Below are 50,696 nucleotides of genomic sequence, written 5' to 3' on the forward strand. Positions count from 1 at the left end.
GAAAGGGTTCCAAGACACTTATGGTGTTTGAGAGGAGGGTACTAATAGAAATGAATAGGCCTTTTTAAGTATGCATGTTGAAAATGTCAGGGAAACCATTAAACAGGAACAGAATACATAACTTAAATCCTTGGCTTAGCTCGTTGTAAGCAAGAAAGCTAGCAAGTTTCTATGGTCACCTAATATAAGTATCTCTGGCCTCTTAGAGCTACTAAGCTAAAAGAACACAAAATGAGCCCCAGAGATGGCCCTGCAGGTGGCTGACTTTCAGCATGGGTTTAATTTGCAGGCTTGCAGTTTTCTTATGTGACTTTAAAACATTTAGACCAAGAGTGAGGCATTTACAGTTGAGGCAGTGAGATTTGGGAAAACTTTAAGTACCCTGATCCCACAATCTCCAGCCCCCTTCCTCTCTCTAAGATGGTCCTGATTTGCTTCAGGGCTCTAGGATGACCTCATCCGAGACAGACATCTTGTGAGAGTTCTCCCTGTGCCTAACACCTACCACTTCTCATTGCTTCTGGTTCTTAACTATTTTCACTGTCAGTGCATCCAGAGGACAAGACGCAAAATCAAATCCAGAACTTGAAAACAGCAAACAAATTGCAGTATTTTGCTAATTTATGTTGGCAAAATTCCAGAAAGCAAGTGTGGGAATTTTCTTTAAAGACTTTATTTATTTGAGAAAGAGAAAGCATGGGGGGGTGGCAAAGTGAGGAGGGAGGAGCAGTAGAGGGAGAGGAAGAAGCAGACTCCCTTCTGGGTGCATAGGGCTCAATCCCAGGACCCTGAGATCATGATCTGAGCCAAAGGCAGACAGTTAACCGACTGAGCCACCCAGGGGCCCCAAGTGTGGGAATTTTTATTTCCACGCTGAGGATGCTGGTCCATCAAAAGAGGAATGTAATTTTAGAGTGGCCTGAATGCATTGATATGTGGATTCGATGTACTGGTGTGAACAGCTGGGACTTGTTTGTAGTAGGCTCACACTGAAACCTGATCTCGACCATGACCCTTGATGCCAGAAGTAGAGATATAGATTATCTTTGCCTTAATGTAGAAGTAATGCAAAGACATAGGGAGATAAGAATGTTGGAATGATTCTCTCATGTAACCTGCTCATCCACCTCTTAATTATGTCCCTGGAGAGGACTAGAGTACCTGCCCTTTACCAAGAAATACACTGATGACAAAGGTACACCACCATCCTTGAAAGGTTTCATTGGCTGATTTCTGCGATGCAGGAATAGAGATGGGAGACGTTCCATTAGAATAGACTCCATGATTTCCATGGGCATGTAGACATCATGGGTATGATGTCCAAGGTGCAAAAGCCAAATAGGAGTACTTAATTGACCAGAGACAATGTGAGCGTGATAACTATAATAGGCAGCAAAGAGAGAGTGAGCATCAGAATGGGTTGACCCACAGAGATCTTGGGCAGGAGTAACTGATGGTGAGTCCCTAGGCTAGAAAAAGATGAACAGTACATTAGAGTTCTACTTGATCTGTGCTACCAACACAACCCTGAGTATAGTAAAAACCACAAAAACGAAAACAAAACTTGGATTGTATCACCACGAAAGCCAGAGTCCCTCCCTAATTCCCAGATCCGAGTCAGTGCACAGATCCTGAACCCCTTGAATGAAGGGAAAGCTGGGTAGCCTTGTGGATGTGCAGTTTGGCCAAATTCTTTGCAGTTTTTTTTTTTTTAAGTAAGCTCTATGCCCAGCGTGGAGTCCAATGCAGGGCTTGAACTCATAACCCCAAGATCAAGACCTGAGCTGAGATGGAGAGTCAGATGCTTAGCCAATTAAGCCACCCAGGCTCCCCTCTTTGCAGTTTTAAGATCAATCTTTCTGTATGCTGTTCTGTAGTGCAGAAAGGAATCGCTCTGAGATAAAAGAGACAGTTAAACCAAATTACAACTGATGCAGTATACAGATTTGAACAATATTGATTTTCTTTGATGACCATGACCATTCTTTCAGAAATGCCCCCACGCTGCACAGATTCTAGCAGTCAGTGCCTATGTGCATGGTATAGAATTTCACATGTGGGGGTACAAAGGGAGTCAGACTTTGTTGCCGCAGGTTCTTCCTCAGAGAATTATTCTCTCTTTTTATATGATCATGTCTTTCCTCTTGGTGGTCCCTGTCTTTCAACAGGTCAGTTGACAGGTATCCTGATTATGGTGTTGCGACCTCCAGGCCACAGATTGGATGTTTCTCCCCTTACATTCAGGCAGTCACCTAGCCCTCTCTCATATCTGTCCTCTTCTCTCTCACCCTCTACTACTGCCTTCAACTAGGGCTAATGGTCCACAAAGTCATTTGATCACTTGCCATTAATATCTGTAAAAAATCAAGCATGCATCCCAATATTTGTTTGCAAATAAAATGCGTATGACTATGTGATACAGTATGTACATTAGGAAACACGCACAAAGCCAGAACTAGAAAAGATGAAATAAATTTAAATAGAAGTACTAATATTTTCTTCTTTTGCTCCAGCGCATTTTGCACCATGATGATAGGGATATGTATCTCACTTTGAAGACACAAGTTTAGGGACGCCTGGGTGGCTCAGTTGGTTAAGCATCTGCCTTCGGGTCAGGTTATGATCCCAGAGTCCTGGGATCAAGTCCCGCAGCATCAGGCTCCTTGCTCAGGGGGGAGCCTGCTTCTCCGTCTCCGTCGCCTGCCCCTCCCCCCCTGCTTGTGCTCACTCTCTCTCTCTCTCTGACAAACAAATAAATAAAACTTTAAAAAAAAAAAAAAGAAGACACAAGTTTAGGCCATCATACTCTCTCACCATCATGCAGTGGCCCCTAATCACTCATTGGGAAAAGTCCCAAGTTTGTTAGCATGGCATCATCAAGTCTTCCTTGTTTTGCCCCATGCCTACATTCCATCTCCTAGACACTCCCAGTAATGGGCTCTTCTGATCACGCATCTATACCAGTCTGCTCTCTATCCCCAAACACACACAAACACATACACGCATACAACCATTTCCACCTAAGTTGCTTAATGTTCTGCACAGAATTTAACCCTGTCTGAAATCATAAATTTTGTGTTTCCTTGCTTTTTGCCCATCTTCACTACAGTGTGAGCTCCAAGATGAAAGGGGTCTTGCCTGTTTTATTCCCTGCTGTGTTCTTATACCTAAAGCAGATTCCGGTGCCACAGTGGGTGCCCCCCAAAACCCATGTAATGAGCAAATAAGCAAATTTCTGTAATAACCAGTTGGTTGTTTTCAGAACTGAATTTTAAAAAAAATTTTTAAACATTTATGTATTTATTTGTCAGAGAGAGCGAGAGAGCACACAAGCAGGGGGAGTGGCAGGCAGAGGGAGAAGCAGGCTCCCCGCTGAGCAGAGGACTCGATTCCAGGACCCTGAGATCATGACCTGAGCCGAAGGCAGATGCTTAACCAACCGAGCCACTCAGGCGTCCCTCAGAACTGAATCCTGACAAACTTGTACAGTGGATGGTTTGTTTGGGTGGCTCAAACATCCTTTGCCCAATCTGTTGAAAAATCAAGTCCCAGGTGTTACTCCTTCCCAAGAACCAGCTTAATAAAGCAGATAGTTGTTGCATGATAGTACTTGAATGGGCACAGACAAAACCCACTTAATGCCTAAATATCTTTCTTTCTTTCTAATGTGTGAGTGCTTTAAGTTGTACATTTAAAGATTTGTTTCTCAGAGAATTTTAGTCTTAAAGTTTCTAATAACGTGAGGAATTGGAGGCCATTGAGATAAGGGGCTTAATTGTTAGATTTTAAATTTAAATAAAATATCCTTCTAATAGGAAGTCTTCATCCTAGCCTGCTTAGGAAAAGATGGGAAGGGGAGAAATGTTTTGAAAGGGTAGGTGGGAAAGCACTAATTCAGGTCTGGATAGTGTGGTCTGGCACTTCTCTATCAAGGCCAGCTCATAGAAAATGATATAATAAAATCATTTAGACTAAATTGTAAATGACTGATTAAGCAAATCAGTGGCCCATTGCCCTAGTTGAAGCAATTGAAATTTTAGATGAAACTGGACAGATGGATAGATAACATACATTTTGAGGGGAAAGGGGTCCTGCCTTGTATCACTGAAATCATGTCTCAGAATTCCATCGTCAATCTCCATTTCAAGATAGGGCGAGAGTGCTGTTTTGTTATAAAAACAAATGCTTGGCAAATAGCAGGTGCTCACATTTTGATACTCATTTGGGTGAATAAGTGGACCCTGAAGTTGACTTAAATCAACATGTTGGCTCAGAGGGAGAAGTAAATACAGGTCCAGGGTTCAGGAAAAGCCTTTTGAAGATGTGTCCGTTCAAGGCAAATCATTCCTTGGCTAGGGCGAGGCAGCGGGCTGGAGAATCTATATTTTCCAAAGGTGCCAGGTTAAGTCTGAAAAAGGATACGTCTGAATATACTTAATAGTTTAAGAGACAGAACAGCAAGGATAAGGGCTTAGAAGTAGGGCTGAGTGCACATGGGTAGAGCTGAGAGCGACTGTCTGAAAATGAGGCCAGAAAGACAGATTTGGGAGCTGTCCTAACATCAAGCCATCTCGTTTTGAGGCAACTGAAGCCAAAATCCTTAGAGGTTTGCCCAAGGACGCCCAAAACGGCACTGCAAAAATGGAATTAATACCAGTTTCTCCAATGTTGCTTCCACTATACCAGGGATCTAGAGCAGGAAAGTCTTGAACTGTCCGAAGTCTGAATTTTTGATAGGAGTTTATCTTAGTCAACAGTAGTTAGATGTCCGCTTTTGAATCATGTAACACTAGGTACTGGACCTCCTAAATGCTAAAGGACTTCTGTTTTTTGGTCTCAACAGAAAAATACAGGACATTTCCTCTGAACACTGATTCGCCAACATGCGAGATAATGACAGTGCTTTGCGAGGTCTGTAAAGATCTTGCCAAATTCGCCTTCTCCGGCGTTCTGTAAAATACTATCAGATGACGTCATCCAAAGAGTCCAGCGGGAGGGGCGGTGCGTCCCTGACCACACCCCCTGCAGCCGAAGACCCGCCCCTCAGCAGTTTCTCCCCTTTTCTGTTTTCCGGTGCATCGTGACGTACGACGTGGGTCACGCAACATTAGCAACTGGTCCCGGAAGCAAAAGTCCAAGGGGCGGTGAAGGCGAAAGGAGGGCCCGCGTCCAGGTCGGCCAGCAGGGGGCGGGGCGGGGAGGAGCTGGGCATGGTAACGGCTCGGAAGCCGAGGGGGCTGGGCCGGACGGAGGCGGAGGAACCGGTGTCCGCCGTGCCGCTGCCGCTGCCGCTGCCGCTGCCGCCGCTGCTCCAGCCTGTTCCGTGAGGCCCGCACCGGCGCCGCCTCGGCCATGATGATCCACGGCTTCCAGAGCAGCCACCAGGACTTCTCCTTCGGGCCCTGGAAGCTGACGGCGTCCAAGACCCACATCATGAAGTCAGCGGATGTGGAGAAGTGAGGCTCCGGGACTCGGGGCGCGGGCCGGGGAGCTGGGCCTGGGCGGGAGGCAGGGCGAGCTGCGCGCAGCCCCAACCCTCGCCGGGGCGGAGGCTCCGTCGGTGAGGACGGGACCCTTGAACCACATTGGGGGAGAATCCCTTGGCCACCTCCTGTCCTTCGGTGGGGTTTCGCCCGGCGTTGCGTTCGTGCAACTGTCACTCCGCGCGGGTTTGAGCAGAGCATGACTGGGCTGGTGGACTTCGCCCTCGCCCTAGGTCTCTACCTGCCCCAGCCCGAGACGCCTTTAGACCGTTTCTTTCTGCGTGGCTGTGACCCGTTTTCTTGGGGGTTGATAGCGGGGATGATACGTGCGCTTGGTTTTTAGCACGTCAGGTGCTGTGCCAGGCACTTGAAATATAGGAGATGAGAGAGCCTCTGCTTCCAGGAATTCAGTCTTATGAGAGAGACAGGCCATTATAATACCGTGTGAATATCTGATAGAGGTGTATACGCGGGGTTATTTGAGATCGTTGCGAGGGACAAGGCGTCCGGGAAATTCGGATGCCAGGGTGAATCTTGTTAAAGTCGGTTGGATGGGGTGGGCATGGGCGCATGTGTAAAGCCAGGAGGCCAGGCATGGTGCGAGCTGTGGGGCGTTTGTGATGCCTGAGCTGAATCTGGACAGAGTTTGGGGGTGTCAGGGGACACGTGTAAAGCCGGGAGGCCAGAGGGAGTGCGAGCCTGGGTTTGTTTGAAGAACCATTTCTGTGTGATTGCAGCGTGATGTGCCAGAGGGGGACAAGTGGGAAATGGGAGGTAGGCCCCAGGGGGTGGAGATACTGAGAGAATTTGTATGACAGGCTAAGGACTTTGTATTTGGTGTGACTACCACCGGTGTAATTTTGTACAAAGGAGTGATATTGTCAGATGTACACTCTGAAAGATTTCTCTGAAGGTGATGTGGAGGATTCATTGGAGGCCTACAGGACTGGGTAAGGAGACCAGTTAGAAGGGGAGTACCTGGATTTAATGGCTAATTGACAGGAGGAGGGAGGAAGAAGGAAACTATACTGATGACAAGATTTCTGGCTTGGGCTATTGCATGGGAAGGTTCGTCATTGAACAAGGTGAGAAACAGGAGGAGGGACAGATTGGGGCAGTTGTTGGCTAGAGGAACAGTTTAGATTGTTGAAATGTGAGTTGGGGGGGTCTTAAGTGGAGATGCAGTAAGCATTTATCTTGGAACTCAAAAAACAGGACCGTTCCTTGGGTTTACGTTTGGGAATCATCAGCTTCTGGTTGATACCTGGAGCCTTGGGAGTAAACTAAGATCTTGTAGAAGTTATCCAGAAGAAAAGGAAAGGGTTATGGGATGATACCCTAGGGCGCGCTGGTATTGTAAGATTTAGGCAGAGGGAAGTGACCAGGGAAGAGACTCTTGAAGGGATGATTAGCAGTGTAAATTAGTGACTAATGATTTTACATATATAACTGGAATATTTTGTAGGACCACCAGATTTCTCCAGATATATTGGGGAAAATGCAGAGAATCACATTTTATATTATTTCGTATGCATTATTCAGTCAAGTAGTTAAAATTTATTTAGTTGGATGTTTTTTATGAAATATTTATTCCAATACACTCAATCTTCATCTTATTAAATCTTTTAAGTATTTAATATTTTCTTGTAAAAATTATGTAGTAATTATGTAATGTAGTAGGAACACTTAACATGAGATCTGTGTTCTTAACAACTTTTCTTTTATTCGAACTTTGTACTTTTTTTCTTGGAAGTATGTGTGTGTATGTATCTATATCTATCTTTATCCATTCATCTTTCAGTGGATACCTAGGTTGCTTTCATATCTCGGCTATTGTAAATAATGCTGTAGTGAACATAGAGCTACATATGTTTTTTTCAAATTAATGTTTTTGTTTGGTCAAATAAATACCCAGAAGTAGAATTGCTGGATTGTATGGTAGTTCTGTTTTTAATTTTGGGGAGAACTTCCTTATTCTTTTCCATAGTGACTGTACCATTTTGCATTCCCATCAACAGTGTAGGAGGGTTCCCTTTTCTCTACATCTTCGCCATTTGTTATTTCTTGTCTTTTTAATAATAGCCATTCTCACAGGTGTGAAGTGATACCTCATTGTGGTTTTGATTTGCATTTCCCTGATGATCAGTAATGTTGAACATCTTTTCATGTGTCTCTATGTCTTCTTTGGAGAAATGTCTATTCAGCTGCTCTGCTCATTTCTAATTAGATTGTTTTTTTATATTGAGTTGTGTGAGTTCTTTATGTATTTTGGATATTAATCCCTCATCGGTTATATCATTTGCAAATATCTTCTCCTGTTCAGTAGATTGCCTTTTCATTTTATTGATGGTTTCCTTCACTCTGCAAAAGCTTTTTAGTTTTATGTCGTCCCATTTATTTATTTTTGGTTTTGTTGCCTTTGCTTGAGGAGACAGATCCACATTATATTGCAAGACTGATGTCAGGGAGCTTATTGCCTAATGTTTTCTTCTAGGAGTTTTATAGTTTCTGGTCTTACATTTAGATCTTTAATCTATTTTGAATTTATTTTTGTGTACAGTGTAAGAAAGTGGGTCAGTTTCCTTTTTTTGCATGTGATTTTCCAGTTTCCCCAGCACCATTTATTGAAGAGACTGTTTTTTTTTTCTCATTGTATATTCTTGCCTCCTTTGTTGAAGATTAATGACCGTATAAATGTGGGTTTAAAGATTTGTTTATTTAGTTGAGAGAGGAAAATCACACTCAAGCAGGGGAAGGGGAAGAGGAACAGGGAGAGAAAGAATCCCAAGCAGACTCCCCGCTGATTGCCGAGCCTGATGTGGGGTTCAGTCTCATGACCCTGAGATCATGACCTGAGCCGAAATGAAGAAATGAAGAATCGGAAGCTTAACTGACTGAGCCACCCAGGCGCTCCATAAATGTGGGTGTATTTCTGGACTCTCTATTCTGTTTCTTTGATTATTGTGTATGTTTTTGTGCCAGCACCATACTGTTTGGGTTACTATAGCTTTGTAGAATACTTCTAGCTTTGGTCTTCTTTCTCAAGATTGCTTTGGCTATTCAGCGTCTTTTGTAGTTCCCCTCTTAACAAATTTTTAAGTGTACAATACATTAACTATAGGTACAGTGTTGTACAGCAGATCTCTAGAGCTTATTCATCTTGCTTGACTGAAAATTTATATCTGTCGATTAGTGATTTATTTTTTCCTCCCCTCCCAGCCTCTGGTAACCACCATTCCACTGTTTGATTCTATAAATTCGACTGTTTTATTTTTATTTTTTAAAAGATTTTATTTATTTACTTATTTATTTATTTTATAGAGCGAGACAGTGTGTGTGGGAGTAGGGGAAGGGGCAGAGGCAGAGGGAGAGAGAGAATCTCAAGCAGACTCTGGGCTGAGTGCAGAGCCCAACTTAGGGCTCTATCTCACAGCCCTGAGATCATGACCTGAGCCAAAATCAAGAGTCCGACATTTAACCAACGTAGCCACCCAGACACCCCCAAATTTGACTATTTTAGATGCCTCATATAAGTAGAATCATGTAGTATTTGTCTTTTTGTGACTCACTTATTTTACTTAGCATAATACCCTCAAGTTTCATCCATGTTGTTCCAAATTGCAGACTTTCCTTCCTTTTTTTAGATTGCATTGTATTCCGTTGTATGTATAAACCCTATTTTCTTTATCCATACATTTGTGGATGGACACTTAGGTTGTTTCCACATATTGGCTGTTGTGAGTAGTGTTGCAATGAACATAGGAGTGTAAATTTCTCTAGTGTGTAATATTTTCTGTCTCCTAATAACTACGAATAAATTTTACTTAAATTTGTGATGAAAAATTAACTTTATTAGATATCATACTAAAGATGTGCACCTTAAAACATTAGATCACTGATATGCGCAAAAATACAACAAATGTGATAAATATATGTCCATTTTTTTCCTTACTGTGTATCACAATCATTTTTCCTATTTTATTATATTTTCTCTTTAAACATTTTTGATGATTCTATAATATTTCATTGTATGAATATACTGTAGTATACAGAACCATTTAGTTCTTTATAATTGGACGTTCTGAGTATTTCTTTTTTACTGTTATAAATAAGATGGTTTTGAGTATTGATGTGTATAGCTCCTTTTTGCATTCAGAATTATTCTTTATTACAGATTTCCCAAATTTGGTATTTTGAGTCAGGATGTAAATTTGATTAAATTTTGGTACTTTTTGCTTAATTGGTGCGCCAGGGGATAGAATGTAAATTGACACAGTCCTTCCAGAAATCCATGTAAGCAAAGTGCCTGGTTTCCCTCATCAGTGTTGGTGCTTTTGCCTTCTCATTACCACCTTTTAAAACTTGTGACAAGTTGAGAATTATATTGGAAAGGTTGTTTTCCTACAAGAAACAGGCCCTTTAAGTGCTATCTTTTCTTCATAACTACAATTAATATAATTGTTGTGTAAGAACAAAAAGTCTACCAGAAACATGAAGCTTATGGAAACATGAGACTATGGTACATTAGGTCATCTCCTAGGCAGTCATAGTAGAATTAGAACCCATGTATTTATTCTTTTTTTTTTTTTTTTTTAAGATTTTATTTATTTATGTGACAGAGAGACAGCCAGCGAGAAAGGGAACACAGCAGGGGGAGTGGGAGAGGAAGAAGCAGGCTCACAGCGGAGGAGCCCAATGTAGGACTCGATCCCGGTACGCCGGGATCATGCCCTGAGCTGAAGGCAGACGCTTTAACAACTGTGCTACCCAGGCGCCCCCCCCATGTATTTATTCTTGATAGTGGTGGGCCTTTGGTGATCCAGGAATGAAATAGATGTTTCTAATAAGAATCAGTATTGATTGTTTAATTTGTTCATACAGGGGTTTTTTGCTTATTTGTTTTTAATATATATGCAAGATTTGATTGGTATGTCTGATTAGAAATGAATCTAAAGCAATAGGAAAGAGGGTAATTGTGGTCTTAGGATATGCATAGGTCCTTTGTTGGCTTTATGTAATAATATATTTTTAATATAGTATTATTTTCCCTTACCTAACAATAATAGCTGTGTAGCTGTTCAAAATCCAGAAGTTTTAAAAAAGCAAATTTAAAGAAAGCCTTCTGATCTGCTAAAGTAGCTGTCATAGGAGACTTGCACTAAAGTCCTGTGCTTTCATTGTGGTCCCTTAGAACTTCACTCAGAGCACATTTAAACTTTTGCCTCTATTGCCTACTTTAAAATTATAACCGTTTTGGAATTATTACCTGACTTTTGGTTATGCATAGGTTAGCCGATGAGTTACATATGCCATCTCTCCCTGAAATGATGTTTGGAGACAACGTTTTAAGAATCCAGCATGGCTCTGGCTTTGGGATTGAGTTCAATGCTACAGACGCGTTAAGATGTGTAAACAACTATCAAGGAATGCTTAAAGTAGCCTGTGCTGAAGAGTGGCAGGAAAGCAGGTGAGAATCTGGGCAGTTATGGGTTAAAAGAAAAAGAAGAGTTGAAAGAAATCTTCAGTCATGATATGTGTATTTTATTAGAGTGAAAGGCAAGTATTATTGTTAAACTTGATAGTTGGATCCTTCTAGGATTCATTTTTTCTCATCCATAAAATGGAGATTGGTTACCCCACCTCGTGAATACTTGTTGAGTTCCGTTGAATTACAGTTGAGCTGAGCTATGTGAGGTTTACATTTTTGAGCTTTCGGTGTTCTTCAGTGAAGAGGCAGTACACTGTGTACTTTATTGTACCCGTTTTCGAAGAAAAATGGTTCGTTGTGATTTGCATTGTAAATGTGAGGAGCCTTGAAATAGAGAAAAATGTATTTGCTTTGATAATCAAATCAGCAATTATTTACTTTGTACGTATTATGTACTAGGTACCTCGGAGGATACAAAGAAGTATAAGCCGGCTTTTTAAACCATGTTCTCAGGCAGAATACAGACTAACTGGAGAGCCTCTATCAGCATATGACAAGTTTAATGACAATAAGTATGCAGAAGAACCAAGAAAGAGCTTGTATTAGTGAATTACGACAAGTATATGTATTTATTAGGTTATTTGTATTATTTGTAGAATATAATTTGGTGTGATATATGAATACAGATGATCTATATTCTGCATTTTTGAATCTGATCCTTCTTATTTTGATATTTGAGGACGGAGGGTGAACACTCCAAAGAAGTTATTAAACCATACGATTGGACCTATACAACAGATTATAAGGGAACATTACTTGGAGAATCACTTAAGTTAAAGGTAAATCTTATTTTTTGCTTTTATGATAAAGTCATTAATTGTCTTGGACGGTCTCCGCATTAGAACTTTCTGATAATGGCTTAATTTTGCTACCACTTTCATCCCACTTAACTCTCTATTGAGGGAAGCTCCAGAACGTAATGCGAAGGGATTTTGCTTATTGATTATAAACAGAAAATAAGAAGGCCACAGTGGAACAATTTGTACTCTCAGCAGTATGTTTAGTAGCAATGGCGAACTGCCTTAATGCTGTCCTTATCACTCTCAAGAAGCATTAAAATGTGTATCTGCCCTTGGTGTGATGAATTAGGCGACTTGGACAGAACCTGCTCGTTAGTAGCTTACGGTTTTACGATGAACAGGCGGGTGGGCAGATGGGACTTCCGGTCAGACAGCTTAGGTTTTTGTCCTGCCTGCACTGTCTGTGAACCTGGTATGACTCTAGGCAAGTTGCTTACTTTGAGCCTCAATTTTATTAGTAAATTGGATAAACAGAAATACTGACCTCAACAGCAGAGTTTTGATATGAGCTAATCTGTGGGAAAGTGCTCAGTAAATGCTAAAGTTCCACATTAATAATGTATCTGTTTAAACCATGCTTAAGAAGAGATGCACTTCATGGTGAATGACGCTGGGAAAGTGGAATTGGTAGGTCTCATATTGGGAACTTAGCTGCATTTTGACATCTTACAATTTGAAATGAAGAAAATTTGGCTTCGGTTGCAAGTCTCTGTCACACTGAATTACAGAGAACAGAATTATTTTAGTGTAAAAGTGATTATTGGAGACTCCTATGTTGGTGCTTAGGCAGAAATGTTAAGGAGATAGAGCTGTGTATGGGCTCCTTGTCTCTGCAGAGATTTTTAGAGTCTTGGGAAGACACAAGTTCATAGCAGGAACTCTGTTCTCTTCATTTTCTGCCACTCCTATATTCCAAGCTTTAACTATTTTCCTCTGCTCCTTCCAAGACAAATACACATTTTTTGAGAGAACTTGTATGCATTCATTCATTCATTCACTCACTCACTCATTCATTCATTCTTGAGCTCTTTCTCTGAGCTAGGTACTGATTCTAGGAGCTGTGGCTATAGCAGAGAAAAGACAAAAATCCGTCCTTTACAATCTAATGGGGAGCAAGGTTATTTCAATCCCTTAATACTTCAAAGATGTGACAAGAGCGTGTTCAGTAGTCTTACTGACACTTTTGCCTGTAATGTAATTTGTTCTAAGCTGGTGTTGACAAATGTCAGTGTGATCACCCCTCACCGGTGGTAATGAGCTCAAGCTTTGGCAGGCCTGGAATCAAATCCCAATACCATCACTTAACTTGGAAAAGCAATTTAATCTTGCTAAACATTGTTTCTTACTTTGGTATACGGATAATAGCAGTTGTAAGGTAATAAGAGTATATATGTGAAACGTTTAGCACAATGTCTGTTCCACAGCAAGATCTCCATAAATGGTAGCTGCTGTTATTATTATGGTGATAATATCATATCCCAAATGTCAGGGAAACTAAGTTAATATTATTGAAATAACAAGACTAAAATATTAGACTAGATATATACCAAGATGTAATCGAAAATATATATTAAGTATTATTGAAATACCAAGACTAGATACGTTGTCTAAATATTTATTTTTGCTTTATGGTCTAAACAGAGTTGATGAATATGTTCCTTTATTGCCTTAAAAAATTGAGTAACCGTTTTCTAGGCAAAATTGTTAGAACTTTGTTGCTTAATCCTCAAAATAACCTTATATCATAGGCATTCTTATCCTCATTTTATGGGTGAAGAAATGGGTTCAAGATCCTAAAGTATGTGTCTCGTAATAACCTAATACCAGTGCTGTAGCTTATTGTTAAGCATGGTTGTTGTTTGTGTAAGATCACTCCATTGGAACATTTTTTGCATTTGACTTTCTTAATACCTAAGGATCTTTTTTTAAAGATTTTATTTATTAATTTGACAGAGAGAGACAGCCAGTGAGAGAGGGAACACAGGCAGGGGGAGTGGGAGAGGAAGAAGCAGGCTCCCAGCGGAGGAGCCTGATGTGGGGCTCGATCTCAGAACGCCAGGATCACGCCCTGAGCCGAAGGCAGACGCTTAACGACTGCGCCACCCAGGCGCCCCAATACCTAAGGATTTTTTTTTTTTTTAAAAGATTTTATTTATTTATTCGACAGAGATAGAGATAGCCAGCGAGAGAGGGAACACAAGCAGGGGGAGTGGGAGAGGAAGAAGCAGGCCCATAGCGGAAGAGCCTGATGTGGGGCTCCATCCCGGATCGCCGGGATCACGCCCTGAGCCGAAGGCAGACGCTCAACCGCTGTGCCACCCAGGCGCCCCAAAGGATTTTTTGCCCTAGAATATTACTTGGGATTTTAAATTATTTGATTCTTCCACCCTTTCTGAAAACAAAAGCCCTGGTGTGTATAGGAAGTATATGCCTGTGGAGGAGAATGTATTTTATATAAATGGTAAGAATGTCAGAGAATGAGGCATTAGAATGAAGCCTTTCCTTTTGCTCTTAAATTCTTGCCTTTTAATTGCTGGGGCTGCTGGGGTGTGTGGGTGTGTGCGTGTGTGTGGGCGTGTGTGTGCGCATGTGTGTGTGTGTGTGTGTAGTGTTTTCTCACTCTTTTTGGGTGGTTTTACCTATTACTCCGTGAGCTGTAGCATAGTATAAGAGAAGAGAGCCAGTCATAGAGTCGTACTGGCTGGATTCAAATCCAGCCTTGCTACTTATTAGCTGGGTCACCCTCAGAACATCTCCAAGATTATGGTGTAAGAATGTTATGACATGAGATGCCTAATATGTACCTGGCAACATGTGGTCATTTTCTTCATTCTTGTTAAATAAATAAATTGACTTTGCAGGAGGGTAAAAGGGGAAGACTGCCTCTCCTAGTTGTATTGCCTTTTAGGAATAAAACGTGTATAATGTCCATGCATTTAAAAAAGTATTTTTAAAAAAGATGTATTTATTTATTTAAGAGCAAGCGAGAGAAAGAGAGAGCGTGAGCCAGAGGAGGGGGAGAGGGAGAGGGAGAGAGAATCCTCAAGCACACTCCTCGCTGAGTCTGGAGCCTGACACAGGACCCTGAGATCGTGACCTGAGCTGAAACCAAGAGTCAGATGCTTAATGGACTGAGCCACCCAGGCGCCCCTAAAGAAAGCACTCTTTTTTAAAGCATGTTGGAACATTTACCAACTTATTCAGTGTGATTTAATATTTTGAGCTTTTTTTTCTCTTTCTCTTTTTTTTTTTTTACTGTGGTAAAAAAACATGTAACAAAACTTACCATCTTAACAATTTCTATGTATTTTAAGTTAGTGTTAAGTATTCTCATGTTATGCAACCGATTTCCAGAACCTTTTCATCTTGAAAAACTGAAACTGTACCTGTTAAACAATAACTCTCCATTTCCTCCTCCCCCAGCCCCATGGCAGCCACCATTCTATTTTCTGTTTCTATGAAGTTGACCACTCGAGATACTTCAGATAAGTGGAATCATACAATTTTCGTCTTTCCGTGACTGGCTTATTTCACTTAGCATAGTTCCTCAAGGTTCATCAATGTAGCACATGTCAGACTTTCCATCCTTAAAGGCTGAATAATACTTCTGTATATGTATATGCCATATTTTGTTTACCTACTCATTTGTGAGCATTTGGGTTGCTTGTCCTTGGCTATTGTGAATAGTGCTGTTATGAACAGAGGTGTGCAAATATCTCTTTGAGATTCTGCTTTTAGTTTTTTGGATATATACCCAGAAGTAGAATTGCTAGATCACACGGCAATTCTATTTTTAATCTTTTGAAGAACCTATATACTGCTTTCTACAGTGGCTGCCCCATTTTACATTCCCATCAGCAATGCGTGAGGGGTTTTAATTTGCATTTCGCTAATGATTAGTGATGTTGAGCATCTTTTCGTATGCTTATTGGCCATTTATATATCATCTTCAGTATCTTCAGCTTTTCGAAGTACATTTTTAGGGAGAAATGCACAGACTTTGTTAAGTCTAAAGGCGAAAGGAACTGCCATAAGTATTGTACCCTAGTTGATAAAGTTGTTTTTCACAGAGGTACGGGTTAACAGTTCTAATAGTGTTTCAGTTTTGCAAGATGAAGACGTTCTAGAAATCTGTTTGACAACAATGTGAATATAGTTAACGCTATTGAATTGTATGCTTAAAACTGGTTAAGATGGTAGATTTCATGTTACATATTTTTGGCTGCAAGTAAAAGAAGAAGTTAAACATAGAGTTACCATATAACACAGCAATTCTACTCCCTCGGTATACACTCAAGAGAGTTGAAAAACCTGTAACCATGCAAAAACCTGTACCCAGCTGTTCATGGCAGCATTATTAATAATAGCTAAAATGTGGAAAACAGACAAATAATCATCAGATATAAGCAGAACTTATGGGTAAGCAGAACTGGTGTATCTAGGCAGTGGGATATTATTTAGCCTTGAAAAAGGAGTGAAGCGCTGATACATGCTGCAACATGGACGGGCCTCGGAAACATGCTAAGTGAAAGAAGTCAGACACAAAGCACACATGTGTGATTCCAGAATGATTTGCAAAAGAGGCAAATCTATAGAAACAGAAATTAGAGTAGTGGTTTCCAGGGGCTAGGGGAGGAGGGGATGGAGAGTTGCTGCTGATAGGTATGGGGGTTTCTCTTTGAGGTGATGGCAATGTTCTGGAGTTAGTTAGCAGTGAGGACTGCACAATCTTTGAAAATACTAAAAACCACTCAATTGTACACTTTCAAAGGGTGAGTTGTATAGTACGGACGTTATATCCTCATTTAAAAAAAAAGAAAAAATCACCATATAACAGTAATTTCACTATATGTTACTAATGGTATGTACTATAGGAAAAAAAAGAAAAAAGTTTTCTTATATATATTATATGTATATATATGAAAATAAATATATAATGTGTGTGTATATACACACACACACTACTTTCAGTAATTTTTAAAGAGGAAAATTTTTAAAAGGAAATTTGGCATAGGGCTCTTAGCATTTACCATTAACTTTATATGATAAATTAAAAAATATTTGTATGTCAAGTAAGTGTCATAAACCTCCATCTGACGTGTGGAAAGTCTTATTTGAAAGATGTGAATGGGACTTACTCTTCTTGTAAGGTATTAAGAATGTTTGTAGCATTCCATATGTTTCTTAAGCCTTTTAAAGGTTGTGAAATAACTCCGAAAACATGAAGGTACAATTTAGTGAATTGTGAAATGTAGCCACCCAGGAAAAGAAATAAGACGTTGCGAGCACCCTCCAGCAGGACCCTTCCTGATCATACTTCTTTTTAAAAAATATTTTCTAATATAATTTGAAATTCTCGACCTTAGCTTTTAGTTCCTTAAAACTAATGTGCATTGTTATTTTACAGCTTGGGCCTCGTTTTCAAAATCTGGAGTCCCTAGGGTCTTTTATTGTCTTGTTATTTCTGTTGGTTCTGGTTTATGGCGTCTAGGCTCCTAATATGTCTCCTTATTTTGTTGAAATCCCAGGATGATGATATTTTTCTCCGGAGAGGATTTTTGTTATTTCTGACAGGCACCTGAGGGCGTTCATAGTCAAGGACACAGTTCTCCAAACGTTTGTAAAGACAGCGAATGTTTTAGGCTTTGAGGGTTGTAGAGTTTACGTTGCAGCTGCTCACCTGTGCTGTTGTAGTTGAAAGCAGCCATAGACAATAGGTAAATGAATAGTCATGGCTTTGTTTCAGTAACATTTTACTTAGGGACATGGAAATTTGAGTTTCATATAGTGAAATATATATGAATCCATATATATATTCATATAATGAATTTGAATTTCGTGTGTCCTGAGGTATTCTTTTTTTTTGAACTTACCTGCTTTTTCCAATCATTTAAAAAATGTAAAAATGATTCTTAGCTCACAGTTCATTCAAAAATAGGCGATAGGCCACATTTGGCCACATCTGGCCTACAGGCCTTAGTTTGCTAACCTCTGGTTTGGGACCAGTGTTTGAGGTTTCTAGGCCTGTAATGTAAAAAGTTGTGAAACCAGTGTAGCGCTCGTCGCAAAATTGGGAGGGGCTCAGGGAATTGTCAAAGGTCCCTGTCCTTAGTGAGCACTGAACAGTGATGGAGCCAAAGATTAGCAGAGCCCAGCCTCTCACCTGGATCAGCCGTTCCAGTTGCCTCCCGGCCCCAGCCAGGCTCACTTGCACTTTTTCTGGGCTCCAGTCTTTCAGGTCTCAGTCCACTAATTCTTCTGCATCTTGACCATTTGATGTTTTTAAGTTTTTGTTTTTTTCCATCCAGCTTTTAAGTTGTCTTCAGCAAGAGGGTTTGTCTGGGTTACTTATTCTGACAGTACTAGAGGCCAGAAGCGTTTGATCTGTTTTCATTTGAGCTGTTGGTTTTGGGTTTTTTTTTCCTCCTTTCTTTTCAGATACCTGAGTTTAGGGAGGACACAAATAGAGTTGAGGAAGAGAAAAGAGAAAGAGAAAATATGTTTTAAACATGTTTGTCCTTGCAAATGAAGAAGAAAGTATAGATAGATATAATGAATATCCCTAACCCATGTTTTATCTAATTATTTTCTTTCTCTTTCAAATTTTTATAAGAACAAGTAAATGCCACAACTGATAGATTCATTTCTATGGTCCCTTGTGAAGGTATATATGAAACATTAGTGAAGTAGCCATTTACTAATGAGAAAATTGATGTAATGATTGGTTAATGTTTTTGGAAGTCAGCTGTCTTTATAAGGAGGATCTTACAAATGTATCCCTTTGAACTAAAACTAAATAAAAAGTAAGGAATGTAGAAGTTGTGTTTATACTGACAGAACTTTTATGCTCTCAGGCAGTCTTGAAGCTCCAGCTTTTGTCTTCGATAGAATCCAGACATGCAAGTGACACAAGGGGCTGGTTATATGCTGCCCTGTCGCTGCCCCTCGCCTCCCTTCCCACTCCCAATTTTCACCTTTGTATGTGGCCGCAGGTCTGCTCCAGACACATTTTGGAAAAAAATTGCAGAGGACTAAAGTGTTATCTGTGAGTGAACATGGAAGAAATATGGACATTTTTCACCTCTTGGGACTCCTATCCACACTGCTTCTTGTCATCGTAATCTTTTCCCCCCTACATCACATAATACTCCTTTAAACTGTTCCCCCGCCCCTTTATGTCAAGAGACATAAAGGATGTCTCTTGAACATCCTTTATCATATTCTTCTAATATTTGTCCAGTTTTCTCGAACTACTCTCCATTTCGTAATTCTGTCCATGAGTCAGATTACCTCATCATGGCTACTGAGAAAAGTAAAATAATAGCTACCATTTACTGAACACCTGTGGTTTGACAAGCATTGTTGTGTGTATTTATGATACAACTATGTCAAAGAATAGAAAAGCTGAACATCTTTTAGTGAAATCGGGTGGAGTAGAGAATGATAGCTCAGATCCTACTCTATAGCTTAGGAGACACTTGGACTTAGGAAGCTGCTGGTATGACTTGCCATGTTAACATTGTTGATGCTCTTGTTGGGTCGTGAATATGTGTGTCTGTGAGCTATGAAATAATACAGTGAAGAGATGGCCAGCATCCTCTAAAGCCCTTTGGGATGCTAGGAGTTTTTCCTTCAGAATTTCTCTGAAAGTTCTTACTTACCTCATTACTTAAAACACTATTTTGTTTGTAGGTTTGGGGAAGCTAGGCTGGAAATCGAAAAGATTCTAATGGGAATTTTTTAAGTTCCTAACCAGTGTCTTAAAGGTAGAACTTTCGGGGCGCCTGGGTGGCACAGCGGTTAAGCGTCTGCCTTCGGCTCAGGGCGTGATCCCGGCGTTATGGGATCGAGCCCCACATCGGGCTCCTCTGCTATGAGCCTGCTTCTTCCTCTCCCACTCCCCCTGCTTGTGTTCCCTCTCTCGCTGGCTGTCTCTATCTCTGTCAAATAAATAAATAAAATCTTTAAAAAAAAAAAAAAAAAGGTAGAACTTTCACAGCACAAAACTGCTTTGGACGTCTATGATCGTAGTTCATCACACTAATTTTCAGATGATTAATTTTCTCATAATCACAACAGAACACTTGATTTGAATTGGACTTTTATGAAAGATGATGAATTTTGACTCTGTGTTTTGTGAAGCTACAGTATCAGCCACCTGTAGTATCTTAAGGTTTTCAGGGACAAGGAACATATCTCATCTTTCATGTCTACTGACGACACCCAGAAGTAGAGCTGTGTGCTCTGGCTATGAAGACAAGGCTGGTAGGAAAACTATTTTCCTGTGACTCTAGCTCTTCAAGTTTTTATGTGTTCCTTCTTGAATTTTTTCTTTCAGGTTGTACCCACAACAGATCATATAGATACAGAGAAATTGAAAGCCAGAGAACAGATTAAATTCTTTGAAGAAGTTCTCCTGTTTGAGGATGAACTTCATGATCATGGAGTTTCAAGCCTGAGTGTGAAAATTGTGAGTACTATGATTTTTTTAAAAATTAACATGGTCAGGGGCGCCTGGGTGGCACAGCGGTTGGGCGTCTGCCTTCGGCTCGGGGCGTGATCCCGGCGTTATGGGATCGAGCCCCACATCAGGCTTCTCTGCTGTGAGCCTGCTTCTTCCTCTCCCACTCCCCCTGCTTGTGTTCCCTCTCTTGCTGGCTGTCTCTATCTCTGTCGAATAAATAAATTTAAAAAATCTTAAAAAAAAAATTAACATGGTCGGAAATGTAAGACTCACTTAGAGTCACACTGTCTTAACATGGTGTCATGTAAAGTATCACTTGGGTCTAGAGTACCTCTTCATATCCGTTGTAAAGTTCACAAAGTCTTAGCATATTCCTAAGACTTCAGTTTAGCCGAACATTTTCTTTTAAGAGCTGCCTGGCTACTTTGTAGTTTGTCTGCTTACTATTTAATCTGAACGAAAATTATGGCTTCAGTTTCACTTTTGCAGTAAAAATTCTATTGAAACGATCTGCAGGCAGCACCATGGATATAGGACTTTCACTGCATCAGAAACTGCGCTTTCCAACTTCAGCACAGAAATAGAAAACAAATGACACGTGTAAATGCCCTTCTCCTTTTGTATTCTTTTCTGCCTGGAGGACACACTACTTCCATTTACAATGTTATTGGTGGAACGTGTTCAAACAGAACAATACAGAGCTCATTAGCAGTTACTCGTTTACTATTAGGTCATAATTGGGTTTCTAACACTTTATAGAAAAATTTCAACTGAAGCTTTGTATTGCATGGCTTGTCCCTTAGGACCCAGTGAAAATGTCATCTCCTGTGTAAGGGACACAACAGCTCCCCTAGGCAGAGTTAAATATTCCTCTGCCAGACCCCTATAAGTACTTTTTATTAGACCCCTCGATTATAGCACTTACCGTAAGGTATATCAAAGACAGGGCCCCACCATCAGAAATTGTGCTTGGAGCGTAATGGTTGTGGGTGTTGTGGTTGAAATGATAAGGAATGAGAACAGTAAATCAACACAGCAATATGTTTTAAAGTCAAGTTTTTCTGTACAATCACAGAATTTTAGAATTGTAATGAATGNGTAGGGAATCGCTTAGTCTAACTTCTGTGTTTTATAGACAAGGCCCAGAAGTTTGGTTTATTTAGGGTCATGAAACTAATTAGTGACAGTTTTCTTTGTACCACCTAATATCTATCATTATTCTGCCATTAGATAATTGTTTTGTTAGCACCTTACTCCCTTGTTCACCTGTAACACCGCCCCCCAATTCAGTTCTTGTCATTTAGATTTGTTCACTTTCCAATGTATCTAGTCATGCACCTTTCTACTTGCCTACCCACCTACTATGACTAATTGACTATGTGGAATGTTCCTTGTGGGTTTGCATATCTGGGTGTGCATTTGTATCCAAGTAGGTGGCTATTCCTTGATGTATCCAAGTGGGTAGCTATGTGGGGAGCGCATGTGTTTTTGAGGGTGAAGGAGTTGGAGAGGATGGGCATGAATATATTATGTGTGTACCAGAGTGAATAGTAACTAAGTCTCAAACTGAAGAGTAAGGTCATCTTAACATGTTCTTTTTACCTCCTGTAAATTTTTATTTTTTATTTATTTTCAAAGATTTTATTTGTTTATTTGTCAGAGAGAGTGAGGGACAGAGAGAGCACAAGTAGGGGGAGCAGCAGGCAAAGGGAGAAGCAGGCTTCCCGCTGAGCAAGGAGCGCAATGTGGAACTTGATCCCAGGACCCCGGGACCATGACCTGAGCCGAAGGCAGCTGCTTAACCAACTGAGCCACCCAGGTGTCCCTATTTTTATTTTTTTTTTAAAGATTTATTTGGGAGAATGCACACGTGCGCGCGCGCGCACACACACACACACACACACACACACGCAAGCACAGGTGGGGGGAGGGGCAGAGGGAGAGAGAGAATCTCAAGAATATTCCATGCTGAGCTTGTAGCCCCATGGGGAGGTTATTCTCACCACCCTGAGATCACTACCCGAGCCAAAACCCAAGAGTCCCACGCTGAACTGACTTCACCAGGGCGCTCCTTAACCTCATGTAACTTTTTTTTTAAGATTTTATTTATTTATTTGAGAGAGAGTGTGAGCAAGCATGCACACAAGTGGGGGGTGGGGGGTGCAGAAGGAGAGGAAGAAGCAGTTTCCATGCTGAGCCAGAGGTGGGGCTCCACACAGAGCTCCATCGCACAACCCCCAGATCACGACCTCGGCAGAAATCAAGAGTCTGATGCCCAACCAATGAACCACCCAGGCGCCCCCAAATGAAGTTCCCTTCTATAGAAGCAAAGATTAGCCTGGTAAATATAAATGGAGGAGAAACCAGGAATGCGGTGCCTGGGAAACTAGGGAAGCAGAACTTTTCAAGAAGGACATGAAAGTCAGTATCATGCTGTAGGGAGATCTTAGAATGGGATGGTGTCCACTAGACTACAAACCTTGTTTATTGGTTTTAGCAAGTAAGATACTGTTATTCACCTTGGCAGGTGCAGCTTAAGTTACATGGTGAGGGGGTAAGTGAAGGATGTGGAGGAGCAGACAAGGAGTAGACCAGACTTCCAGAAAGCTTCCTAGATGAGAAGAAACAGAGATGTACCTAAGAGAGGACATGAGGTTGACCGAAGTGTGTGTGCTTTTTTTTTTTTTTTTTTTTTTTTTAAAGATTTTATTTATTTATGTGACAGAGAGACAGCCAGCGAGAGAGGGAACACAGCAGGGGGAGTGGGAGAGGAAGAAGCAGGCTCATAGCAGAGGAGCCCGATGTGGGACTGGATCCCGGTACGCCGGGATCACGCCCTGAGCCGAAGGCAGACGCTTTAACGACTGCGCTACCCAGGCGCCCCCTGCTTTTTGTTTTTTTAAGTATGGGAAGGACTAGGGGTGCCTGGGTGGCTCGGTTGGTTAAACCGATGTTTAACCAACTCTTGATTTTGGCTCAGGTCGTGATCTCGGGGTCCTGGGGATCGGGTCCCACGTTGGGCTCCCTGCTCAGCAGGGAGTCTGCTATTCCCTCTGTCCCTGCCCCCACACTTGTGGTTTTGTGCACGCGCTCTCTCTAATGAATAAATAAAATCTTTTTAAAAATATGGAGAAGACTAGCATGTTCAGGTGCTCACAGGAAGGAGTCACTTGTAGAGAGAGGAGAGAAAATGAATGGAGCGAGGTTTCAGAGGAGGAGGAAGGCTTTGAGCCTTTACTGTCTGTGAGACACTGGGTTGGAAGAACTCCAGTCTTCTCCTCCCAGGTTCCTCCTTTACTCTCACACTCAGGATGCTTATGACATCAGATGTGTAGGTTTTTCCCCACACCTAGGATTCTGCTACATTAGCTGGATGCCCTGCAATTTAACTCACTATCTACTTGGAGATAGTGTCAGATCCCACAGGCTAAGGGCTTAGTCCCACAAGACGCCAGCCCCCAACCCTGCCTCCTCAGTGCCAGCCACAAGTGCTAGGTCCCTGATTACCCACAACTTCTGTCCAACTTGGCTACAAATTGGAGGTTCCTATGACCTCTTCCCCTTGGATTTGATTATTTGCTAGAACAGCTTACAGGGAACCACTGACTTACGTTTACGGGCTTATTAAAGGGTATGGTAACGGAGGTGGAGGTGAGCAGCCATGTGAGAGATACATAGGGGGAAGTGTGGGACGGTCCAAGTGCAGTGTGGGGGTGCTTCACCCTCCGGATGTGTTCACCAACCTGGAAACTGAACCCCATACTGTTAGGATTTTATGGAGGCTTCCTCACATGGGTATGGTCCATTATTAACTCCATTTCCAGCTCCTCTCTTCGCTCTGGAAAATGAGAATCCAGGCTTCTCATCATGCCCTGGTCTTTCTGGGGGCCATCTCCGACCCAGGTGTTCACCCAGATTTGCTTCATTAGAACAAAAGATGTTCCTGAGTGCTCTTATCACTTAAGGAATTTACACGGGTTTCAGAAGCCTTCCGTCAGGAACCAGAAACAGAGCCCAATATATTTATTTTCTATTATTTCACAGACACCGTGTTAGATATTTTTCAGTATTATCTCTGTATCTAGACAGTGAGAGGACATGGAAGGTCAGAGAAATTAAGTAACTTGCCCAAGATCCGTCACCCAGTGGATCAGTCTGACTCTGCCTTTGCTCATCATCTTCTAGGATCCAGCTCCTGGGGAGGAAGGATTAGCCTTAGGAGAGATGCTTCTTCCGTGGTGATAGGAGGAAAGGGGGACGGGATGTAGGTAACCCACCTCTAGTCCAGTGGTACCCAAACCTGGAGTTTTATCAGAGTCACCTAGACAGATTAGAGATACAGTTATCTCTTAACACAATGGGACAAAGAGTGTTTCTTGTCTGGCTCTCCATAGTACATAGTACACTTGCTGTATGTGCGTTGACTGGAAAGTTGGGTAGACACGTGCGAATGGAGAGAATAGGTCGGGAAAGGCTTTTTAGAGGAGGTGGTCCTGATCTGAGTTTTAGGTGTGTAAGTTTCTCCAGCCTGACCAGGGAGGGGTGGGTGGTAGAACACAGTGACAGTGAGGTGTTTCCTGAGCCGGTTGTTTGTGACAGCTGCCAGCGGCTTCAGGCTGTCATGTTACCAGCCTGTGCCTTAGAATGAAGTACCAGGATCGTTTCCAACCCCCTGCTGGGTACTTACCGTTTGAGGCCATTTAATTGGCCTTTTTACTTAGAACAGTTTCTGACTTCACATTTTTCCCAATTGCTTTCAGATAAAATGTGAACCATCTCAGATTATTTTTAGTGTAACAGAGCTCTCCGAAGAACTCCTAAAAATAAGTATGAAATTTTAAGGACTACCGTATATATTACCCCATGGCTAGGAGTTTGGGGAATGGAATAAGCAGTTGACTCTTGAACAGTGTGGGAATTAGGGATACCAATAACCCTCCCTCAGAAGTTGAAAATCCTTGGGGCGCCTGGGTGGTTCAGTCAGTTAAGCGGCTGCTGTCGGCTCAGGTCATGATCCCAGGGTCCTGGGATCAAGTCCCACAATAGGCTTCTTGCTCAGCGGGGAGCCTGCTTCTCCCCCTCACTCTGCCTCTCCCCCTACTTGTGTCTGCGCACACATGCACTCTCTCTCTCTCTCAAATAAATAAAATCTTTAAAAAAAAAGTTGAAAAATCCTTGTATAACTTTTGACTCCCCCAAAACTTAACTAATAGCCTACAGTAAGACCAGAAGTCTTACTGGTAACATAAACAGTTGATCACACATATTTTGCATGTTATATTTATTATATACTATATTCTTACAATAAAGTAAGCTAGAGAAAAGAAAATGTTATTAAGTGCGTCATAGGGAAGAGAAAATAGAGAAGAGAAAATTTATCGAAAAACATCGGCATATGTGGACTTGAACAGTTCAAACCTGTGTTGTTCAAGGGACAACTGTATAGATATCCTTCACTTTCAAAACGTTCTTGGAATCATCTGGGATAATGGTAGTCATGTTCATTGCCTTTATTCGGTGTTTTAACCTTGGCCAGAAAACTGCTCAGGAGTTTTTGTTTTAGAATTGTAAAGTTAGTTGCTTATGAGTGTTTGTTTTTTTGGTTTCCATAATAATTATAAAACACTCTGAAAAGAAATGATACTGAAATGTGCCTGCTTATATAAACAAAGTAACTTACTTTAGATTCCTGATATTGTTATAGCCTTTTGGGTTGCCTTTAATTTATTTAATTGTTTCAGGTTTTGAAGTGATTTTACCATCTTAATTTTTAATTCTAAACCTAGACAATTTTAATTAAAAAAAGAAAATTTCCTGTGACACAGATCCCCAGGGAGAAAGAGTAGATTTAGAGCTCTGTGCACCGTGAGGTCTGGGATGTTTTTGCATTTGCTTCAGTGAGTTTCTTAGGAGTTTTGATAATTTTGTGTGAGTGGCATTACCTATATCTAATTACAGGATATTTCAGAAATTAAGTTTTGGGGTTTTTTTCTTTTCTTTCTTTTTTTTTTTAAATTGTATTTATTTGTCAGAGAGAGAGCACAAGCAGGGGGAGCTGCAGAGGGAGGAGAAGCAGGCTTCCTGCTGAGCAATGAGCCAGATGTGGGACTTGATCCTAGGACCCTGGGACCATGACCTGAGCCCAACCGCTTAACTGACTGAGCCAGCCAGGCATCCCAGTTTTGTTTTCTAAATCAGCTTCTTTCAGCTGTTTGTTTTTAGGTTAGGATTTTGTGCTCTAATAGACTGTCCTGCGTAGGGTTTATGGTCGATAGGCTCCTCTAACAAAGATCTAAAGGAAAGCTATTTTCATGCTAATATGTAAGATTTTAGCTTTCAAAGGAAATAAATTCCCTATCTCCCAAATACTGACAATGCTGTTAGGTTTTGTGATGGTTTTTACAGCTAATGGGTAGTTCCATTCTGAGTAGTCGGGAGTGAATGTTGTCCACCTTCTGCTTCCATGTTTTACTTACGAGTCCAAGAATACCAGGACATATCTTTCATCTCTGGGGACAAGAAGTTCCACAAAACCTGTGCAGAGATAGCTTTTGTTGAAATGTAGCCCTGGTGAAATGCCGGAGTTTACAGAGGCAGGGCCTAAGAAATTGTTTCTTCACACCCCCTATTTTTATAGATGAAGAAGGAGACTTTGGGGGGTTTGGTAACTTGCTCTAAATTAGTGGTTCTCAACCTAATTACACACATTGCTTTGTTGTTGTTGTTGTTGTTGTTTACCAAGTACTTGAAGCACCCCCTCCCTTTTACTACCCCGAAACATAATTCATAGATAATATAGCCCACCTTCTTTCCAATAAACCAACATGATGTCCTAATTATAAAATAAAAGAGAACTAGAAGGAAATTGATTTAGAATACAATATGTATTTCAGTATGTAAATGCATAATGTGACTGCACTAAAAGACGTAATGAAGTAGTCAGGTGCTTACATTTGCATACTGACTCACTGTGAATGCGACAGCTAGAGGCGGAGGCTGGCGGAGATGCCAGGTGTCAGTGAGGGACTCAGATAACTCAGATAACACAGTCAGGACTGCCGCTGGTGATATTATTTTTCAAAAATGGTGAACAGCCCTTAAGTAAAGTTCCAAGTGAGGCAAAGTATAATCTTTCCTTGATTTACAAGGTAATTGCATTCCTGGAAATTGAGTGAATTTTGCATATGTATGTAAAATGGAATTAGGTTCTAAGGTCAGAACAATATAAATTGTTTTGTTTTGTTTTGTTTTGTTTTGTTTTGTTTTAACCCCTGTGAATGCTCTGTAAGATATTTGGAAGTTTTCTGGGTTGCAGGATTGGACTTTGTTGTGTAGGATTGTCTGTGCATTATAGAACATCGAACATCTCTGGTCTTCAGCTGCTAAATATTGTGGTTGCTGATCGTTGTGAGAAAAAACACCCTCTGGGGTGCCTGGGTGGTTCAGTTGTTAAGCATCTGCCTTCGGCTCAGGGCGTGATCCCAGTGTTCTGGGATCGAGCCCCACATCAGGCTCCTCCGCTGGGAGCCTGCTTTTTCCTCTCCCACTCCCCCTGCTTGTGTTCCCTCTCTCGCTGGCTGTCTCTCTCTCTGTCAAATAAATAAATAAAATCTTAAAAAAAAAAAAAAACACCCTCAGGTATTTCCAAACATCCTGTACAAGAGAACTACTGCCTTAAAATATATACAGTTGAATTGTGCAATTGGGACTAGAACTTGGGTCTTCTAATTCCTAGTCTCCCCTCTGCCATGCTGAAATGATTGCTTCCTGTGTTGTGCCCAGTGTGACTACTAATAACTAATTTGGAAATTTGAAACAATGTTGCCAATCAGTCTTTCCAATAATTACAGGTAGCACTCTGTCAGGTAGTGATGGCTTCCCAGTCAGTTTATCGTGACACAACAAGTTGTCATAGGTCAGGCTCTTCCTCCAAGCTCTTCTTTATTCTAAGTCTTGCTTTTAAGTCTGTTGCTGATAATCCCATCAGAATGCATTGTGACCGTGAGCCTTCTTTCCAGAAAGATAGCTCTAGCCTCTCTTTCCTTCAGGCAGTTGCTAACGAGCACCCATTGTGTGCTGGCTACTTGTCTGTCCAGCCAGTAGGGACGCAGTGATGAACAAAACACCTTTCACTGTTCATGCTCACTGTTATGGAGCCTATGGCCAAGCAGAGGGACATGGGCTTCAGGCCCAACGCACAAATGGATGTAGTTATAAATCTGCTAGTTTATAAGGGAGTGGAGAGAAGATAACGAGAAATCTACTGTGATTATGGAATGGTAGGAAAGGCTTCTCTGTAGAAGTGACATTTATTTACACTGAGATCTGAAGACAAGTCAATATTAGGTCTGGCAACAGAGTGTGTAAACGTCCTAAGGCAGGGGGCGCCTGGGTGGCTCAGCCGGTTAAGCGTCCGACTCTTGATTTTGGCTCAGGTCATGATCTCAGGGTCCTGAGATGGAGCCCCAAATCGAGCTCTGCACTCAGTGGGAACTCTGCTTGAGATTCTCCCTCTCCCTCTGCTCTCAAATAAATAAATAAATAAATAAATCTTTTTAAAAAATGGTCCTAAGGAGGGAGAGTTTGGCCCATGGCTGGTCACTGTCTAGGCAGTAAAGCCACTGTTATGGGTTATCTTGTTATTTCTTCGCTCTTCATCAATGTTGCTCTGTGCTTGTACGGAATTGCAGGCAGTTCTCTGACTGTATCTTGCTATTTCGTGCCTCAGAACTTTTTGTGCATGCTCTTTCCTCTTTTTGGAGTTCTCCTTCCCACCCTGAGCTCTTCTTTCCATGGTCAGCTTTCCACCGCCTTCTCTGACTCTCTCCAGTCAACTCAGGTACTTCTTTCTCTGACGGCTTATTGACCCTCTGCATCCTCCCCGTACGTTAGCACATCTTGTTTCTCTGTTTCCCTCTTTGATAAACTTCCTGACCGTTGGGATTGTGTCTTTTTTTTAATTTTTTCAAGATTTTTTCATCTGTTTGACAGAAATATTGAGAGAGGGAACACAAGCACAGGGAGCTGGAGAGGGAGAAGCTCAGCAGGGAGCCTGATGCGGGCCTTGAACCCAGGACGCCAAGATCATGACCTGGGCCGAAGGCAGATGATTAATGACTGAGCCACCCAGGCGCCTCTGGGATCGTGTTTTTTTATTTACATAAATCCAAGACCTACTATAGGAAGAACTGGGCACACTTAGTAGACAATAAGATTTATTTAGTAGTAAATGGTCAAGCACTTTTTTTTTTTAAAGAAATGGTCTTTTTATTTTTTAAGATTATTTATTTATTTGAGATACAGAGAGTGAGCGAGAGAGCACAAGCTGGAGGAGGGGCAGAGGAAGAGGGAGAAGCAGACTTCCCACTGAGTAGAGAGCCCGATGCGGGACTCGAACCCGGGGCCCTGGGATCATGACCTGAGCCAAAGGCAGATGCTTAACCATCTGAGCCACTTGGGCACCCCTGTTTTATTTATTTTTTTAAAGTAATCTCTACCCCCCAATACGGGGCTTGAACTCATGATGCTGAGATCAAGAATTGCGTGCTCTACCTACTAAGCCAGCCAGGTTCCCCCAAATATACTCTTTTTTTTTTTTTTAGAGGGAGAGAGATGGTGGGGAGGGGGAGCGGGGGAGAGAGAGAGTCTTAAGCAGGCTCCACACCCAGTGCAGAGCCTGACATGGGGCTCAGTCTCACAGCCCTGAGATCACGACATGAGCTGAAATTTAGAGTTGGACGCTTAACGGGCTGAGCCACCCAGGTGCCCCAAAATATTCTTTTTAAAGATCTAAATACCCCACGCACTATCCAGCCCCTCCTTCCCTGCCACCAGGACCAACCTCACTCTCTCAACTGTCTCTGGCTTTCTGACTTTCTTCAGTGGTTTACACTTGGGAAAACAGAAACGTGTAGATACGACACAGATGAAAGATGTTAAGAACATGTTATAATCTGATAAACCAGTCTTTGGCAGTATGAGATAGTACTTAATTGGTTGCGCTGAATTAGACCATTCCATTAAAGGTCTCTTCTCTTTATTTAATGTAAAGTGAATAAGAGACAAGTAACAACAAAGAAATAGGTTATTCTTTCATTTTGGTATTACTGGTGTTGACATTTACTGTAAGTACTGTCAATTTTTAAAGTGAACATTGTAATTTTCATATTACTTAGTGTTTTTTAAGTCTTTTTAACCTCAATATCTTTTGACCTAAAAAATATTTTTCTATTGTAGGAAACTGAAGCCAGGATGTTTATATTATAATATAATATATTGAGCCTTAATTGAAGCTATGACAGAGAACCTCTAGATTAGAGATTTCTTTTTTTTTTTTTTTTAAGATTTTATTTATTTATCTGACAGAGATAGAGACAGCCAGCGAGAGAGGGAACACAAGCAGGGGGAGTGGGAGAGGAAGAAGCAGGCTCATAGCGGAGGAGCCTGACGTGGGGCTCGATCCCATAACGCCGGGATCACGCCCTGAGCCGAAGGCAGACGCTTAACCGCTGTGCCACCCAGGCGCCCCATAGATTAGAGATTTCTATATACTGCTAATTCAGCCTTCCTCTGATGCTTTTAAAAAAATTTTATTTAAAAAAATTATTTTCTTTTAGCAAAGTAATAACATATTTACTTTTCATTAAAATATTACCTTACTGTTTTTTTCAGAGAGTAATGCCGTCTAGCTTTTTCCTGCTGTTGCGATTTTTCTTGAGAATCGATGGGGTGCTTATCAGAATGAATGACACAAGACTTTACCACGAGGTATCTATTCTTATTTAATGAATATACTAGTTGATGGTGGCCTTGTTCATGTTGTTTCATTGTCTGTCTGAGGATTTGAAATGAAATTATGCTTTATATTTCATGGCAGTCCTTCTCACCTTCAAGATTGGGTGTTCTACATTCACTGTTGTCTGCACAGTGAACGAAACAACACATCTTTTCTGAAAGTTCTGGCAGCTAAAAATGTTTTCTAAAAGACACTCCCCAGTAGAGGATGTCTGATGCTTCTAAAAAAACCCTCATGTGTATTTAATCTGCATTAAAGAAAACGGTCCCTTAACTCTTACCTTTGTTTATTGTATGTTTTGTTTATATAATGTCTTGATATTAAAAATACCAATCACATGGCCTCCTGAAGTTTGTATTACATAATCATTTTGATAGTTGTTCTAAAGTTTGAAAACTCTGTACTCCATCTGAAGGAACTGTTGACATACAAGGTTTTCAAAAAAGTGTTTCAAAAAGGGGGGAGGCTTAAACGGAGTCAGGGAAATTCCTCTAGTAGCTTATAGCAGCCTGTCCTTTTGGAAGGGATTTGTGACCTCTGGTTTGTGATCGTGTAGAATGGTGAGTTAGAGAGGAGACCGCCAGCGTCAGTGGGCAGTGGTAATGACTGAACTCTCACAACCACCCGTGAAATAAGTGCTGTCGTTATCTCCATTTATAGCTGAGGCAACTGCAGCAAAGAGATTAAGTCACTCGCCCAAGTTTTACAGTTAATAGGTGGCGGAAGTGGGATTTGAACCCAGTAAGATGGGGTTGGTTCCCAAATCCTGCCCTTAGGGATAGGTGGGGTTTTTTCCTCGGAAAAACTATGTTTTTTTTTTTCTTTTTAAAAGTGGTAGCAAAGTACTAAAGATAGACTGCATTTTTCTGCCTCAGAAAAGTTTAAAAGTTTAAAAAATGCTAATGCTTTAATTCAACAATATTTCTTAGGAATTTATCCTAAAAAATTCTCATATACAGTAACCCACAAACATTAATCAGGCAGTTGTACAGAGTTGTATATATATAAAGAGGGATATGGATGTATATGGATGTTTGTGGCAATGCTATTGTTTATAATAGCAAGAAGAGAAGAAAAGAGCTTAATACCCACTGCATGGGCACTGATATAAATTATTTAATTTACATCAATATAGTAGAAAAGTTTACATCCATTAAAATTAAAATGAGTGGCAGAGAGTTATGTTTAACTGATGTGTAAAGATATGCATCTCAGTGTTGAACTTTAAAAAGCGAGTATGAACCTGTATAAGATTTTGTGTAGAGATTTCTAAAGGTTAAGGATAGTGTTACCTGTAGAAGCTGTGGTTGCTTTATACTTCTGTATTATCTGATTTTTTTTCAATGAGCATTCATCTGTTTTTATTGATTAAAGATTAAAATTTGGATTTATTGGTAGAAAAGATTAAAACTTCAAGGGAGTTTAATCTTGTGTGATTTTTCTTTTATTGAATAATGTTTCACCAAAAAACGAATTGTAATAAATTGTTTTCTAAAACCTAACTTTAAAAAGTTGGGAATGGGAAAAGTTGAAGTACTAAAAATGTGATTTATAAAATAAGCAATTTGGCAGTTTTGTGGAAATGGGAGAGAATAAAATTTAAGCTTTTTTTTTTTTTTTAAACATGAGCGTAGCCGTGTTATGTAGGTAGATGATCAGAAGATGTAGTCCCAAACATTGAAGTAATATTAAATTTTGCAAATATACATATTTTTTTCAAAGTAAAACTTTTGCTTGTATTTCTCTTACATGGTAATTATTAAATCTGTTTACATATGACATCACTGTGATTCACAGAGATTGGCATTCATAATTAAGAATTCTTGTGAGAATTTGTTATCTCATGGGAGAAGAAGATATTCTTGTCAGACTTCATGCTACTTTTACAACCTGTTGTCATAGGCAGTGCTGTTTAACAGAAGGGATTTTGTAACAATAGAAACAGATTTATTGCAACCTTTTTTTATTTTTCAAAATAGGCCGACAAGACCTACATGTTACGAGAATATACATCACGAGAGAGCAAAATTGCTAATTTAATGGTACAGTATTTTAATATCACTTTTTAGAAGTTGACAGTGTTTCATTTTGTGTGTTTCCACCCAGATCTGCATTGCTAAATCTATCGATTGACCTAATAAGCCTCTAATAGATAAATCCTACCGGAGCGTAACTTTTCTGAGCTCACCTCAAATACAAAACCAGTTAGAGTTGTTGAGGGTACCAGAGCCATCATCTAATCTAATTTCCAGTTTTTATTCTGGAAAGCAGACCCAGAGGTGTGACTCACTGCACGTCACACAGCTGTTTGGTGGTGGCTCTGCGACTGGTACCAGTTGGATGTTCTTTCCACTTACCACCTTGTCACTCTGTAATTTCTTTCTACCCAGTCTACTTTCTTCTTAAAATCTGGTAATTTTGTACCACACCTTATTTTGGCCTAATTTTCTTTATTTTTTTGCTCCCCTGGTACTTGTAAAGGGCTTCTGCAAATCTGTAGGATTCTATAATAGGTTGCTTCAAAAGTGATACCTTTTTGCAAATATCACTGTGGTTTATAAAGATTGGCACTTCTGGTGCTTATTTCTATGTGGGTGTAGAGTATCGGTGAGTTAGAAAAGTTACTTAGAGTCCATTGTAGACCACGTCCTGGCTCTGTCTGAAGGCTAGTGCTTTCAAGGTGCAAAAACATCGGGAAAGGGGATTAGATTAAGATGCAGTAAATTTTATTTTTAAGTAGACTCCACACTGAATGTGGAGCCCAACATGGGGTTTGAACTCATGACCTTGAGATCAAGACCTGAGCTGAGATCAAGAGTCGGACACTTAACCAGCTGAGCCACTCAGGCACCCCAAGATGTATTAAATTCTCAATACATCTGTGGGAGCATTATAAATAACGTATCCCTGTGAGCTTTGAGGAAATCATTCAGTAAGAGGGCTGCATGATTCAGTAACAAGAGATACCTGTTATTTTATTTTATTTTATTTTATTTTATTTTATTTTATTTTTAAAGATTTTATTTATTTATTTGTCAGAGAGATAACACAAGCAGGGGGAGAGGCAGGCAGAGGGAGAAGCAGACTCCCTGCTGGGCAGGGAGCCCAATGCGGGGCTCGATCCCAGGACCCTGGGATCACGACCTGAGCCGAAAGCAGACGCTTAACCAACTGAGCCACCCAGGCGTCCCATGGAGATACCTGTTATCATTAGAAACACCTTATAATGCTCCTCACATACATATATTACTGCTCATTTTAAAATTGGTGGGTTGGGGCGCGTGGGTGGCGCAGTTGGTTAAGCGTCTGACTCTTAGATTCGGCTCAGGTCATGATCTTGGATTGTAAGGTCGAGCCCCGAATCGGGCTCTGTGCTCGGCACGGAGTCTGCTTGAGATTCTCCCTCTCCCTCTACCCCTCCCCCCCGAAATAAATAAATGATTCTTTAAAAAAATAAAATAAAATGGTGTGCTTTATGAATATTTGAACCAAAGCATGTCTAAAAACTACCAGTGTGATAACTGAATATGTACTAATGTGATTTATGTGTTTCCAGCATGTTTCACCTTCCCTCTTCACGGAACCTAATGAAATATCACAGTATTTACCGATAAAGGAGGCAGTTTGCGAGAAGCTACTATTTCCAGAAAGAATTGATCTTAACCCTGCAGACTCACGGGAAAGTACCCCTGTGGAATAGAATGTGATACAACACATACTCACCATGGAATCTGACTGGAGACCTTAGCTATTTGGAGGGGGTATTTTTATTACGAGAATTAATTGCCTTGTATATGTGCAGATTTTCTGTAGCCTTAAGGGGAAAAAAACATAAAGGATTGTTGCAGGCTGGTTCCACTCAACTGCTGTTTGTACTGTCTGTCTTCCAATTCATATTCCAGACTTATATTTTCTGGAGTGAAATTCGGGTTTCTAAGTTGTGACAAAGTGGGATGTCACCAGTCGTGATGTGGGTATGTCTCATGAGCAGTGGGCGTAATCTGCATCCATCATGAAACACTGTCTTCTGCCCTGAGGAGGTTAATGTCAATCACAGAATCACAGCCCCTGGGACTGGCCAGGGTCCTGGTCGTGCGTGTTGATGTACTGGCTCTTTACTCTGGGCTTTTTGACGTTTATTCGCACTTCTGAAGAGTTGTGAGTTGCCTTTTAGGAAATTGATGTCATACCTTAATGATCTTTACCCACAAATTAAAAATATATGTATATTTCCCTTCTAAATTTAAATCGGCTTTTGAAGTCTTTGGGAAAATTTCAGACGCAGAACCGAATAACCTAGGGTTGTGGCCACCTGACGGTGTCTGTCCGTGGACGCACCTGAACATGGTTGGCCAGCCACAGGTGGGATGCCAGCTGTCCTTCCTCCGTCTTTAGGTGCTTTTTCTTACGTGTGGTTCTACTCGTCCTGGCGTTTTCTACTTCCTTTTCCATGCAACCTTGGAATGAATAAATCCATTGAATATTGAATTTGTATTGCTGTCGGGCTAACTTTATTAGCTGCATTTTGTCACCAGTGATTTGGGTATTTGTTTGCCTTCTGCTGCATCACCTGCGAGGTGTAGGAAATCAGGATTCTGTTGGCTTTAAGAAAATACATGGCATGTTCACCGTGTGTTAAATATACCTGTATTTAATGTTTTCTCTTAGGACAGAAAAGTGTATATATTGTGCTCAGCCTTCTGTTGTATTTTATTTGCCATGCGGATTTGAACAGAGTAGATTACTCATACAAGATAGAAGAAATAAAAAACTCGTAAGAATAGTCATTAGTTGAAGTTCTGAACAACATCATTATATATATTCTTAACTTGAATCAGTTGTCTTAATCTCTGCGTCAGGCTTAGATGACTTATTTTGAGAATCCTTTATTAAAAATTGTGGGAAATTAAAAGAATTGACCTTTTTTATAGAGGGTGGAAGTTGGTAGGATGAGTGTACTTCTGGAAGCTCCTTTAGCTCATTCCTGTGGAGAATACTCAGAAAACCTGTATTTGCCCATGCTGAATAAGACATATGCCATTTTGTATTTATTTGTTCCAAGTGTCTTTTTGTAAGAAAAGAATAAACAATAAGGAATTACTGATCGATGTTTTGCTATTTCATTTATTTCCGTTTTTCATGAAGCTTAATTAAAAAATGGTTTGGTATACTTCTTTCATTTGTGCTTTGTTTTGAAATTGGTCAGCATTATAGCCAGATTCTGCAGGCAGATGATCATGAAAATCTAAAGATAGTCCGGAATATAATCCCCCAGTTTTGCTTTCGGGCTCTTGTTCCTCCTGTTCCTCAGCCCTCCCCGCCCACTACTTCTGTGGATGTTTTAATCAGCCAGTGTTTGCTGTATGATGAGTTAATGTTTTTGAAAATAGAGATAACCTGCCATTAGTATCATTCCATTTAGCTTTAAGTGCTATGTGTCCAATATGGCACTAGGCAGAAGGGATTACAATAGCGAAAAGCTGTAGTATATGTCTTCACGGAGTTAAAGTTTAATGGAGGAGACAAAGTAAAAAAGAATTACAAATTTTAATAAGTATAATGATGGCAAAAATACCAATTTCAGAAAATAACAAAATCACCTTTAGTAGATGTAGTCAGAGTTATGCTTCTGAACAGGGTGTGGAAAGCATCAAGAGACTGCCACTCCTAACTTCACAAGGAAGAAAGCTGGGAATCTATAAAGTTACAGCTTTTCTTGAGCATGTCAGAGAGCTGAGGTTGGAGGACAAAGCAAACTGAATCCTGAAGGGTGAGAAGCCCTCCAACAGGAGGTGGGACATACACGTTTCATTTTAGAAAGAACACTAAAAACACAAGTGGCTACCATGTAAGCAGCTAACCATAATCTAGAACGTGAAATTCCTAAAGAAATTTAAGAATTTGAAATAGCTGAGAGTTTCAAATAAGGGGACTTAACATACACACACACACACACACACACACACACACACACACACACATACACTTCTTTCCCCACGGCCTTCACCAAGTGCTCATAAGAAACACGGGCAGGGCAGGGGACCAGAAAGTCCCTGGCAGTGGCTCAGGCATGCAGGAGGTAATGGGCTACGGCCGAGGAATAGGTAGATAGGAACCTCCCCAGACCCTTTTCTTGAAGGATGCAAAAGCTTTAGGCCGCTGAGGGAGGTGTACCAAATCATATCACCCCTACCACGGCACAGGCAAAAATCTATTATTTCTAGGGGAGGAATAATGACAAGATCCATTTCCATAGGGAGAGTTCCAAAATCCATAGGGGAGTTGGAAATGTTCTGCCTTTGGACACAGGCAAAGAACCATTACTGCTGGAGAAGGAGTACAAATGGCCTCTAACCTTGGAGGAGGGACCGAGAAACCTGGGCCCAGGATCGTACATGGATAACAACAAGATCTGCTACCACAGTGGGGGTGGGCATGAAATTCACACAACAGTACAATGCACACTGTCTTCAAGTGTGTATAGAACATTCATCAAGGTAGAGAATATTCTAGGCCATAAAAGAAACTTCAATACATATAAAACACTTGGAGTCCTACGAAGTTTATCCTCTGACCCTAACAGAATTAAACTAGTAAAATCCAGTAACAGAAAGACGCCTGGGAAATCCCAAATAACTTCCCATGAGAGAAATTAAGGAAGTCCTGAGTAAATGGAGACAAATACATGTTTGTAGAATCAAAGACTCAGAATGTTAATATACCAATTCTCCCCAGATTGATCTATAGTCAATGTAATCCCCTTCAAAATCCTAGCAGGCTTTTCATCAGCAATTTACAAGATGATTCTAAAATGTATATGGAAATCCAAAGAATCCAGATAGCCAAAACGATTTTGTAGAAAAGCAAAGTTGGAGGATTCAAATTACCTGATTTCAAGACATAGTCTAGAGCTACAGTAATCAGACCGTGTGTCAACTCTTAGGATCAACGTAAGGATCACTGAACAGAATAGTGAATCAAACTGACCCACCCTGGGGCACCTGGCTGGCTCAGCGTGAAGAGCAGGCAACTCTTGATCTTGGGGTTGTGAATTCAAGCCCCGCGTTGGGTATAGAGACTATTAAAAACAAATAAACTTAAAAACTTGATCTACATAGATAGGTTTGATTGATTTTGAACGAGACACAAAGATAATCAATGGAGAAAGGACAGTCTTTTTTTTTTTTTTAAAGATTTTTATTTATTTATTTGACAGAGATAGAGACAGCTAGCGAGAGAGGGAACACAAGCAGGGGGAGTGGGAGAGGAAGAAGCAGGCTTCCAGCAGAAGAGCCTGATGTGGGGCTTGATCCCAGAATGCCGGGATCACGCCCTGAGCCGAAGGCAGATGCTTAACCGCTGTGCCACCCAGGCGCCCCAAAGGACAGTCTTTTCAACAAATAGTGCTGGAAAATTTACATTCACATGCCAAAAAGCGAATCTTGAACCTTACCTCACACCATGTACAAAAATGACCTCAAAATGAATCAGAGACCTCAAGGTAAAACCTAAAGTTAGAAAGGTTGTGGAAGTAAACCAGAAAATCCTAGGGACTCGGGGAAGGCAAAGATTTCTTCAATAATACACAAAAAGTCCTAACTGTAAGGAAAAATTGATAAAATGGCCTTCATTAAAATAAAAAACTGCTTTTTCAAAGACCCTCAAAGAATATCAACAGATAAGCTACAAACTGGGAGAAAATATTTCCAAGACACATACGTGACATAGGACTTGTATCTACAATGCATAAAGAACTCTTGTAACACAACAAGGAAACAACCCAATTTAAAAATGGGTCAACGTTGTGGATGGTAAATAAGCATATGAAAAGACGCTCAAAATCATCAGCTATTAGCAAATGCAAATGAAAACGTCAATGAGATACCCCTACACCCATTATAACGGCTACAATTTAAAAATGGACCAGACCACAGTCAGCGAGGGTGTGAAACAATGAGAATCTCACACATTGCTAGTGAGAATGTGAAATCATTCACCCACTTCAGGAAACAGTTTGGCAGGTTTTTTTTTTTTTTTAAGGTTTTATTTATTTATTTGAGAGAGAGCGTGCGCACACACACACACACACACACACACACACACACACACACACACGAGAGCATGACCGTGGGGGGGGGGGCGGGTAGAAAGAGAGGGAGAAGCAGCCTCCCTAATGAGCAGGGAGCCTGATTGGGGCTCGATCCCAGGATCCCAAGATCATGACCTGAGCCGAAGGCAGATGCTTAGCTGATTGAACCACTCAGGCAACCCAGTTTGGCAGTTTCTTATACAGGTAAACTGCTTCCCTCCTCGGTGGGAAGCCTGCTTCTCCACTCCGCCTGCTTGTGTTCCCTCTCTTGCTGTGTGTCTCTCTCTCTGTGTCAAATAAATAAAATCTCAAAAAAAAAAAAAAAGACCTTTGTCCCAGCTCAACAGGCAGGAGGAATGGATCCCCACCTAGACTTTTTGTCCTATTTAGGTCTTCGGTTGGCTGGGTGAGACCCACCCACGTGAGGGAGGACAATCTGCTTTACTGGGCGTACCATTCAAATGTTAATCTCTTTCAGAAACACCCCCACAGACACACCCAGAATAATGTCTGACCGCGTGCCTGGGCAGCCTGCGTCCCAGTCAAGCTGACAAAGAACCATCACAACAGCATTCTGGAAAAGGCAACACTTTCGGGCAGAATTCAGATCAGTGGCACGAGGAGGGGAGGTTACCGAGCACTAAGGGATAGGAGGAAAATTTGGGAAAGGTGATGAAATATGCTCTATTTTTATGTGGTGGTGGTTACACAGCCATATATGTATTTGTCAGAACTCAGTGAATTGGTGACTTTCCTTATATGTAATTACACCTCAACAAACATTAATTAAAAAACACAAATAATTTGAGAAGCCATCTAAAGAAGAAGAAGGAGGAGGAGGAGGAGGAGGAGGAGGGGGAAGAGGAGGAGGAGGAGGAAGGCTGGGAGCTATTCTGAGGACGTGTCATTGAAGTTGCAACCTGAAGGATGAAAACAATCTCACCTTGGGATTAGTTCAGGGTGGGAAGGGCTTTCAAAGAGAGGAACAGTATGAGCAAAGTCCTCCAGGCAGGAGAGATGGGCGTTTTCACGGAAGCAGATGGAGCAAAGGATGAGACGAGAGGGACCAGCCACCTGAGACCAACTGAGGGGTTTCTGGTCCTCTTTTAAGGTAGACAGAGTTTGATGCAACGAGAAACAAGGAGAAGTTAAGCATGGGGGGAACTGATTTGATTTACCTTTTAAATGTACTTTAGAGGCAACACGAGGATGGATGGAAGGTGTTAGGGAGAAGCAGGGCATCAAGGAAGGAGGCGGCAGACAGGCCGGTGACGCCTTTTGAAGCAGGGGTTGCAGAAGCGCCTACGAAGAAAACTAGATTCAAAACATATTTTGAAGGCCGAATTTATTGGATTTCCTGATACATTCAGTGTGAGGAATGAAGGAAACGGAGGGATCAAGGAGGATGTTCAGGGTTTTGCCTCCCAAGTCGGGGGGTGTGGGTGGAGACGGGCTGGGGGGAATGAAAGCTGTGTGTGAACACGTTGGGTGTGGAATGGCTCTGAGCATCCACAGGGGAATGTGCACGTGTCCCATGTGTGCTTTACTGGGTCATGGAGTGTGCGGTTCAGGAGACGTCTGACCTGACAAAGAAGCTGGTCACAGGTCACACTGAGGGTCACAGCAGCGAATGGGAGCACTCGGAGAATTGTTCTAAGGAAGTGAAGACGGTGTTGGCAGGTGCCCTGAGCAGAGAGGAAAGAGAGCCGTGACAGTGGTAGGCGGAAATCAGAGGAACGTGGGGTCATGGAAGCCAAGGGAAAAGCACAATGTTTTACAAAAGGAGTTGTGGGGCACCTCAGTCCCGCAGTCGGTGGGGCACCCGATTCTTGGTTTCGGCTCAGGTCATGATCTTGGGGTCATAGGTTCGAGCCCTTCGTCGGACTCCGTGCTCAGTGGGGAGTCTGCTTGAGACTTTCTCTCCCTCTCTCTCCCCACCTCTCTCTCTCTCCCTCTCTCAAATAAATACATAAAAATTTTAAAAATATATAAAAAAGGAGTCGTCACCTGTGTTGAATGCTTTAAGGTAAAATGACGGAGTTTCTCTCATCAGCATGTGGGCTGTGGAGACCAAACATGGAGACAGGTATTTCAACAGGACTGGGCTGGCGGCTGGAGTGTTATGGGGACAGTCCAGGGACCAGAGGGGTGCTTCAGGAGAGGGGATAACCAATGAAGGAGCAGTGTTACTGTCACTGAGGGGATTTAAAGCCTCATGTTTTACGATTGTCAGCCATTTCCTCGCAGTAACTTGGTGAAGAATTGTTACCAAGTCTATTCAAACAAGGTTCCAGAAACCGGAAATAATCTCCTGTCTTTCCTTGCATGCGTAACCACCTAGCTTCCCTCAGGGATTCACAGAACACCACGTGCCTTCTCCAGTCTTTCTCTTGAAGCCCCCTTCACCGTCCCTGGGATGTCATCCTCACGGAAACATGAGGCCTGCTCTTGGCTGCAGGCTTTACTGTGTCGCATTCTAACTGCAGTGTCAGTCGTTGCTCGTGGAAAACCTGCCTGTCCTGGTACTTTCTCCAGGAAACATCTGCAGGCGTGTGGGTTTTCCTAGTTATGATGTATTTAGGGCACTGGCAGAGGAAACACCTGGTTGGATTTGGAGGCTGGACCTCGTGTTCCAGTGACAGGCCTCCGTCCGGGTGTGAGACCTGAATCCGGCCCCGACAGAAACGCGAGCCCATTCCAGCGCGGAGCACCCTGGCTTGATCTGCATGCCTCCAAAGCATAGCCCGTCCCGAGACAAGCTCCAGGAGGCAGCCAGTTAGGAAGGTAATCTCAGCAGGAGCAAGTCAGAAAGCGGGAAAGAGAGAAAGGAGAAAAGGCAAAAAGGTGGGGTACCGCGTGCGGGGGTCCTGCTGTGATCACCTGGGCTTGATATTGCTGCAGACTTCTGAGATACCGTGTGGACCATGCCTCGGATTCTCCTGCTGGAGGAGGGGAGGCTGGGCCATGTAGACCCCCATCCCATTTAGTCCCCCATCCCGGCTCCAGGGTGGTAGCTCCTTTATAACACCCCACCCAATACACACACACACACACACACACACACGCACATGCATGCACACAATGCACACACATGCATACACACACGCACACACACACAAGAAGGTGCTCGAGGACGTCTACACAGGCACAGATGGACTCAGGTGGGTCAGGGACTATGAGGTGAGGCATCATGACACAGCCCATGGTACAATCTCCAAATTTATGTATTGCAAAAGGTATTCCCCAGCAGTGATGACCAGATTGTCCTCCATTCGGTGTACTTCTGAACACTAACGGCTTCCTTGGGTTCTGTCCACAGAACTCACCCTTTATCAGCAAGCCGGATTGTCATTGAAGAAGGGCCGACAAGGGGAGAGTACCCGAAGCCTGACAATTAGCATCAAGCCGTTAGTCTTCAACCGCCTTTCCTGCCTTTCAGTGACCCTGCCTCTCCCCGGAGGGCATCTGGAGGAATTACCTCCACTCTCACACCACCGCTGAAATCACGGGAACGCACAAAGGCATCTAGCGCTTGGAGGGAAAGACAGCTCGTAGGTGTCTGTTTTCCCCTAAGCCTGGGGTTCTCAATTGGGGACCCACAGTCAGTGGCTGAACTTCTGGTCTTCATAACCCCCTCGGATTTTAGGTAACTTTTCTGCACGTGGGCATATGGAGAGAGGCTCTATGGCATTCCTATTCTCAAAAAGGTCCGTGACACCAAAATAGAGTAAGGACCACTATCCTGGTTGGTTGAAAAAGGGCCCCTTTTCTACTGTATTTATTAACTTCATGTGGAAGATTCGAGACAAGGCAAGAATACTCACTGGAAATAGAGAGCAACTCTGGCTGCCCAGACAACCTCCACCGAGTGGCTCAACCCTGAGGAGTCAGCCGTAGTCCAGCCACAGGTCCAGGGTCCAACTGGTGACCACGCAGAGGACTGACATCTTCCCAGAAGCAGGCTATCGTGCAGGGGGCCGCTTGGGAAGCAAGAAATCAGAGCAACGGAATAAAATTCAGGACTGGCACAGTCCACAGCCCCAGGCTCTCACAGTGTGATGGGATGTACCCGGGTCTGGAGGAACCCCAGCACCAAAACCGTGTCTTCCCTGCTTGGTGTGTAACAGGGCGTCACCAACAGTGCCTGAGACTCCCCTTTTTCTAGCCTCTACGATTAAGCAGTCTGAGGACTTGCCTGTCCTGCCCTCCCTCCCTCTTAAGACATTCAATCTTGGTGTCTTAAGGTCTTTTTATTTAAAATCACCAAGAACGCGTACCTCTCTCCAGTTATTTCTATGTTAATTTCATGCATTAATGCTCACAGGCCCACCCTGTTTCCTGCTCTCTGAGTAAAGACTCCTTACTTAGAGACTCTGAAAACCATTTTTAGGTCTTGCTGAGGGAAGGATGCAATTTAACAAGGCACGCATAAACTTTCATCAAAAGCCACCTGCTTGTCCACCTTGGTAAGACAGGTGTGCAGAAGAGCTGAGCAGAGGTGCGTGGCTTGGCCTGGAGGACCCGCTCGCTTCTGCAGGGCACAGTGGGGAGCGAGAATGGCTAACAGCAAGCCCTATGGGCAGCGACTGGAGCCTGTTATTGAGCGCCTACCTGCTATGTGTCCCAGGCACCGTGCTTGGTGCTGGAGATACAAACTCAAATTAAGACACGGTCCGTGCCCTGCAGGGACCTTTGTGTGAATGAGAGAAACAGCGGATGAACAATCAGAGCATATTGTCCTGTTAGGGTTGGGGTAAGAGTAAGGGGACTGGGGCGCACTGTGTGTGGGGGGAAGAGAAGGGGACAAGGATGGGAAGACAATGGATGTTTTCTAGCAGGACAAGGTGGGGAATGAGTTCAGGAACTACGTTTTCTTCTGCGTGGAGGCTGGGGTGTGTGAGCAAAAGGAGAGAGAGGAGTCCAGAAAGGAAGGTATGTGAGGTTGAGAAGTCGGTCACAATTCATTTGTAGGTGGTGTGGGCCCACACGCGTTAGCTTCCTGGAGCTGTTATAACAAATTCCGACAACCTTGGTGGCTTCCAACACCAGAAATTCACTCTCTCACAGTTCTGGAGGCCAGAAAGCTAGAAATCAAGGTGTTGGCAGGACTGTGCTCCTGCGGGGCCTGGAGGGGAGAATTCTTTCTCTGCCTCTCCCGGCTTCTAGCAGCTGCCAGCCTCTGGCATTCCTCGGCTTGTGGCCCTTCCGTCCCTGCCTCCATGGTCACACGACCGTCTCCTCTTCTGCCTGCAAGTCTCCCTCCACCTCCTGCTTACAAGGATGCTTTTGACTGCACTGGGGGCCCAGCTGGATGCACTGGGGGCCCGGCTGGATACACCAGGATATTCTCTCCATCTGAAGATTCGTAATTGCATTGGCAAAAGCCCTTTTCTTCCCCTGCCATATAAGATAACACGCTTGGATTCCAGAGATTAAACGCGGATGTTTTGTGGGGTCATTTTTTAGATTTCTGCATGGTGGGAGATTTTAAGCAAGGCAACAACTCAGTAGACTGTAGTTCGCAAAGATCCTTCAGGGGATGGTGGGGCTCACCCGAAGGGACATTTACTGAAGCCGGCATGACACAGCTCGGTGGACACAGCTCCGTGGAACAGTGGCTCCAAGGGACTGTGTCTAGCCAGGGTGGCAGCCTGTGGGTGCATTCAGGGAGGGACTCAGGAGTCCGACTGCACGATGCCAAGCCTCAGTTTGCTCGTCTGTGAAAGCTGGATTATCACAACCCTGCCTACCTTTTGGGCCTGCCGGAAGGAGTGACCTAAATATGACCCACGCCAGGTGACTGTGCAGTACTCCCCAAAGCACGCCAGATTCTCACTCGCATTCTGGAGTCAGGCTCCTGAGCGCAGATGACCGAAAACCGCGAGATGGGGCACATTTCATCCGGGGGGCCTCTGAGCCGGCTTGGCAAACCAGTCCAGACAAAGACAGACACGGGTGTGGCCCTGACAGCATTCTGGCCTCTCAGTGGAATGTCTTAGCTGCATTCAAATGCAGAAATCACCTACGGGTCATGTTCTCTTAAGACTTTCAGAGCCCACCAGTGACGTTAGACTCTAAACTTCATACGTATTTAGCAGGAATAATGCAGTTTTCATTTTATTTTTTTATCATTTAAAAAATGTTATGTATTTATTTGACAGAGAGGACTCGAGTGCCCATGAGCAGGGTGAGGGACCGGCAGAGGGAGAGGGAGAAGCAGGCTCCCCACCTAGCAGAGAGCCCGACAACACGGGGCTCCAGCCCAGGCCCCCGGGATCATGACCTGAGCCGAAGGCAGCCGCGTCACCAACTGAGCCACCCAGCTGCCCCTGCATTTTGCATTTTAAAGTGTAGTGTTTCCGGTCAATCAGTACATATTAGTTAAGCAATTATGTGCAGATGATGATGCTTGAATGTTTATATCAGGAGACCAGGCTGGAAGGTCCATTTGGCCCCATTGTAAGGGGCCTGGACTGCCAGGTGAGGCCTGCAGACTCCACTGTGAGGGCAGTGAGAAGCCGGTGGGGGCTTCTGAGTAGGGGGTATGACCCGTTGAACATCGTGCCTGAGGTGATCACAGCTGTGGTAGTGGCTGGTTGGGTTTGAGGAAGAAGCATGGCCGAGGCAGGGAGGCCATTTTGGAAGCTGGTGCAGCTTTCCGTCTGTGAGGTGACGGGGATGGAAGCTCGGGGAATGGAGGGGAGAGGACTTGCAGGGAATCTGCCTTCAGAGAGCTAGTGTGTGACAGGGTAGGTTCACAGGGCAGGTGACAGAGTTGTAACAACACAACCTGGGAGAGACTGGCAGGCAGGGTCACTGCAGGTTTTCCTGGCCCTGGCGATCACCTTGTTGGCCTTGGGAGGAGAGACTCAGGAATGTTTGTGGGGACTGAAAGTTCTGGGGGTGCCTGGAGAAGATCGGGCTCTACCCCCACTGTCCTGGGAGAATAATCAGCCCTTTGTGTGAACTGTTACAAGAAGGGACTGCCTGGCCAGGCTGTGGCTGGAGGCAACCAGATGGGAGTGGGTGCATGTGCTGGAGGGGTTGGGGGTGGGTGAGTGTTCTGCCCCCGAAGGGTGGCTCTGAGGAGGGGCAGGGATGGGAAGGGTCCTTCCAGGGCCATGGCCTGTGGATGGCAGTGGGGGGTGGGGGCCAAAGCACTTTCCGACTGATGAGCCCCTAGTTGCAATAAAGGCTCTGGACATCAGAGGGGAGCACCCAGGAGACGGAAGGAAGCGTGCACGCATCTGCTCTGCGGTCCATGACGGTGCCTAGTCTTCTCACTGTGACAACTGTCTCCTCCCTCAGTTCCTTACTCAGCACAGGCCTCTGCATACAAAGCTGTTTGTTCAAAACCCTCCAGGCCAGCAGCTGCTCTGGGATGGAACTTGTGCACCCTTTCTGTCCCTCCCTCCCTTTCCTTCCTTTCCTGTCTTCTTCCTATTTTCCTTTTCCTCACCCTCATTTTCTTTCAAAAAATAACTTATGGAGGTGAAATTTACAAAACGCAAAATTAACCATTTCAAAGCGGACAATTCCTAGTGCATTCACAACATTGCCTAACGATCATCTCTACCTTGTTTCAAAATATTTTCTTTTCTCAGATCGTATTTATTTATTTGACACAGAGAAAGAGAGAGCACAGGCCGGCAGAGGGAGAGGGAGAAGCTGACTCCCCGCTGAGCAGGGATCCTAGAACCCTGGGATCATGACCTGAGCTGAAGGCAGAGACTTAGGACGGAGCCACCCAGGCGCCCCTGTTCCAAAATATTTTCATCTCCTTGATCAGTTTCTCCCCAGTCCTCCCTCCCCCTAGCCCCTAGCAACCATCAATCTGCTTTCTGTTTCCATGGATTTAACTATTCTAGATATTTCATATAAAAGGAATCACATAATACGTAACCTTTTGTGTCTATATTTATTTTGAAGAGCGGGCGCTTTCACAAGGTTCGTAACTGAGAAGTCAGTAGATACATAGTGAAAAGTTTTCTGCTCCAGGGTCACCTAGTTTCTTTCCCTGGAGATAAAGAGTAACTTCAGTAGTTTTTGTTTGTTTATTCTTGGTTTTGTCTTTCTATCCTCCCAGATATATTTTATGCATATGTAAGTAAATATAAGTATGTCTACACCCGTGTTCTATCTATCATATATCTGTCATCTACCTATCTGTTTGGATCTGATTTTTTTTCTCTTAACAACGTATCTTGGAGATAGTTTCATATCAATATATAAAGAGCTTCCTCCTTCTTCTCTAATGATTGTTTGTATGCTTGTGAATGGATGTATCAGAATTAATGTAACCGTTCCTCCCACCAGTGGACTTTTAGGTTGTTTCCAGTCTTTTGGTATTATAAAACAATGTCCCAGTGAGACACCTTGTACATTGACCAATGTATCTGTACATAAATTAGGAGTCCGATATTCTGGGTTCAAACTTAGACACATTTAGGCAAGGTAAGAAGGGACTCCTGTTACATTATATAATAAATAACATTCATGGATTGGAAAATATGCATTAGACGCCGTGCTGCTTTTTTAAGCGGCTTTATTGCAATATAATTTATATACCATAAAATTCACTCATTTAAAGCATACAATTCAATGTTTTTTTAGTATTTTGACAGTTATGCAACCATCACCACAATTGATTTTAGAACATTTCATCACCCCAAAAGAAACCCTGTACCCATTAGCCATCACTTCCCATACTCCTCTGCCCCCAACCTATGGAAGCCACTCATCTACTTTTTGTCTCTGGATTTGCCCATTATGGACATCTGATACAGATGAAATCATACGATATGTGGTCTTTTATGTGTGGCTTCTTTTACTTAGCAAAATGGTTTCAAGGTTCATCCGTGTTTTAGCATATGTGTCATTATTCCATTCCTTTTTATTGCAGAAAACCCCTGTATTTTGATATCTTGAATCAATCTAGCATTTCCACTTAGGCAACCCAAGTCCTTGGACCAGGGCACTTACAGGCAGGTGTATCACAAAATTTGCAGGGCCTGGGAAACAGAAAAAATGGGAGTCCCTGTGTCAGATGCCTAAATACTTAAAGCTGTAAATCAAGCCAGACGGTTGTTAAATAAATTATGTTTGATCCTCCTACATTGACAAATAGGTGTAATGATAGCTTTTATATGACTAAAAATTGGCAAAATATCAAAGATGATTAAATTCGGGTCCACTGGGTGGCTCAGTGGGTTAAGCGTCTGCCTTCGGCTCAGGTCATGATCCCAGGGTCCTGGATCTAGCCCTGAGTTGGGCTCCCTGCTTGGCAAGGAAGCCTGCCTCTCCCTCTGCCTGCTACTCCCCCTGCTTGCTCAGTCTCTCTCTCTCTGACAAATAAATAAAATCTTTGAAGAAAAAAAGAATACATTTCTTTTAAAAAATGACTGAATTCAATTATTACAAAATTAGAATATATTATAGTAATATAAGTTCAATTTCAAAATAAAAGTTATTTTTTATGCTTTCAAGAGCTTTTTCCTTTTTTTTTTTTTTTAAAGATTTTATTTATTTATTTGCGAAAGAGAGAGAGAGAGAGAGAGACACGGAGCAGGGGGGAAGGAGCAGAGGGAGAAGCAGGCTCCCCGCTGACCAGAGAACCCCATGCTAGGGCTAGATCAGGACCCTGGGATCATGACCTGAGCTGAAGGCAGACGCTTAACCAGCTGAGCCACCCAGGTGCCCTTCAAGAGCTATTTTTCTAAAATATTCAAAATCATCTACAAAATTTATAGGAAAGAAATAGAGTGAAAAATTAAATTTCAAGTATTTACAGTTAAAATTTTTACTTGACTTTTTGAGAATGTAATGAAATCTTATTGACTATGATTATGAAAAAGCTATTTGTGATTCTAGTGTTCCATGTCTCTGAATTAGTATCATGTTTCATGTCTGTTATGCCTAGACCTACATCTATACACATGGGAGAGTAATATGAATTCTTTAACAATGAAGAATATTCCTTAGCCTCCATGTGAACTGCTGGATTTACTGTACTAATTTTTGGGAGTCCCTCTGGAATTTTACATTAGAGAAACAGGAGAATGGAGACTTGGCACTGCCGGGAAATGGCATGTTGTTACGTAAGAATCTATTGCAGTCAAGGGGTCCCCGTGGAGGGATGGGCCAGGCGGATTTGTCTTTTACCGAAGCACCGCCACGGTTCGTATCCCACATCTGCACGGGTAGTGGTACAACCCACAACCTTCACACATTCACATGCCTTTCGTTTCAAGGGCAGAGGGCAGGAGACGCAATTGGAGAAGCAGTGCCCTGGGGTCTAAACGGTGTTACTTGTGGGAGGGGGTATCCTAGTTCTCGTGCCAGATTTCAAGTAACAGAAGAGCCACGTGTTCCTTCACACATATTTGTGTGTTTGTGTGCACGTGTGTGTGATTTGCCGGCTCCTTGACAAGCATAGGCCAAGAGAAGAGGCCATCCCTGCCCAGCTCTGAAATACTGCTCTTACGCATGAGCTGAGATTACAGATAAGGCCTTTCTGATCAAAACCTCTTTTACTGTGATGAGGGGTTTGCCTGGCTGGCTCAGTCAGTGGAGCGCGAGACTCTTGATCTCTGGATTGTGAGTTCGAGTCCCATGCTGGGTATAGAGATTACTTAAAAATAAGATCTTAAACAAACAACCTTTTACCGTGATGAACGCAGGGAGTGGAGGTAGAAGAGGAGGGCAGACCAATTGTCTTACTTTGCTGACAAAAACAAGCGTCTGTCTGCTGACTTGTATGGCACGGTCATTTTAAATGTTGCCCTATCTGCCCATCTGTCTGTTACAATTCACACAATCGCAAAAGCAGACGCAAAGTTTCTGATTCATTCATTCATTCATTCAATGGTATTTACTGAGCACTATTTTCTAGGTGCCTTTCTGGGTGGGCAGAGGAAAGAATGAATGGATCTGTGAGGACTCACGAGGTATGGAGGACAGACTTGGACATGAATAATGGTAACAGTGGGGTTTTAAAATGCTGTGGGAGCACAGAGGAAGGAGCAACTGCCCTATCAGTGTGGACTGGGCTGGAGGAGGCTTCAGAGGAGATGGCAGACTAATCCTAGCTTCCATAGATGCCACAGAATGCCTGCCACCTTACAGGCTCTCCTCGCATACTGTCACCTGTACTTCCCACAGAAACTTTCAGAGGTCCTCATTGATGTCCATTTTACTGGTGAGAAAATTGAGGGCCAGAAAGTAGGTTGTTCAATGCCACATAGCTGGTAAGTGATGGTTCTATAGCTGCAATTCCTAGTTCTTCCTAACTTCACAAGGGACGAACTTTCCACCGTGTCTTGGTATTTGAGGGGTCTTGAAGGACGGGTAGGAATTTACCTGAGTGGAACAAGGGGATAAGGAGCCAACAGGGAAAACACAACAGCATCTGTTCCTGGAGATCTGAGATGCAAACTAAAATTACGCCTGAGCACGTTTCGGTATCCATGAGGATGAAAGCACATAAGGGTTGTAATTACAGTCATCTGACTTGAATAGGGTACTGTGCAAAATCCCTTTGCCTGGTTGATCTGTAATTCCCAACAGGCCCAAGTTCTT

At 42.5% G+C, this 50,696-nt stretch overlaps 1 protein-coding gene across 1 annotated transcript; it reads left to right on the forward strand.

The window, feature by feature from the left end:
- The first annotated feature begins 5,220 nt into the window (after nt 1-5,220).
- Nucleotides 5,221-36,134, forward strand: TIPRL (TOR signaling pathway regulator). Its single transcript, XM_008695752.2, has 7 exons — nt 5,221-5,456; nt 10,771-10,950; nt 11,651-11,750; nt 20,110-20,241; nt 30,907-31,002; nt 33,010-33,072; nt 34,587-36,134. Exons 1-7 carry the CDS (start codon nt 5,353-5,355, stop codon nt 34,728-34,730), a joined length of 819 nt encoding a protein of 272 aa, XP_008693974.2. The 5' UTR covers nt 5,221-5,352; the 3' UTR covers nt 34,731-36,134.
- The last annotated feature ends 14,562 nt before the right edge of the window (nt 36,135-50,696 follow it).

This window comes from Ursus maritimus, unplaced genomic scaffold, assembly GCF_017311325.1.
Source record: "Ursus maritimus isolate PB19 unplaced genomic scaffold, ASM1731132v1 scaffold_2, whole genome shotgun sequence".
Lineage (NCBI taxonomy): Eukaryota > Metazoa > Chordata > Mammalia > Carnivora > Ursidae > Ursus > Ursus maritimus.

What these genes read in the sequence shown, in the direction of transcription:
- TIPRL (XM_008695752.2), top strand. Translation starts at nt 5,353, where the DNA reads ATGATGATCCACGGCTTCCAGAGCAGCCACCAGGACTTCTCCTTCGGG. An exon ending in GAAGAGTGGCAGGAAAGCAG is followed by an intron (nt 10,951 to 11,650) that starts GTGAGAATCTGG and finishes TTGATATTTGAG; the next exon opens with GACGGAGGGTGAACACTCCA. An exon ending in CAAGCCTGAGTGTGAAAATT is followed by an intron (nt 20,242 to 30,906) that starts GTGAGTACTATG and finishes TGTTTTTTTCAG; the next exon opens with AGAGTAATGCCGTCTAGCTT.